Consider the following 72,089-nt stretch of genomic DNA (forward strand, 5'->3'; position numbering starts at 1 on the left):
AGCTTTGCTCGCAGTCCCACAAACTCTGTCATAATTTTACCATTATTTTCATCCTTCATTAGCCCTAGTTGTTTTTTGTTTTTAAGGGGAATACCATACACATTGTCGGGCGGATAGTCAGAGGTGTCAAACATTGTATCTACATCACGTTTGATGATATCGTAGATATTTGGCACATTGAATTGATAAATAAGGCTGTCTGTGTCGGTATACATCAATTTAGCCTGTTTATTCGAAAAGTTGGTTTTAATATAATTATAGTGGAAATCGTAGAGAAAGATTTTTGACAGATCTAGAATTGATGCGCCGATGTAAATAGGTTTGGTGAAGTGAACTTTGACACGATTCATTTCAATGATAACCATATCACTGGCAAATACGGTGCAGCTGTGAAAGTTTGCTCGGGCAATAAGCGTTCTCGCACCACCTTTTCCCTCCCATTTTGTAACCAATTTAACATCTTTATGATTTCGCACATTCTCCATAGTCTTGCCGAACACAGCGTTATTCATGAGTTTGTAAAAGTTTTTCTCAAATTCATTCCTAGATTGCTTACGCATGTCTGTATTGAGCGTGATGTAAGGCTTGAGCCATGGAGATTGCGCAAACTTCAAAATTCTATGCACTTTCGTTAATTTCAATCCTAAACTCAAACACTGTTTCAAATTTCTATAGTGTAATATATACTTTGTTTTGGGGTGAAGGGTGGTCGCGAGTTTGGCATTTTTACTACCTGGAGGAGTAAAATGTTCGGGACAAAGAGGTAGGTCTTTGTGATCCTCGTGGAGTTCTACAGGGTAGTCCAAATCTACCTCCAGAAAGTAACCGATCGGCGAATCGTCCGGATGGTTCGTTATATCGATTTGCCCGCTCTTTATCACCCTCCCGACTCTGCAGAGAAGATGAAATTCATGTAAAAAATGACGTCAGAGGCGACGGGGTCCGCAGTCCCCCTCCCACCATCCCTAAATTTTTGGGTTTTATGAGTCGTTAAGCAGCGTGGGCCATGTGGTGGGAAAAATCGGTCAACGAAAAGCAGGTAGCGAACAGTGTTTGGTGTAAGAAAAATCTTGTCTTGCCCACTCCTGACCGGCTGGTATGTGTACACACAGTTTTGGGTTTTACGACTCTTCATAGCGAACAAGTCCGAGCCTGCACATCCCCAACCATATTAGCGTGGGGTATGCAACGGAAAGCTGGCGAGCTCTTGAGAAAATTTTCTCCTAGCTTATACCGCCTCCCCCGCGTCACTCTTTCGTCTGTATGTCACGTGGTGCATACTCTACGAATGATTGGCCGGCTGGGTTTGGCTCGGTGGAGGGTGGGTGCGAGTCCTTTAGTATAAATTCGAACAGCGGTTTGAAAACTTCTCTGGTAATTTTGAAAAATCCTTCGTGTGAAAACAGGCGTTTTTGATAAAGTGAGCTGTGAGAAAGAAAAAAAAATCGGTGTTCATTTGAAAAATCTCAAGACTTCAACGAGTTTATATTTTTTGTGAGTATTTTATAGAATACACATATATATGTATATGGTGCTACGCCAATCCTCTTACGATACTGTGAATGTTGATTTGAATTCCGTAATGATTATCGCATTTGATTAGTATGTTAACAAAAGTTTTTTTCGATTTGTTTTAACTTTTCTGTATTCCCTATCATCGTATTCATAAAAATTCTGGAAAAATTTTAGAATCATATCGAAAAAATATGAACGGACAGAAAAGGGGACCATCAGACTCCACACCCCATTCACCACCACGATCGCCGACATATAAGCTTCTATTTCGGCTTGCTCTTTTTACAGATTTTTCATCGCGAATCAATTTTGGAAAGAAAAAAATGTCATCTCATTCGAGTGATGATAACGACGAGTGGTCGAGCATTGATTGGGGCGAGGATGAGGAGGCTGAGGAAGAGATAATTATAGGCTTTTCCGAAGCAACACGCGAGTTCTCGTTGGAGGAGCTTCGGGATCTCGTTGAGGATGCGCGAGCTGCGCGAGTGAGACCAAACAGCCAATATTATATAAATTACGGTGATATATGTATGCAAATAATTGTAGAAAAATGGGCGAATGAAACTATCGTAATAATTGTAGATGTCAAAAATAGCGATGATGATGATAATGTCAACGAACAGGATAGCGATAATGATTTTATGGATTATTTCGAGGAATAAACCACGCTAAATTCATAATTATTGATTATATATTTTTCACCAGTAAAAATTCATAACATTTACATTTTGTATGACGAGAATGGGTAAAAGTTATAAAGATATATATTTGTAATGTATCCTATTTCTAGATTATAATTTTATCGAATAGTAAATTTTTTTAATTCTATGTATAAGCTATGATATAATTGAGATTAATTCTATCGAATATTCTACATATAAACGCGAATATAATTGTATATATCGTAATAAATTCTATTGTTATTTTGGTAAATATTGTCCATATTATCTATACACGCGATTGCAAGCTAAACAGTCTTTAATTAGAGGATTCGGTCCATCCACGATATCGCCATCGGGTCCTGGTGTTATAATGTATGCTACATCTGCGGAACCTTGCGATGACGTAGTCCATTTTCATATTCTCTGGTAGTTTATCCCACGCATCATTGATGGAGTTTGATGCGAACGTGCAGATAAATTCTTTTGGTAAAAAAGCTATATTCTCGGACATCATTCCCCTTAAACCGTCCAATTCTTTGTACAGACGGAAGGATTTCTCGAGGGAGCTGGTACACTCCTTCGAATACCAACTCCTTGGTCGCTGCACATTTTCAAAGGCGCAATTGTATGCCGGGATGTATTCAGAGTTGTCATCATACCAAATTGAGCCTGGCGCTGCTGCTTGCTGGAGGTTATTCGCTGGAGGGTATCCATGGTTCGCGTCGTGCCACGATGCCGCTTCCATATACCTCAATTTTTCCAGTGCAGGGGGTATGATATGCAAATCTTCCATATTAATAACCCTCGTTGTACCATCGACGATCTCCGTCAGCCATGCTTTCTTCTCCGCTCCTTTGACGTATACGTAACACGCATTTTCAACCATTTTTCTCACAATCTTCGTCACATCCTCGTGAGATTTGTTGCCCGCGTTCCATGATATTCCGTGGTGATTGCGCGTCAACCATACATTGGTAGCTCTACATTCAAGTGGTAGGCTTGCCAAATCATAGGGCGGCTTGAAAATGATGTAATCCAAACCCGACCCGTTTACATTCACGACTGCGACTTCCTTGGGTACAAACTTCATGGTATGACCGATAAAACATTGCACGTCTAGGATCATCGCCATGTTGAGGAGTGGGAATGTTGCGCTCGATTATATACTGACGGATTGTATGTGGAAGACTGACTATTCCATCTCCAGCACACCCGCTTTTACCCCCTCGTGGATGAATTTTGTGGAAGTAGAGGGGGATCGCATAGTTCATTTAAGGCGCATAACTGCATGAAAATTCGAACTTGTTGAATTCTCCACCAAGGTATTTCATTTGCAGTTTAAAATCACCCTGAATAAAATCGAGTGGTTGTTACCCTACATCAAACTGGCTGATAAACCGAAAATCCAGCTACTCAACTACATCGCCAAGGATCCGGCCATATCCATGAGTTTTCGTTCTTGGGAAACGTACGTGTATCCGATGCTCCCATCAACAACGCGGCATATATGGTCAGTCAAGACATCGACGCAGCTTGAGAAGCCGAGATATGTCGTTCTAGGATTTCAAACTGCAAGGAGAAACGAGCCGCTGAAAAATGCTGGCGTATTTGATCATTGTCGGATCAGAGATGTAAAACTCTTCCTCAACTCACAGTGCTATCCCTACGGAAATATGAATATTGATATATACAATAATCAATACGCCATTCTCTATGATATGTATGTTCGGTTTCAAATGAGCTACTACAACAAAGAAGCTGAGCCTTTGCTATCGAGGCGTGAATTTATAAACCAAGCTCCCCTTATCGTCATCGATTGCTCCAAGCAGAACGAAACATTGAAAACTGGACCTGTGGACATTCGATTGGAATTTGACTCTAGCACTACGTTCCCACCACACACTTCTGCCTACTGCATGATCTTGCATGATCGCATTGTTGAATATAATCCGATCAGTGGTACTGTTAAAAAATTGGTATAAGTCAATTTTGGAATAATGATATGTTTAATTAATATGGATATTGAAAATAATATGTATAATTTTACTCGTTAAAATTTAGAATAAGATAATTGAGAATACAATAAGAAAACTAAATGTAATTCGTGTTAAATAAAAAAATTGTTAAAAGCATTCAAAACGCCATTTTAAACCTTCCTTCAGGGGTCATTTCCTGGAATTTTTTCAATAGATCTAGCGGGTTCTTACCTTATCTGATTTATGTGCGGCTTTCCGGCGCCAAACAAGTCTCGACAGGAATTATTTGTGTGTGTGTGTGTGTGTGTGTGTGTGTGTGTGTGTGTGTGTGTGTGTGTGTGTGTGTGTGTGTGTGTGTGTGTGTGTGTGTGTGTGTGTGTGTGTGTCAAATCCCAGGAAAATAGCCACCGAAAATGACCGGGGGGGGGGGTGAGAGCGGGTGCGCCGTGAGTCAGGGTGGCGGGAAGGGGGGGCGGCTAGGGGGGAGCTGGGGGGAGCTAGGGGGGAGCTAGGGGGGGGTTGGTGGTCCAGAACTCTCGTATATACACTACTCCAATACACGAAATATCTAAAATATTTCATATAAAACAACTAAAGACTTCCGGCTATCGACCGCAGACGAACGGAGCGCTCGAACGGAGTCACATACTGTTAGCGGAATACATAAAACAGTATGCAGACACGTACGATGATTGGGATCGCTTGTTGCCTTACGCAGAATTATCATACAATACTAGCGTACACAAGGCAACAAATTTTACCCCTTACAAAATCGTGTACGGGATGCTGCCTCGGCTTCCGAGTCAGTTCCCCGTGGACGATAAATTATCGACGTATAATTCACGTACCATCGAGTTAATAAAACGTCTCTCTGAGATACGCGAAATGGCCGGTAAAAATCAGAATCGAGTGAAAGAAACAACAAAAAAATATTATGACAAGAAAGTCCGTCCTTTCTCAGGTAAAACAAACGACCTTGCCTCTGTCCTTAAGGAACCTCGTAAGGGTAAGTTCGACTCTTAATATTATGGCCCCTATAAAATTGTCCATTTAACTGATCACAGCAATGTAATTTTGGAAGCAGAAAATGGAAAAGGATGAGGAAGCATGTCGACAAAGTAAAACTGGCGGTGGTATAACTCGCTAGCCAGTTTACTGTATTTGTGTACTATATGTATATATTGTGATGTACAGCCGAGCTACGCGGGAATTGCCGTTAAGCAAAAGCGAATATGTGTATGAGTGTGCGCATGCATGAGATGAGCATATAAATATATATTTATGCGTGTGCTCTGCATGTGTTCGCAGCGTGTGCGGGAGTAGGATAAAGAGGCTTTTAGAAGTCGAGTGCGGGAGTGTGATTCATTTACACCGACACGTACAATGTTGTGCGTTGGGTGCTTCTGGCTTCCACGGCTCTGGCCGGCGGAGAGCTCGACAACACCAACGCATATCACGTTACACCGATGGAAGGCCAGCCTGGAATTTACTACGAGCGGGTGGCCCCCCTCTGTCTGCACACGTGGACTGGAGGGTCACCGTGTTTATGGACCTGGATACTTTCGTTAAGGACTTCCCCCCTGTGGAGAGGCAATTAACCAATGTGTTTGAGGCATGCTGTCGAACTACGCCGAAGCAAAGCTGCCGTGAAATGACCCGCTTGGAATATTTTCGGGGACTGACAGAGCGCTCCAAACTAATGGTAAATGACCTGAAAGTTATTTCAGACAATTCTGGATTACGCGTACCGACTAGGTCATTAAAAATTCGTTCAATGAAGAAACGATCGGTATCATTGAGATTCATAGGTTCGCTCAGCAAATCATTGTTCTGAACATTGAACGAGGAAGATGCGATTTATATTAAGGGGCTATTCATTAATTACGTAAGGGTCCCGAGGGGGAGGGGAGGTTAAAAAAATCTCTACATGCCCTTATCTTGGGGGAAAGGGGGTAAAACTTATTCTGACGTAATATTTTATATGTCGAAATTTTTCATTAGAAATCTACATCCATTTCGATGCCGAATGGCCTTTATTCATTCTATAATATATAATTGGATTTACACCTTATTTTAGAATTTTTTATTGTTTAGTAAAATTTTAAATTCTTAAATGTGTTCATTTTTATCCATTTTCAATCTTGTAAATAAAAATTATAGTACATTCTTCCCGTTTATTGATATTATTTTAATTATTCAGAAAAACTAGACAGAATCTCACGTAAAACGGGGAGGGAGAGTGAGAAATTTTATGTGCCCTTTGAATGGCCCCTAACGAGCAGATAGATCGATTGTTTTCCGATCAATCCAACCTGACTCAACTTATTGGGAAACAAATCCATGTGACTCATTCCAAGTTGCAGGAACTTCATCGGGAACATTTGATGGAAATGGACGCGGTCGATAAACTGCACAAGCAAGTTAATTACCTCCATCATACGTTAAATCAAGTATTCAATGAAACAACCTTGATGATGTTTCTTAACGGTATAGTGAACTTTGCATACCGGGTTGAAACGAAATTAAATCGTTATATCGAGACTTGCGAAAAGTATTTGTGCGCGATATCCATGGCTAGGGAAGGGCGTTATGACCCTAGCGTGTGAACGGCGGCACGGTTATTAGCCATTGCAAGAGAAATACAGTCTCGAGCGCCTGATTTCGACTTCCCTCTCACGACCGAGAGCTTACGAGGGGAATCGCTATTCCGTGTTGTTCATACGGATATCGTATTCCACTCGGGCAGAATTATTATAGTGGTCCATATTCCCCTACTGGAGCGAGCGGCTTACTATCTTTATCGCATGCACGCGTGGCCAGCCTCTCAGCTCCCGGTGGGGCTGAATGGGTCAGCACATATACAACCATCAACGCCGTATATAATTTTGTCGGCGGACCGCAGCCGCGCGGCACATACTTTTTGGCAGACTATATATATATAGGCGGATGTACAAATATGGAGCACCGATATATTTGCTCTATGGAGACCCCTCTAAAGGAGGTATCAACGTCTCAACAATGTGAGATAACGATGTTGATATACCCATCGATCAACGCGTACCAATTCTGCGACATCAGAATTGGGTATTTGCATGATTTTTATATTTCTTAACTTTTGATGTTTTTCGATTCTATAAATTTTTTTAGAATTTTTGAAAAAAAAATATTTTGTTTTTGTTTATAAATATTTAAATAATTTAATAAATAAAAGTGGTCCTAAATCACATAAAAGTCACGTGACATAAAACGGAATGTGATTGGTTTGACGTCATTGTGCTGCTACTGGCGCGTTTATTTGAATCCACAAAGAGTAATGTACAGTATTTTCTAGCGCTAAAAAAATTTTAAGTAAGTTTTTTAAACTTTAAGTTTGATACATTGTATAATTAATGTCAGACTTCGGTGAAAATAATTAAAATAGAAATCAATTTTTGTGTGGTGTTTTTTTTTTGAACTCACACGGATAATTGTGTGGAGGTTATGATCACGTCAATGTATTATACTAAGAATGTTAAGCAAGCATTAGTTTGAGTATTTTTACAAGTTGGTACTATACACCAACAAAAATCGTTTTTTAATGACATATTAAATAATTTAATAACTTTAGTTTATAATAAACAGCACTATCAGACGTTCTTTTCATCAATCACAACACAGAGCAACAGCTGATTACACGTACGGCGTGCTTACAGGAGAACTTGGCGCTAATAATTTCAAAAAAATTCAGCATTGTGACGTCACATACGCGAGATGGAGCTACTTATTCATTTAAATATTGCCTTTTTTTTATTTATTAAATTATTTAAATACTTATAAACAAAAACAAAATATTTTTTTTTCAAAAATTCTAAAAAAATTTATAGAATCGAAAAACATCAAAAGTTAAGAAATATAAAAATCATGCAAATACCCAATTCAACCAATGACCGGGTTTACCTTGCATTTACTACTCGGAACAGGGCTATTCGTTTCCATATGGCGAGCCAGCCTATGCAAAATGGTCAAGCGGATTGGGTTGCCCTGCGGGCGGTCGAAACGTACACTTCACTTTAAGGAGGTTCGACCGTATCTTTTGTAAAAAATAATTTCCAACTTTGAGCTTAGAAATTAAATATACATATAAATAAATACGTAATTTGTCATATTCTAAAATTTGAAAATGATTCACCGTTTAACTACTTAGATATTAAATTTCAAAAATCACATTTTTTCTTTCCTTATACATGGGCTCTTATGGCGGACAAACTTTTGTCGAGACTATTTTTATTTTTCTCAACATGAACCTTCCAACTTTAACGAATAAAAAACTATTCACAAGAAACTTGAACTATTGTAAAACATAAGGAAAATTTAAAAACATTACATTACCAATATAATTTTGGAAATATTTAAAGTTGAATTTTTTTTTTATCTCTTTCATCGACTGCTATTTACTCGAATACAGATTTGGCAACGCCGCGTCAACAGTTGAGAAAAAGAAAAGGATAGAAACATAGTTACAGAGAGAGAAAATACGGAAAATGACATAATGTTAAAGATATAACAACAATTGTTGATATTAGTAAATAAATTAAAAACAATACCGAAATTTTTTATTGAGTGAAATAGTTCAATATATCGGCATTTTGATAAGTTAAAAAATCGTAAAAATAAAAATCTAAACTCTAACAAAGTGACTCTAATCGATAGTTATTCGTTATTTGTAAAAAGTAATGTTATAGTTCTAGAAAAAATTTATACTTTGAAAATCAAAAAAAAGTCCTAAAGTACACTGAAGCTGAAATAATTAATTATTTTACTTAATTAGAGGTTTTGAGGTGTATTCAATGAAAATAAAAATATAGTTGCAAGTAAAAGTTTTTTTTATTAATAAATTATCAAACGAGATAACGTCGTATATATGTATGTGTATATATACATATATATATATATATATATATATATATATATATATATATATATATATATATTAGTACGAAATAGTTTAAAAAATCTGAAAAATTAATTGAAAAGTTAACTATCAAACGGAATGAGCTTTAGTATTGTACATAAACTATCAATAATTTGTTGGCTTTTTGTAATACGAGGTTTTCCACCTACATCTTGCGCCAAAAGTATTCTAATACCTTTAGGACCACTAGATTTGAAGCACTGGAGTAAATTATCGAAAGTTATTCCAGTTACTGCCATTTTTTTTATCGTGTACATAGATAAGCCACCATCGTCTTTTTTGTTTTTGTCGATTAGTAAAAGTTGAAGACTTTCTTGTATTTTATTAGATTTTATTTTCTTTACTTTTTGCATTATTATCTCATGAATGCTTTTAAAGTTCTCCAGTATATCATTTCTTTTAATATTAATATCTTTGTGTTCAACGAGTTTTTGCAGTACATCCACGTCATTAGCTGCATTATCTGCACCGCTCAGCAAATTTTAATCCAGAAACTCTTCAGCCAATACCTCCTGTCTGTAACTGGCTTTTGCTCCACGTTTTTCTTTTAGTTTATATTTAAATAACGGTAATGAATCTGCAAATCCATCTACTAATTTCGAAAACTCATTCAATAGCCCTTCATTTCTTATAAAATTCAATAACGTTGGACAATCGAACTTAAAACAATCATGAGCAATTAGAATAATTGTATTGTTTATCGATTTTAAAAATTATAAAAAACTTCTTGCAGCATCTAGTTTCGAATGAGATATTACAAGATCAGAATTGTAATATAAATCATCTTCTTTCAATTCAAGTCCTGTGATTTCAGATACTTGCGAAGAAAATTCACGTTCAGGTTTAATATAAATATCAAATTCTGTTTCAGAGTACTTCGCAGCTATTTGAACCACTTCTATACTTGCATCAAGTCCCGTTGTTTTTTCATTCTGTATCTCATTGAGAACTTAGTTTTCGGTGAACTCTCCATTTTTTTGTTAATAGTATCAATTGTAACGTTTCCAAGATTTTTATGGATAATCCCAGCAGTAACTTGAATGTCATTCGACGATGACCCTCCATAATGAAGATGTTTGGGAGCAGTGCTAGTAATTGTTTTATTGAGGGACTCATTAGCTTGACTTCATCCACAAGGACTCAGTTTATCAGCAACGTTAGCAAACGAATTAAAAATAGTTTGAAGTTTATCTTGAATTATGGTGTTGGTTAAGCCTTTACCTCCGGGCAAAATGTTGTGCTTTTAATTTTCTGGATCAAGCTTGTATCTACACCAATCACCACATGCTGAATGATTGTCATAAGCATGAGGTACAATGTTCAACAGACCAGCTTTTGTCGCTTCAATATTATTTTTATTTTTTTTTAATACGCAGCTGAAGCAATACTTAAAGTATTTCACCAACGGTGTAACCAATTTAATTACGTTCAAACATTTACTTAATTTAGAAACTGCATGATTTATGTCGCTCCATTTATGAATTTCATAATCAGCTTCCTTGCGTAAGGTCGCAATTGTACTCGAATCGTCATCTCCAATCAAGGTACCAAGCTTGACATTGACTTCTGTAAAATGGGTGTTGTTCAGAAAAATTTGATTTGCCATGTCAGCTTCCGTAGCTTTTGATGAACCTTCAAAATCTTTGCGACAGTCATGGTCCTTTATCTCCGTCTTGGTATTCGGCGACTCTTGTGCTCTTGCCTGGTTATTATTCATATCTACTTTTTTGTCATTCGACTCACAGAATCTACAATGTACATCGCTTATTTCTCGTAGCAAAGCCGACGACTTTACCGGTGTAAAATCCAATAGCAGTCCCATAACCTACAAAAATTTTAATTGGTGAATTATTGACATATATAAATACAGACAAGTTTAATTAAGTATTTCTTATTCGTAACTAACCTGTTAGATTGTTATAAGAACGCCTTGATCCTTTCTTTTGCCACCCAGCATCGTAACTAATTGTTAAATAAACAACATTATTCTCAGACCAACCACCCAATTCTCTCAAACTATTAATAAACGTAAAAATGAAATTTATATTAGATATTATTAGAATTACAATTACTGTTATTATTCCTATTAAATATTTTACAATTATTTATTAAAATTCAATATACAAATGAGTGGAAATCATTTTTTTAATACAATTATTTTGCAATTTACTTGCTCAACATTATCATTCGAGTTCATGTAACCTTTAAAAATTAATCATAAATATACAATTTTTCAATTTTTAAATTAAATACAAAAGTTACGATGATATTTTAGAAATTATTATAAAATATGATGAACATATATGTCAGCCTCGAAATCAGAGGCTTATATATAGTTGGGGAAGGGAGAAGAATAATCTGACACGTGTAGATGCAGCAAACAATACTGTAATACATGTGAACACTTATAACACGGATCAACAAAAAATTTTACCTACACTTTAAAGTATTAGATTTCGATTCTTTAGTTCGTAATTAGACGAAAAAAAAATATACGAGTATAGCATGAAAAAGTTTGCTTTTGTACTTAGGAGACCGATTGAACGATATTTTTCAAAATCTGTGGTTTTAATTATCAATTAAAGATGAAACCATTTAAATAAACATTTTTATTATTTTTATTAAGTTTTACTATCAAAATAAGTTACAAAAAAGTAGAAAATAATTTAAAAGTGCACGCTTTTACTTTTTCCTTTATGTTCGTAAGTACTTTCTCTCAATAAACCCCAAATATAGTCTCCGATCATGTTTTCATTGCATTGGCCTTGACAACGTTGTTCGAAGCTCAAAATGTCCTGATGAAAACGTTCTCCTTGCTCTTCTGAATATGCTCCCATGTTGTTTTTAAATTTATCTAAATGAGCATGCAGCATATGTACTTTTAATGAGAACATTTTCAGTTATTCTGGACTTCTACAAAACACCTGATCGTTGTTTATCACTCGAGTGCCATCTAGAAGCACTGTCTGAACGTTAAAACCCAACTCTGATCGCGCGGTATTTTTTGATGTATTTAAAATAATTAATATTTAAAAAAATAATCAAAAATGAGTATTTTTACTATAACTATTACAAAAGCAAACTTTGTACCAAAAAAAGGTATTTTCTTTTCGTTTTTGTTCATAATTAACCAGAAAATCATAAAATAAACTTTAGGACGAAGAACAAAAATTTTTTTGTAGAGCCGTGTAATCAAACGTTTACAAACAATTTTGGTAAATGCTAAAGTTACAATAAACTGGTGTATCACCTGAATTCACACAATTGTCGTTATCTGTATCGTGTAACGGCTGACCGGCGAGTGAGCTCGTAGCGGCTATCTCTCGGTCGCTTTCCATCATAAGCGTGACCCCTAAGCGACCCAGCCCGATGAGGCGTTAGGCTTACATATAATATAATTTCCAAGTACTGACACGAATGGACCAGACCCTTTTATCTAATTTTATTCATCAAAAACAATCGCATTCTACATTAAAATTGAAACAATTAATTACAATTAACTTAATTATTACTCCAAACCATACCCTTCTTTTTGAATAGTCATCTCCCTCTCTGCCTTCAAATTTTCCAAACAGCTTTCACTCGCTATTACTTCGATTGTAGCTCCAACTTTTTTCTCATGACGTTTGAAAATTGATGAATGCATGACAGGTACTTCTGCAGTCGATAAAATTTTGTTGAGATGAGTGTTTCTACCACCACTCTCAATAACACCGTTCACCACCTTTGAGTTGACCGTATACGTAGACCTGATTTTGGAATTTTTCGCAGTGGTTGATGTGTTGACTGCGTAGATATTCCCGCAAGTTGCACATTTCACTTGAAATGTACTCGCTAATTCACATTTAGATTAATTAACTGAATGTCGGAGACGCAAAGACTGCTTGCAGGGTTTACACCACAACTCATCATCTAGAAATTTTATATCGACTAATCGTCGTCCGCTCAATTCTACAAAAAAAAAAAAATTTAGTGTACATTTTAAACTTGAATTAAATAATATTATTTATCAAATATATTTCAACTAGAAGAGTTACATATGTAACTAAATTAATTTTAGTTGTCATGGTAATAGGATTCTACATAACGGTATATGTATAACCTGAAATTAATAGTAAATCCATATTTACCAATAAAGTTCGTATTCTCGGTATTCTCCTTGTTTTCACTCCGAGCTTTATTACTAGCTATTACATTTTTTTTCTACTGAACAATATTTTTTTTACTATATTTTCCCTGGTAACGACAATGCATTTTGTTTATTCAAATGTCTCACTTACACACTCATGCACGTCTCCGTAATGGATATAACCAAACGCGCTGTTGCCAAATCTGTTTATTCAATCCGGCGAGTAATAAATACGAAAGTCATTTTATTACTTTATTTTATTAAATAAATTAAAATTATTAGTTATTAAATTTTTTTAATAATCTTAAATTAAATTAATGAATTTTAACAAATATTAGGATAACTGAAAATTAAAAAAAATGTAAACATTATTTTTACTCATAAGTTGCGGTCGAACCTCCTTAAGTCACTATGAAGATATCGAGTTGGGCCAGACTAAACAAACAATGCATCTAGCCAACGAAGGCGCCGGAAACCCGAGCGCTGCCCCAAGAACCGCTTCGTGTCCAAAGTTCGAGATGGTGAAAGAAAGGGCAATAGAACGGTCTGGAGAAAGAAATGGAAAGTCTTCCTGCTCCCTGCCCCGCCAAGAGGCGGAGGTGGTGTATTAGAATGATGCACCGTTGTATAGCACCCCCAGATCGACTTCAAGGCTTCTCCCACCACTAACAATCTGAAGAGGAAAGGCCAGAGAACTTCGCAGTAATTTTCGTACGCCAAACGACTCTTGAACTCGGAGCCGAGCGTACGCGCGACAATTCAAGAAACGTATCCTAGGACAATGTCTATCGCGAGCAACACGTACCGCATCTCGTTCGCAAGGGCGAAGATAAGCCAAGTTTGCGCGGTATGCGGGAAGAAATTGAACGAGTGCGCGGACTGGGGAAAGTGCTATCAGGATTGGGCAGATCGGGCGGGAGGTCCTGATCTCTGCCCCTGCCCTCTCTGTTGGCTTGCCGTGCCAAACAACACTCGGACGATGCACGCCGTCAAGTGCCAAAAGATTTATCAAGAAGTGGTGCAAGACGCGCAGGGTGGACAACCATCCGCAGTAGAAGAAAAAGAGGTGCTTGGGTCATCTTCGTCGCCAAGATCAACCGAGGCGGCGGCGTCAGCCGCCTTGCCGAAGTTGATGAAGACGTCACCGCCCGCGGGGATGGTGCTTGCGGAGGAGAAGGTGTTGCGCGGAATCTGCCCAACATGCGGGAAAACAGCGGACGGCAAGCACTGGAAGGGGTGCTACCTGGAAAGGTATCTATCGAACCGAAGGCCGGGGGGCAGCCAATGCACCCTCTGCGGCCAGGATGTCGGTAGCCGACCGGGTCTCCACGCTGGTCACTGCGTGGAGGCCTTCGAACGCTACCTAAAATCAAAGGGGGCCTCCACTATCCCGAATCGCGAGTCCGGGCCGTCCAGCAGGCCGGACAACGCGAGTAAGACAACGATGTTCCACCGTCGCGCTACTGCTCCGGGAAAGGACAAGGAAGTCCAAACATCGAAGGGTACGAAGGAAAAGGGAGTGCAAACGGAGCCAATCATTATTCAGGCCGGTGACGAAGCTCCCTTCCTGATCGATTACAGGAAGCCGGGCAGGAACATGGCCCCCGCGGTGCGGTCACGCATCAAGGAGCACTGGATCATGCTCCAGCGCGAATTCGAACTGCTCTTCGGAACCGAGGGTGTGGACATGGTGGAGGTCGAGTGAAACTCCAACCGCTACCTCTCTCTCTCCGGTAAACCTTGCAGATGCAGTGCAAGGTGAACCGGTGGTCGAGGGAGACCTCGTCCGGTGGGAAGCACCATCGAGCGGGACTCCATCTGCGACTGCTCTCTCTAGGATGAACCTTGCGGAGGCCCTGTAAGGTGACCCGGCGGAGGAGGGAGACTCTAGAGATGCCGCGTTCAGCGAGGATCCGAACGTGGGTGACGACGCCGTCGGCGAGACGCGAGGCTAACCAAGCGACGAACCAGCGGCGCAGTGACCAAGTGAAAGTGAAGTGAAGGAAAATTTGTCGCACTTGCTTGGGTATGAGTATGTGAAGAGCGTATATGCGATGTATGAAATCTGCGTATGTCAATAACCGAATTACATGCGGTCAGGGGTGAGCCGTCCCTCCAGTGCCGGTGTCACCGTCGGCCCGGCGCACCGAGTCGATGGCGGCATCGACATTTAAGGGGGGAGGGATGTCACGTACGCCGCCTGTATACACATTTATGAATATATCATTACTTTATTAATGTTTACTTTTAATGTTGACAAGGAAGCGTAATGTTATTTCTGGCAATTACGTTGCGGGAAATGCATGGAAGTGCAAATCGTTCTGATTTGTATTCTCATGTATTTTTAAGGAATAACATTCTCATACAATTATTAAATCTTAACTCTCTCATATTTCTGCTCGTGGCACGACAAAAGCGCAGCGGCGCAGTTGACCATTGCAACGTCAGCGTTTCCGCGCTCGCCGGATCCCGGGTGTAATATATCAAACGCCGGGATGAGGCGAGCGCGAGACATTACGCGCTTCAAGGATGATCTTCGCGAGGCAAGCCTTTGTTGCAAATTTGCAACGTTGACGGAAACCTTGCTCGCTGTCCGACGCTCCAAGGGGTGTCGTACGAGCGAGCGAAGTCAGTCCCGTTATAGACAGAATAAAATCAACATCTACGGAAACCAGGCTCCTTCAGAAGCTATCGCGCGAAGAGTCTATCAGTCTTTTCGCGTCACCGACAAATGGAGCGAATTTCCTCTAATTCTGTACGCGGTCGCCAAAGCATCTTCCGTCGCAATATCAGTCTTCGAAGCTAGATATTAGGTGTTGAAATTTGTGCCACGAACTCATAGAGCCGTGTAGTGTTAATCATATGTGAGAGTGTGCCATCGCGTGTGTGAGCCATTGTTCGGAGTTGTAGCGAAACCATCGAAGAGTGAGTAATCGAACGAGTGTGAAAATTTAGGTTAAGAACATTCTGTAACGCTTGCTTCCTCGTCCCGCATTTTCACTGTTATCTTCACTTGAACTTCGTTAAAGCTTTGGATTCCATAAAAATTTCTAATAATATTAATAACAAAATAAGCACATTTTTCTCCTACCCAATTCCCAGGAACGCCCTGTATAGGACGATCACCTGCTAATCCGCCAAAAAAAATTAAATATAAACCTCTACGCTTCTCGTAGAGGGTCAAGTAGTCGCGTGCGAGACCGCTCCGCACGTGCACATCCCAACGCGGTCAATCGAAGACAAGATATTGAACATCTCAGCGCTATTTACACCTCTGTGATACATCAACTATAACTATTAATTACCGACTGAGCTTGCTCTTGATTTTACCTTCCTTAACCCGTTGGCTGATCGTCTGGGCTGCTTCTAATGATTGAATTCGTTCTCCTTCCACTACACTCTGGTCGACTCACATGCTCAAAATAGAGCTAGGTTCAAAAATGTCATTTTTGTGATTTTATTCAATTTTACTCACCAAGATGAATTCTTGGGAGTTTCGCATAGCAGTTTATGTTGTTTAAAAAAGAATATTTTTTTTTGTGTATTCTACAGTTTATTTATTACTTCTACGTTTTTTTTTTCTTCGTAATTGAAAGTTCCATGTCATCATCAGGTAATTCTCTTTTCTTTATATCAGCACAATTAGCCTTGCTTATCACGTAAGCCTCTTACATAATAATTTTTAATAACTAACTTGTATTACATAATTTTCTGTTCGTGACAGATGTTCCTTAAATATAATTGTACTGAGGAGGGCCCTCATCCGGACTAAAAGGTTAACAAAAAAAAAAAAAAACTGTCTTTACTGACCTTCACATGCAAGAATAATATTTACTCATTGTTCAGAAGATTGATTGCTATTCATAATATTGCAAATTAACTCATAACTGCCCATACCCTCGCGTTTAAGGGCGTTGCCTAGCTAGAAAGCGCGGGCTACTCCGCTTCCCGCGTTAACCGAGGCGAAGAGAGAGTAAGAAACAAGTGAGAAGGAGCAACCGAGCTGTCGCCAGAGTGGGTCGGGTGACGCGCTAGCCTCCACCACCCCTCACGGGCATTCGGATTCAAATACTTTTAAACAGCCCAGTGTGCCGCGCTCGGCACGACCTGATGAATAATAGAAAAAAAATAGACTCCCTTCAGATTCCACTTGAAAAATTTACTAGTAATACAGAATTTAATAAGGAACCCAAAACTGTTTTTTTTATAATTCAAAAACTTGTCATTAATGAGGTAAAAATCGTCGAACATTTGAATTGTTTATAAAAATTGGGATTTTCAATAATGTTCAACATTACATTTTTTTTATGAAAGCTTATTCGTTCACCTTCCGAATGCACTGTAAATGATGTCTTTACATCGAATAGAATCGGATATATGCGCGCTCTTTTTGCATCAAAATTGAATGATTGTCTGGTAACTTTCGAAAACAAACATAATTCGGACGAACACCAAAATGCGTATCGATTCTTTTTACCTTTATTTCATGTGAAAAGAAGTATGAATAGATTGAAAAAATACGAGGTCATTTTTTGATTCACGTGACGTAGAATTCCCCGTACGTATGATGATATAGATATACATTCTTAATATTTCAACAAAAATTATATTCATCGGCATCCGTATTTCTACGTAATGCGATCACGGGACTGGTAATAATCTAATAGCCGGTATTCATAGGTTCGATTTGTCGGACTGTCTTGAGTCAGCTCAAAGCATAAGCTTGATCGGCTGAGAGCTGTTCCTAATACAGTTTCGAAAATAATACGGAACTATTTATGAATACCGACCAGACGTCGTCACAGGTAATTTTAAATTGAAAATTGCAACGAATAGCTGTTAGCAAATTCATGATATAACGACGAATATATTATCAATCTCCCAGGTCTCACCACGTGGAGGTTGCTATCAAACAGAGACCCACCTAACCCGTCCCTACCTCCCAACCATGATCGGGTTTGCACCAAACAAATACAAAATGATAAAAAATAATATAAAATGATGAAAGTGAAATTAAACTCGTTTAAACTTAATGAACATAATCACGAAATCTTTATGAAAAGTATCTCATAGAAATTAAATTGAAACAGTATAAGTGAAACATGACAGTAATCTTGATCGAGAAAATCGAGCATTGTATACATTATATGGCTAAATGAATTCTATAGAAAGCGCAAACTATGGAAAGTAGTACGTCATTGTTGCAAAAATTAATTATTAGTTATCATCTATTTAAAGTAAAATGTACGCTTCCTTTTTTGTAGTGCATTTAATTTTCTACAAAAATCTGTCTGTAACTTTTTTTTACGATGCTTCGTTAGCTAGTTATAAAAACTAGAAGAAGCAAATAACATTTATCCTAGGTTATTCTTATGGAAAATCGAAAAGTGCTATGCGCCACCCCTTAATATTAATATTAAAATCTTAAATTTCAACTAGTGTCTTTGTATACCTGAATGAAACTTTTGAACCTGTTTGGAAAGGAGAAAAAAAAATTTTTTTTTTTCTAAATCACCCTATACACGCAGTTCGGTCAGACTGCAGAAAGTATTCCTGGAATGAATAATCAGATATATAATTACAACGATATGACTAGCAAATTTTTGGCATAGTAATAAAGGACTACTTGGAATAACTAACTAAACATAAATCACAGAAGTATTACACGTAAGCTATATACAAAGCTATTGTATTTATGTACATATGTACGTATATTTATGTTACAGTTTTTTGTCGTCTGTCGGTTGTGAATTTACTGTTTCTTACGCGCGGCCTTCTGCGCTTCGATGATTTGAGGGGGGGTTCGCGGATTGAGAGTTGTCGGGCGCGTCTAGAATCTACGATCTCGGGTAACAAACAAAAGTAAAAGAAATCTGGTAATTTATTTTTTCGGTTCAGAATTTATCGTCACGTTTTATTTTATCAAAATCAATCCCTTTGGCGTCCAAACTATAAAATAGCACCACTTCCTATTCGTAATGTGTAGAAGACGTTGGACCTGATACATGTAATTATGAGAAATCTCTAACTTGGCTTTTCCACCGATTATTTTCATCTCAAATATTTATTCTGTATTCCAAAAATCTATCGAACGAGCGTAGCGAGTGAGCAAAATTTTTTAATGTTCAAGCGAAATCCCACAAAAAGTACTGATATCCCCAAAAAGCACCTCTGGTGCAAAAACCTTTCGCCAAGTATATTAATGTGACAGCTATCCACAAAACAGCCACCTACAAAACTGTCATCAAATCAGATACTACTGCCAAGTATAATTTATTTAGAAACTAATGATGATTTTGATATACTATAACTAATGATGACAAAAAAAAAAAATTGAAATCAAAATTGAAAATGCAAAAAAAACAATAAATTTTATTGAAAAAAAAAATTGGAGGTAGTGGTACTTGGCGGGCCTTTTTAAAATAAGCACAAGAAAATACAAGTCGAGCTATATCAATGTTGTAACGGCAATATAAACATGGGCCCGCCAAGTACCACGTACTCCAATTTTTTTTTTTATAATCACAATTTTTTTTTTTTTTTGCATTTTCGATTTTGATTTCGTTTTTTTTTTTTGTCATCATTAGTTATAGTATATAAAAATCATCATTCGTTTCTAAATAAATTATACTTGGCAGTAGTGTCTGATTGGATGACAGTTTTGTGGGGTGGCTGTTTTGTAGGTAATGTGTGCATGTATGATTACCCCAGAATTACGTCAAGTTTATTTCCAGAAACAAAACGCGCGTATTTTAGTGGCCTAATACGTACGCGCCGTATTTACTTTGTATGGAAAATTCTACCAGATACATCGTAATTTTACACCTCTAGATACCAAGTTCGATTCCTGGCTCCGTCGTTAATTTTTCGAAATCACCAGTTGCTCAAATTTATATCTCCCAAAAATGAATTTTCTCGTAACTAATGATATTGCACATCCGCATATCATTTATTTGACCGCTTTGACCGTCTTGCGTGTGCTTCCCATCGGAAGCGTAAGATTCCAACATGTAAACATTCATCTTCATACATTCTTACATCGGGTGCTCAAGAGACGAAAACTTTCTATTTATTGTAATTTTACCTTGGATACTTAGGTAGTCACAATAAGTGATAAGAATATTCCTTATGATCGACAAAGTGTAAACACTCGTGCAAATTGCCGAATAGTGATTTCGATCATTTAACCTGAACACGTAACAAATTGATGACATATTTTAGCGACTAATGCAAACCGGGCTAGTACCACACGTCACAACGCATTCTAGTTTATATTTTCATACGTATAAAAAAACTTGAGAATGAATTTATACTGCTATTATGAACAGCAATATCGGCTCTTGAAAGTACCTTCTTAGATCAAAGCCTTGCGATTGTTCGTACTCAAATGATTGAATCTCGAAGTCAGAGAGGGTGCGACATCAATCATATAAATAATTCGATTGACCTCATTTTTTCCGGAAATTTAGCCAAAATCTTTATGCCGGGTCCTTTCTTCTTCTTCAAAGACAGATTCCTTCTCTTCTTAGCCATCGCGGAAATAAATACTGTCTCGAAATAATAAAAAACACAGTAGAAAAACACAAGCAAAAATAAAAGCGCGGAACACTATCCACGTGCCGAGCGACGAGGATTCGAACGAGGGGAATTGTAGTGGGGGGGGGTTTGAGTCTACTCTTCTCGCCTGTGATTCGCATGGTCGCCGGCCAACGCGGTCGTGGCGCTAGCAGCCGCCCGCCTTTGGCGCGAAAAATTTGCTGTTTTATGCTTCGTGATTTTCCTTCTCATTTCCTCATTTTTGAAGGTAATTAGGTTCTTAGGGAGTCATTTTGAAGATAAAGAATGGATCTGTGTCGCCTCTTTCGCCGAATTTCGAAAAGAAATTCACTGTCCGCTGTGTCTCACTTCAAAGATAACGTACTTTCAAGTACGTTTTTCGCAAATCTGACAGCGAAATCGGAAATTCGGCAAAAGAGGCGACACCGATCTATTCTTTATCTTCAAAATGACCCCCTACGAACCTAATTATCTTCAAAAATGAGGAAATGAGAAGGAAAATCGTGAGTCTCTGTTCGCGCGCGCTTGTCGAGGCATAGGCAACGCCCTCAACTAATTTTTTTCAATAATCGCTGCTCCTACTATTGTTGAGAATTGTATCGTACGTGTTCGTGTTCTTGTAATTGGTGTTTCTTTTAATTTTAGATTATCTATTCCTTTTTTTTTTTTTCTTTTTTCACCTCTCCCACCTCGGCTGAATTTTGTAAAAGACAGTTCACGTGATGACTGCCTTCTCTTCTCCACAATAAATATTTTTTTTTTTTTTTTTGCTTCGTACAAATTTCTCTTGTCACTTATTAATGTGTGTGTCACAATTTATGTCTCCGGCCCAACCCCTCTACCAAATACTGAATAGCCTAGTATTCCTTGTCAGGTAATTATTTCCTGTTATCACTTTTCTTTTCCTTAGTGAATCCCGCGGTACTCTGTACCTAGCGCCGAATTGCATAAGATTATCGAGATTTCGTCTACCTAGTTTGTAATTGGTTCGAGTGTCAAGAAATAACTAGAAATAACTATGTTGGTAACAACAAAATCTTTATTTTAATACTCATTTTCATATCTTGGCACTACTGAACCATGCATGGTATAATTATGTTCATTTCTCAATAAACGCACTCTCGATTTAATATGGCACCATAGCTGATTGTCCCTATCATCTCTACAATTGATAACATATTACATTGACATCGGGTAGTCATATTTGTGAGGTAGCCGTACCACCCATTGCTGGAACGTTCTCGTGAGGCATCGGTGGACTGATGGTGTGGCAATCTATGATAATTATTATAGAAAAATGGGAAAATGAAAATGTAGTAATAATATTGGATATTGAAAATAATAATGGTAAAGATGATGATAATGTTGATGACAGTGATCGAGGTAATGAGGATTTTATGGATTATTTTGAAGAATAAAACTATAAATTACATGAAATTTACAGTTATTTACGATGTATTTTACTGCAAATGAAATTTATAACATTTTTACATTTTCCCTCACATAAATTTATATTACAAGAACTGATGAAATTTATAAAGATACATGTATAATTGTATCAAATTCTTTTTTTTCCAGGTATGTAAATAATTTCATTGAATATTCCAATTCAATTCTATGTACATAAGCTAAGATATAATTGTAATAAATTCTATTTTCTAGATAAGTGAATAATTTTATTGAATATTTCATTTTAATTCTATGTATAGACTAGAGTATAATTGTAATAATTGAAATGAACGACGGTTGCATTCCAAACAGTCCTTTACTAGAGGGTTTGGCCCACGCACTATATCACCATTAGGTCCTGGTGTGTAATGCAGGAGGCATCTCCGACAACTGGCAATGTTGTCGTCCATTTTCACATTCTCAGGCAGTATATCCTATATCTCACTGACGGTGCTTGATGCGAACGTGTAGATGAATTTTTTGGGCAAATCTTCAGACGTCATTGCCCTTAAACCGTCCAATTCTTTGTATGGACGGAACAATTTCTCGACAGAGCCGGTACACTCCTTCAAATACCAACTCCTCAGCCGCTGCACGTTTGCAAAGGTGCAGTTGTATGCCGGGACGTATTCAGGGTTGTCATCATACCAAATCGATCCTTCCCCAGCATGCTTCCAGATATTATCCGATGGGAGGTATGCATGGTTTGAGTCATGCCAGGGTGCCGTTTTCATATGTTTCAATTTTTCCAATGCACGGGGTGGGATGTGCAAATCTTCCTTAATAATAACCCTCGTTGCGTAACAGAGTGACTATCGGAATAAGCCTGCGTTTTATGTACTGTCCATCCCCACTGAAACTTTCTACTGGACAAGTCTCGACATGCCTTTTGCGGGAAAAAGTTTTATGAACCCACCCCTTATCCCAGACTGATTTATTGACAATAGCACCTGCAATTTTGCGGGAAATTTTTTTTTCATAAGCCTGTATTCGACAGGTCTCGACCCACATTTCGTGAGGTAAAATTTCACGATCTATTCGAAGCATCCAACCGGTATTTTGAAATTGAAACGTTGTATTCCACCCATTACCACCTCCACCTAATAAAAAGTAGCCATTTTGCGGCGGACTTTGGATAAAAAGCAGAGTCGATCGGCAGAACATCGATTGATTGATGACGGAGGCACCACATGCGACAAACCTACAGCAACACTTCTGCTAATAACACCAACTGTCGGTAAGGCTAGAGGTAACACCATCTTGCGATGGATATTAGACGCACAGTAGAGCTGATCGGTAAGACAGCGACTGGTGGCGCCATCTATGTTAATACTCATATCGGCCACACTTACATCGGTAAAATGTCTGCCATCTAACGGCAAAAATTCGAAATGTCTGCCCATCTGACAGCAAAAATTCAAAAATGGTTGTTTATCTGACAACACAAAAATCTCACTATCGAAGTTCCTGTCGGTAAAATCGAGCGGAAATGCAGGTCGCGCTATCTATGGTAACGCTCCCGTCAGTAACACTACCGTAGGTAAGTCTTGTACCTCGCAAGGTAACATGCCGACTGTCGCTAAAGCTCACATAGAACTAGCATATCCGATCTACTGACTGACGTAATCAAATTACTGAATTATTGCTAATTAGTCTAATTAATTTTGCGTTATAGACACGAAAGCTCTCTATAGCTATCTCCTGACCCCACACAGAATACTCTTGACGAGCGTTGCTGAATAAAAGAATCTAATTTCAATACTCTCCTATCAGAGTTAAGATTTCACGAAACCGGTAATCTAAACGTGTTTCAAAATTTTAACACATCCAAAGTCATTATAAAGACCTCACGAAACGTAACGAAATATTTCTTTAAAGGTGTCGTCACTGATTTGAAATTTTATTTACTAACTACGAGTCTGAAATTGACTACATGAATTATAATGCAACTAATTCCAACTTATTCTAAATTCAACGAAACCAAATTAAATCAAAAACGTGATCGTGAATTCGTAAATCATGCCGTACCCGTTAACCCCACTAAACCATACGCGTGCTCGAAAAATTCGTTATCTTATTCGTAATTTTAAACGAAAACTTGACTCTTAAACTTTTCTCAAACCGCCCATAATCGTAATTGTAATTCTTTATCGTAACAAAATGGTCAACTAAATTCGTACTCGAAATTCGAACGTGAAGTCAACCAATCGTATATGCAATTTGTTTGAAATTCGCAATTCCGTGAATTCAATCGTAAATGCAACGGAACCGAAATTCGTAACATTACTCTTAATATCCGAAATGACGCAGACACTATTTCAAACTCGCACACGTGACTATCAGTGACACTAACGACACGAAATTGCAAAATCATGATTCTAATTGTAATCTTCCGTAATCGAAATCCACGGTCATCAAGCACAACGATCGACAAACGAATTTCGAGCGCTGGTCGCAATCGCAATGTTAAATGGCTATCTGTTACCCGGCAAGCCGTCGAAATTCTATGGTGAAAAATAAGTAACGTTTACTCTAGGAATACAGCTACCACAAAAAGCTCTAACACCGTCGTATTTTTTCTCCATCCAGAAAGAGGTGTCCATAGAGAAATAAAAAACGAAACGAAACACGGGTTGCAGAAATGAAACAATCCCTGCGAGACGTCAAAACAAAAGTGATTCGAAATCTATCGACCTGCCTTAACGCGAATCTCTTTGCACCACCTGTTACGTGACGTCATGTATACCAAGCTTTATAACAATCGACTCTAAATCAATTTTGCCTCTTACGCCATATGTAGCGTACGTAACGGAATATTTCGAACTTATCGATAGATTGTAATTTTGTTGATCTTGCAAGTCCTCAGCGACCCGGTTCTGACCGGGGTGAGGTGGCCCCTTAGTCCAGACGAATAAGCTATAAAATCGACTGACTTCTATTCTGGAATAACGTAGGTTAGCCGATTTTTTTACAGGTTCATTAGAGACGGACGAACATATTTTCACCCATGCCCCAAAAAGTTAGGTCCGGGTTTGTCCGTAAAGATTGTTTAAACTTTTGAGACCCCACATTTTGTTAAATAACGTCGTTGTTATGGGTCATACACGAAAACTGGTCAAACAAAAGTTGTTCGTCTCATCATTCTCGATAAAAAAAGCTGTCGTGAGATCAATTTCCTTTATCTGTTTAGTTTCAAAATGCAAAATGCCGTGGAAACAAAAAATTTACATTTCTTGTTATAAATTGATGAATAAACAACGTGTGGCTTTGAAACTCATGGTACAGGTAATATGAAGTGTCTTGAAAATTATCGTGCAAGGCTCTTTTGGCTGTGTTATATAGTTGAGCGACAATCCGCGACAAGCTAAAATCCGTATATCGTCTGCCCTTTCTTATGTGATTGGCCCACGGGTTGGCAAAAAATCATGGAGTCTGTTCGTTACTAGTACTTTCCATAAATGAAAAAAAAAAATTTTTGTACTCGAAAATCTCAATTTTTGGGCGACTTGAAATTTTTTGCTGTTAAACAAATAGAGATATCTCCGAGAATATTCATATTATTGTAAATATTATGATGGATTGTACTTGCCCTTCATTTTACGAGTAATTTAAACATAAAAAAAACATGAATATTTTGATTAGAACCGGAGATAACGGTGTTTAAGTGTTATTTTGTTTATTGTTGTTGTAATTAATATTGAGGGGAAAAAAATATCAGCTATCTCTCAACACCCCAAGGCATCACCGTGAATTTTTTCAGATTTCCAAGTGCGTTGTATCTAGTAAAAAGAAATTGCTCAACGTTCGTCGAGCGGCGTTGGTCGGAGGTATGAAGCCGGGTGTGAGGTGGGGGGCTCGAGGCTTCGCGTGCCCGGCTGTTCTCACCGCTTAATTAACAACTCAATAACTCCGTTAATAATTATCGTACATTTTTTTTTTTTAACTATGCTATTTTTTTCTCAACAATTCGAATCTGTAATTAGATTCTTAATACTCATAATATTTTTTTTTCTTTTGGATTTTAGTCATACTCTTAGGAAATATTTCTATAAATAACTTTTGATATATAATATCTGTGAATTATGAGATAAAATGAAATTGAACAAATTTAATTACGGTGGTGTGAGTATGTATACATACTGTGACGTGGATTTTTCCGCACCTCGGTCACTCGGAGAAAATGACCGAGAACTTACCGCGTGCACAATAATTTGGCGTCCACGATGTACCCTGGATCTAAAACAATATCGCAAAGTTTTTGTTGGGCGCCTGGCGTGATTAACACGCCTCGAAATCATTAATACGCTATTCCTCGGGCATATGCTCGATAGCTCAGTACCGCGGAGAGGGGAGGGGTAATTTTTGGAGAGAGAGAGAGACACTCGAAATACACACGCTATTTAACAAAAGTAAAATAAAATCTTATATTTCACAATAGCGGTGATACAAAACAAAAAAAAAATATAATTCAAAAATCGCTCATCGCGAGTCTAAAACTAAACAGAAAATTACACGTAACCTACTCTATTTCTTACTCTAATGAGCTCGCGGCTCCCTAACTAAAACGTCCCTCGACGATCACAAAATCCTCATACGCAGTTCTCAATTTGCAAATTCGCCATTTGTTCTCCATGGCGATTACTGCTCGAAACGAAACTAAAACTAATTATTCGACGGTGCGCCGTCTGGTCTCGCAACTAAAACACAATGCTCAAACTTCTCGTCTCAACTGCTGCGCAACGCAACGGCAATTTCGACTATACATCACCTAACCTCGACTTAACACTATCTTAACTAAACGTAAACTTAACTAAGTGCAAGCACCACTACATTTAACTTCAACTAAACACAAGCTCAAAGTAACACAACTCAAACTACAATATCTTAAATAACGGGTACGGAACTCAATGCAGGCGCAACTAAACGTAACCTAAACTATACGCAATCGCAACGCATCCGAACTTAATTCTTTTCAAAATCCTCCAAAACGTTTCCCGCTAATCCGAGCACTCCAATTCGGCACTTCCCGACCTACTCGAGAGGTGACACTAAAAAAAAACGATAACGCGGCTCGACCCTGTACGGCGAAATTCGGCTATACTTGATTTCACTAATCGAGAAAGATTTAACTAAAACCCGTGACTCTACTCAACTTTTTCAGAAACTCAGAATTTACTTTACTCTAACTCGCGTACTCAGGCTACGGTCATCAAGCAAGAGAATCGGCAAAAGAATTTCGAGTACTTTTCTACAACGCAAATCCAAAACGGCTATCCGTTACTCGGCAAGCCTTTTCGCAATTATGCTCGAAATTCAATCGCGGGGATAGAAGCAGCGCTTACCTTCTACATCCTTGCCACCCCCTTTCCATTCCCCTCGCGATTTTTGGGCGACTCCATTGCTTCGCGGAACTCCCCCCAAAACGTGACTACTAATCACGACCGCCAGAACTAGAGTGGTTTCAAAAACCTACTACCTGCCGCAACACGGATCTCGATACGCCATCCCACACGTGACGTCATACCCCCAAGAATACGCAATAATCGATCCGTCATCGATTTCGTCGATCGCGCAACTCGACGCGCACCTTCGATAGCATCGCTGCGCAGAACTTAAAGCTAGCTCGCAATCTCGTCCTCCGCGCAGCTGCATGACGTCTTGGCGGTGAGCGTGGTGCTCCCTCGTCGCTAGTCGGTCCGTCGCAAGTTCGCTGGTCAATTGTTGGCGGGGTGAAGGGGAAGAGGCTGCGGCGCGCCGGCCGCCAGCGGGAATCGCGTCCACCTTGGATTCCCGCGATGCGGGGATCTGCGTCGGCTCCCCCTCCGCAGCCTCGACATCCTTCCTTCGCAATTGTCGCTAGTCCGCCACTTCGCACTTTCCTCGAATTCGGTGTCGACTTCTTGCCTGATGCCGTTGTAGCTCGAAAAATAAAAAAACAAAAAAAAACTGAAATATCTTACGCTGGTCGCTAAAGTGTCCCCTCTCGTAGTTTCGGATGCGTGACTCTAGTCCTGGCGCTCTTTTCCAAAAACTTCGCGACTCAATTTCGGAAATTCCTAAATTTTTGGTTCCGCCCAGGGTTCAAGGAGCCCCTTGTAACGAGCATCAAAAATGCCACGTTACAACTCTCCCCCCCCCCCCCCCCCCCTAGACGGAACGTGGGGGGTGTCAGAGCGCCAGCGCTGCATCCTGCGAGCCGAACTCCGCGAGGTGACCGCAAGCTCAAGATAATCACACGCCATTGCGCAGTATTCACTGATCAACAAATAAAAACATCAAAAAAAATGCATCGATAACCGTATCCAAGAGACCTCTGTCTGGGTCACATCAGATGACCGAGCCTCCTGGTTTTCGCCACTACCGCCACTGCCTACCTTCCCAATGGCAATTTTGCCACGGTGAATGCTCGGACTCGCAATCGTATCCGGAATTATTGAGTACCACTTGCCACTGGGACTCACCCCTCGCACCCGCTTGTATTGGTATCATAACCGCGACCAACGAAGTCCAATAAACAAACCTTGACCGTGATATCAAAACAAAAAGAGAAAAAGAAAAAAAAATTGTACACGACAGCGCTCAGGATGGTGTCAGTCGAACCAACGCCACAGCTGTTTTCAAGTACAACCTTCAAAACCAACCGGCCAATCAACAACGGTCTTCGAAATCCAAACATAATTCAAAATTCTAAACATTCTGTAGCGAACAAGAGGGGTCATCCCGGGCAAGCGTATCTGTTATGTAACACTGAGAACCCACACCCACAATCCTCAACTCAAGTAATTGCGATAGCGTCACAACACAAAAATCAAAAACACTAGTCTCGGGCTGAAATCATACACCGTCATCCCTGCGGTACAAAAAAAAGAAACACCAAACAAACTAAAAAAATCAGCCGCGACCTGCAATCGAAAGTTCCGCAATCGTCCCGTGACAATAAAAAAAAACAGAAATACGAAAGAAAAATCGAAATCAAAAATCCAAATAAAATTTAAACCAGAAAGCAAATGGAAAGGCGATAATAGCAGGCAAACCATCAGACGGGTAATGTGCGCGCGAACATACGCAAGGGTTTTCTCGGTCACCCGGTATATTCGCGACGTCGTAGCCTGAGTTATTTAATATTATTCGCCACCTACAGAACCTTACATTGCTAGTTCAAAATATCAACAAACCTAACCGAGGTGTGTCGCGACCTCTCTCTCCTAATCTCCGGCCGCTGTTGTCAACGATTCGCCAACGCTAACTCATTCCAGATTCGAAATTTTCACAGCGAAAACGCTACTATCTAAATCGGAAATTTACAGCGGATTTTCTCGACGGCCCCACGTTGGGCGCCAATTTGTGACGTGAATTTTTCTGCACCTCGGTCACTCGGAGAAAATGACCGAGAACTTACCGCGCGCACAATAATTTGGCGTCCACGATGTCCCTTGAACCTGCAATAAGACCGCGAAATTTGTTGGGCGCCTGGCGTGGTCAACACGCCTCGAAACCGGTAATACGATATACCGCGACCATATGCTCGGTAGCTCAGTACCGCGGAGAGGGGAGGGGTAATTTTTGGGTAGAGAGAGATACGCCACACGTACGTTGACAAGTTATTTCACAAAGCAGCGAGAAAGTTAAACAGTATATTTCAAAATAGTGATAATACAAAAAAAATTAAAAATAATAACAATACTACGGACGCTTGTCCTCGCGATCCCAAACGCAAGCGCTTAGCTTACAAAAAAAAAAGAACGAGCAAACAAAATAATCAATCAAGAAGAAGAAAAAAAAAAAAGAAAACAAAAATAATAAGGGATCCCGAAGACCTCTACGGCCTACGTGCGCTGGTCACTATACTACTCGTGACCGCTAATTCACACACTAATAGAAACCAAAAGCAAAATCGGACGCGACGCGCTGCTCGCGATCGTCCTCTACAAAACGGCGCTAATCGCCAACTTTATACCAACTGATTATGCCAAAACAAAAAAAAACTAAACTGAGGCGAGGCTCGTCGCGACACCCACGACCCTCCTCTAAGAACGCATATTTTTATCAGCGCACACCCGAGCTTCACTTTCTCTGCGACGGCGGGACGCAGTCGCGAATTCGAATGCTCCCCGTGAGACTGCTCGCGACCTACACGAGAATGGAGGGTGTACCGGATGAAGCAAAATGACCCCGTGTAACGGACTTAGGTTACACTCAAACTCGAGACAATAATGTCTCGGCTCAACCCGTGACTCGACTCGATTTTCTGGATCCCCCGAAATTAACGCTACTCCCTTACGCGCAACTCAGGCTACGGTCACCAAGCAAATGTATCGGCTAAAGAATCTCGAGTACAGTTGTTAACGCCAATCCTCACTAGCTATCCGTCCTCGGCAAGCCTTTACTAATGATCTCTCGAGATTCTCTCGCAAGAAGGTTAACAGCGCTTACCGCTCCACATCCAATACACGAACGGGCCCACTCCCTCGTGATCCCTGGTTGCCATTCCTCGCACACTCGCTACCACAGAGAAAAGAACCACGTATACTAGCCTAGCTCACCCGCTCTCTACAAACGCCAGAACTTGAGTGATCTCGGATGGTCGCAACGCCGATCTCGTCACGCTAATTTTTCGTGACGTCATCACCCTAAGAATGCGCAACAATCGATCGGTCATCGATTTTGGGGATTGCGCAACTTGCCACGCACCTGTCGTCTCTACGCGGCGCAGAACTTAAGGCTAGATCGCGATGTCGTCTCCCGCGCAGCTCTACGTAGTCCTGGGGTTGGGCGGGGTGGTGCTCCCTCGTCGCTAGCTGGTATCTCGCGGTTGCCTTGGTGGGGCGTAGGCGGGGTGAGCGGGGAGGCTGCGGCGCGCCGGCCGCCAGCGGGAATCGCGTCCGCCTTGGATTCCCGCGCTGCAGGGATCTGCGTTGCCTCCCCTGCCGCAGCCTCGGTGTCCTTCCCGCGAGATCTCCGTGGTTTCGCCTTGCCTCGAAAGATGTTCAGCGTCGGAGTTGATCGCTGGAGGGTAGCCGGTGCACTAAAAAAAAATAAGAAAAACAAGAGCCTGAAATATCTTGGTCGCAATGCGCTATTTCGTCCCTGTCGAAGCTCGGGTGCGTGACTCCAGTTCTGGCGCTCTCTAGGATTATTTCGCGACTCGATTTTCTAAACCCTGATTCCGGGATCTCGCCCAGCGTTCAGGGAGTCTCTTGTAACGGGCAGGCCTAACCGAACTGCCACGTTACAATACATATAGGTATACACATATAATGGAAGAGCGACAGAGAGATTCCAAGCGTTATAACGGGTTAATATAACATAATAATGTAATGAATAATTTTATCATATAAAATAATATGTATACACAATTTCGAGCGAAAAAAAATATGTATGGATATTTATGGTCACATGTTCACCATTATTTTATGTATAGTAACATTAAATATAATTGACGCTTAAATCACTTTCATTTTTCCTACCATTACCCTACGTATAATATAATACAAGCCAAACGTTGTTTATTCATCAATTTATGACAAGAAATGCAAATTTTTTTTTCCACGGCATTTTGCATTTCGCAACTAAACAAATAGAGGAAATTGATCTCACGACAGCTTGTTTTATCGAGAATGAGGAGACGAACAACTTTTGTTTGAATAGTTTTCGTGTATGACCCATAACAAAGACGTTATTTAACAAAATGTGGGGTCTCAAAAGTTCAAACAATCGTTACGGACAAACCCGGACCTAACTTTTTGGGGCATGGGTGAAAATATGTTCGTCCGTCTCTAATGAACCAATAAAAAAGTCGGCTAACCTACGTTATTCCAGAATAGAACTTAATTTTATTCTCCTGGACATGTCTCGAAAGTGGCGTTACTCCGCTACTCTGCAATTCCTTCGAAATCGTCACAGACTCCTTGCTCGATGCCGTCGAAACTCGAAAAACAAAAAGTCTGAAATAAATCTTATTCGACTTCGCGTATATACGGTTCTGTCCCCTCACGGAATTTCGGATGCATGACTCCTGTCCTGGCGTCTTTTTCATAATGTACCGTAAATTCGCGAAAATGCTAATTTTGGGTTCCATCTAAGGTTCAGGGAGCCGTTTGTAACGGGCATTGAAAATGCCACGTTACAGGGTATATTTATTCACAGTCGCGATAGCATTTTCTGTTCCATTTCTCCTGCTAAAATGGAGTTGGTATTTAGCAATTATTTTATTTTTATCTATAAAGCTTAGAGTTCTATAGTGTAACATGTTTTCATAAATTTTTGTAAAGTTTAATATGATTGATACAAACCTATGGTTGTTGACAAGATACTTTCTGCTAACCCTAAAGATAGCCACTATTTCCGCTTTCTTGACGTGTTGTGGACGGAAACCACTAGCCAATCTTGGGTTCACAATATGTGCTAATTATTGGATATCATTGGTCGGATAGTGGCTTGGCTATAATGACCAAAATTGAGCTCGAAATACAATGCTTAAGTCTTTTAATTTAAAATTGATTTATTAGCATTTGAAATATGATTGGAATGCCAAAAATCGAGTGTAAGAACTATCAATGACCCCTCATTCCCGCCGCGGCCGCGCGGTAAAAATGACTGGCAGCTTGCGTATTTTCTTGCCAAAATACTTGGTGCGTGGTGCTGCTGAGTCGGTTGATTATACATGGTCTGTTACATAGTAGATTACTTTTCCAAATCACGTTAATATCATTTATTCACATATTTATTTATAATACACATTGCATACAAAGTAAAAAATTATACTATCAACAATTGATGAAATGATATGATGAACTGCACTATGAAAGTATGGTTCTTTTTAAACGTGTATTGAAAATGTTTAATCCGTAGGAGGTATACGCGCCTTATAAAAATAATTTCTAAACGGCGGTGATATCGTAATGGAATATCCGATCGACTATATTTTAGCATTACAGATTACTAGTATTCTACAGCACAATAGCTGAAAATATGAGATTCATGCAATTCCATCTTATGTAGCTAGAGTCGGAAGATAAAGAAGTGGTTGTCATAGGGTAAGGGTTACACCGTTACCGAAACCTTCTAAAACTTAGTGTGAATAACCTACAATCATGTTATTTTTGTATGAACTAAAAATATGCAAACATTTACATTTTTCAACATATTGTTACAACGGGGGGAAATTACGATAGATCTAAGAGAATCAAAGAGTTCTCTGTGCGATTTAAGCGAACGCCGAGCCAAAGAAGTCTCACGAACAAGGAATATTAAGAAAGAAAATAGATGTATTTGGACACAAGCTCTCTTTTTAAAGTCTAGAGACTGACTGTTTTTACAATAATATCGGTTGACGCAGCAACCTTATTCTTTTTAAAGACATAAGAGGTTTATAAACGTCTTTTATTTATGATGACTACTAGATCATTCAAAAGGGGACAAAAACGGGTGATTTCACCCTTTGTAACAATATTGTTCCTATTTTCCGAACAAATTTTGGGGAAAATTCACAATAAAAACATGTAATTTGCACTCAAACACATAAAACCCAGACCATATTTCTAGATATTATAAGTTTGTGCTCAAACTACATTACTTCGTAAAATTCCATACATATTGGAGAAATTTTTGATGAACGGTGTGATCCAGACTCTACGACAACCATTATTTCTTCTATGGGCGCGAGCTACGTAAGATGGAATCGCATGAACCTCAAACTACAAAAGATTGAACTGTAAAATACTAGTAATCTGTGGTAATAAAACCGAATCGATCAAATATTCCATTATCACATAATCGCCCGTTGAAATTTTTTTTCAAAGTGTTACTCTCTTTAGCGATGTACACTAATATTCGTACAATCTAAAAATAAATTTTTCCACAAACTCAGAGATATCCTTAACATCGAAAGTGTAGATTTAATATCACTAAATTTTGTTCAACATCGTAGAAGGTTATGGAACGTTAAAATTAAAATCAAAGATTTCTAGTGTTACTTAGTTATGCAGAATTCTAAATCAGAAAACAAAGTTCAGATTATTACTGAAAATCCGAGCTTGAAACGGAGGACAAAACAACTCATATTAATTCCACTCTATCGGAGACTTGAACCACATAATAGACATCAGCAACAACGAGAGTCGATTGACACCAAACCACTGAATACAAACCATCTCTTATTGCCGAATTAATTATTAATTGATCGGATGAATTTCATAACTTTTCTTTTCTCGTACGACGCGAGTAACAAGTTTAACAACAATTGTAACAATCTAATGAACACATTTATTTTACTCCGAAGTTTTCTGTGAATATCTCAAGCAACTTCACTGTTTCTCGTTTGACAATTGTTTTTACCGTTGAGTTCATCCTGTATCTGTTGCAAGCTCTTTCCTCTTGTTTCGGGCACGATAAAGTATCCGAAAATAGTGGCCGATACCATAAGTACGGTGAATATCCAAAAGGTTATACCTTCACCAAAGGTGGCTTTCAAGGGCGAGAAAAATTTTGTCACAAGAAACGAAGTACTCCAATTTACCATCACCGCTAGAACAGACGCGGTGCCTTTCGTTTCCGGAGGAAATAATTCCCCCATCATCATCCATGGAATAGGACCATAACTGTGAATAAAAATGTTATAAGTTACGTATCACTTAGAATAACATAATGCAAAGTGTGTTTATTTTTACGTAATCGGGCGGGAATTATTTACTAGACACATACTGTAGTTGCACTTTTATTCTACGTCTAGTGTTACTAATTAGCCAGTCGTCGTATTCGGTCCTCTGTTGAAGTTCACATCAAATAATTCATTTGTAGTTTATTAGAATGCAATGTATGTCTTTGTAATTTTTACTGTTCCATCTTTTAATTTTTATTCGAGAAAATGCTTAGTATTACGTAGAGAGTTGCAATGAATTATACTGTCAAGTATGGGAAAAACTTTCTAATTCCAAAATGTTCCCATAATATAGTACGGGACGAGAATTATTACATCAACGTTGGTAGTCGGAAACTCAATAGTGACGAACTTCTATTTCTCTTCATCATACGACTATATACGAAGAATTAGTCTAAATTTGACTACAAAATTATCTCTATAAAGCAGCCATATCGATTTGGGACTCTTGCTAGGCAACTTATGAGGTATTCCATGCCAACTCGTCAAATGATTTTCCGTCACTATTTTTTATTTCGTTCATAATTTTTTATACAATTGGCCTATTTCTAAATAGCACTCCTAAACAATTTGGAATTTTTCTCTTCAACCGTTGTTTATTTATAAATTTTTAAAGATCAAAATAGAATAACATTTTTGTACATATTTCATTTCTTTGCTGAATTTTATCTATTTTTCTGAATCAACCGGATGATTATACATCTACAAAAATGAATGATTACCAATAAAATGTCAACTTAACTAAATTTAGTAATCTTTGTTTACTGAAATACGAAATAAATATGAAACATATGGTTTCTACTTCTAAACATAGCCTGAAATACTCATCATTGATCGAAGAAATTGTGAGAATTTTGTCGAAAACTTCGAAGATGTCTCTGTTCTGACATTGAAAATTCAAAAAAAAAAATAAAACGGTTGAAGCAAAAAATCTGAAATAATTTAAAAGTACTATTTAGACTTGGGAAAATCGTATACAAAATTATAAACCAAATCAATGACGGCGAGGGAAAATCTTTGGCAAGTTGGCGTGTAATACTTCTTATATACTTATAGTGATGACTCATCATTTTAAATATTACGAATAATTTCCTCTTCACACTAGACTAATAACATCTACGTACAATATACATTTCTGGATTAGCAGCTGATAGTTTTTAGAAATCAATAAAAAACAAACTTCTATACATTTAAATCGCTTAACATTAACGATAAAGCATTTATCAAATCGATACGTAATTAAGAAATCAGCTGCCTTTATGGAATAACTGTATTTTTCATGTATCAGGCACTACTAACCCTAGTGAAAATGCGATCATGAAAGTAGTCAACGACACAAGTGGCAGCCATCCTATACCATTCAGATCTAGCTTGAAATAGAGACCAAGCAGGAACAAGCACAGTGCCAAGGTAGATGACGACACTATCAACAAGACTCGTCTTCCAACTCTGTCGACTATAACAGCCGCCACACACGCCATGAAAGTCTGAAAAAAGTTCCACCGTGAAAACAAAACAAAGAATACTTATCAAGGGTACGCATGTCTTATGAATTCCAATATTATACTAATACAGCTAGCAGTTCTTCAGATATTACGCACAGTGGAATGTCTCTTCATACATCTAGTATCGTAAGATAATTATTTTTCCATTTTCTCTCTATCATTTAAGTGTAATTTAAAGTAAAACAGTGAAGGTATAGCTGGATGCTGTTGAAGGTATACCGATCAACATTGACTACAGATTATCAAAGACAGCCAAATAAATGGTTTTTGACGTTCTGCTACAGTAATTTCCTGCCATAACCGACGCCATTGACCTTTCAATTAGGTAAGAGAATTAGCAAATGCAGGGTTCTTCCATTGCTGCCGTGCCTTCGGTGCCCTTTAGCTTTCTTAAAAATACTGACTGTCTGCAGTTATATTTTGTCAGTATAGGAAATTGCGTGAAATTAGGACAGTTACCCGACTGCGAGTATGTAACCCAAATAACAGTACATTGGTTTCTAGCGGTTTGCCATTTAGGTCACCAGGCTGCAGGCTGGTATATGTTTATTTTATACTTAATCTCTCTGTATATTGAACTAGAGTTATTTACTTGATTTTGTGAGAAGATTAATGATTATAAATATATATCGAACCTGTACAAAAGCGACAATAATAGAAGCTACGTCAGCATCGAGAGAACTTCCAGCTGCTGCAAAGATTTCTTCAGTATAAAAAATGACAGCGTTAATTCCCGTCAATTGTTGGTAGGCTAGCATTCCCAGACCGGCAAAAAGGGCAGTGCGAGCTCCACGTGTCTTGACGAGATCCAGCACTGAAGACTTTCGCAAAGCTGCCTCTTCCACACTTTTTTGTATACTAGCCAACTCTTCGTTCACATCATACTTCGGCCCCCTGAACACGCTCAACGATCTCAAAGCTTCTGATTTTCTTCCTTGACCCTTGAGCCAAAAGTAGTATAAATTTATATTTGACAGTATAAGGTAGGTACATCGGAAGCAAAGTGTGTCACTATACAATGCGAGTCGACACATTGGAAATTATCTTTTGGGGTCAGCGCAGGTAATTTAATGATGCATGTTAAGATCACTGCCGTTTATATTACCGTCTTTCAAAGGTAATTCACAAATTTGTCAGTTGTGAGTTTGGTAACGATACGTTAAAACAATAAAAATCCATACAGTTCGAGTGGGAAGTCTCAACCAGACGTGGTGAACTATTCCGCAAATGAGACTCAATTTATTATTAAATGAAATATAAAACACAAGAGCTACAATAATGAAAATTTTACAAAGCAAAAAGTTTCATTTAAAAGAGAAAGCAACAGAGATTTTATCACTCAATTTGACGTGAAATGTGAACGGGGCTGTATTGAGATGTGGTTGCACGAGTAAGGTGCTCTCAAATAAAGTACAACTGGTACAAACCAATAACTGAAACGGTAAGTTACTTTATGCTTCACGTCTGTGAAGTGAGTTGAACTCTTATCGGACGAAAACTGAGCGCACGCTCAGCGGGGTCAGTTTTATACAAAGCGGTCGGGCATGTCAAACAATGCTCAAAAAATCGCCGGTAACGTTAAAGCTCTAAAGAGATCAACAGATCGATTTCCTTCTTGTGTGTTGATACTACTCATGATGCTCATTGATTTCCAAACAATCTATCGATGTCGTATGTGTTGAGGCATTATACAAGAGATTGATTTGTCGAGAGAAAGAAAATCATATTTCCCGAACATCAAATGGAAAATTTCTTCTTTGAATGACATAAATAAATAAAAACTCTATAGCCATGACTTAGAAGCTGCGGTTGAGAATGTGAAAAATAAAATATGACGGCCAGGCATCAATGTGCAGTACCTACCATTAACCATTGTGGAGACTCAGGCATCCAAATATAGGTAGCGAGAAAAACAACCTCGATTTGGGCGCATATAACGGCAAACCAGGTGTAATTTAAAAATGTGCCAAAAATAAATCCGAATAGGATACCCGCGGATAGGAAGAGTTGAAAGATAGAACCCAGCAGTCCTCTTATCGAGGGCTCTGCAAATTCGGCAATGTATATGGGGACTACAACACAAGTTAATCCCACACTAATCCCAGCCAAAGTTCTGGCCAGACATAAAAGCGCCACGCTCCTTGCAAATATGATGATTATCCATGATAGTAGGTAAGGGACCGCTGTTGCCAAAATCGTTTTTTTACGGCCGATTTTATCAGCTAGGGTACCCGCTGGCACAGCCCCTATTATAGCACCAATTGACAATATGGAACCAATCCAGGATCCTTGTTCGGTGTTCACGAAAAGCCAACCATTCGGGTCCTTCAGTTGCGGTAAAGCTGGCGAAGTCCAGGCCAACACACTGCCAGTAGCCAAAGCCAGCAAACAAGCTAGAATTAGGGTGAATAAGTTACATCGAGGCAATGTAAGTACAATATTATGCATTTTATCAAGGTTTATAATATATTTCTTTTTATATGTAAGCTTAATATCGTCACTTTTATCAGGCTTATATATGAAAAACCCATTATTATAAAATGTTGAAATTATCAGGGTTCGTTCTTATTAATTATAAGCAACAACTCTGTAAAGTTTCACATCGGTCCCTTAATTTATACCAAAGTCATACAACATGAAATGACTGGTTATAAAAACATTTAAAATTTTCGGGGCCTAGAGGAACGTGCTCCAGTTGACGTAGAGACTTAAAACTTTGAACAGTTTTTTTTCAATAATTTGGAACAGATCAGGGGGGCGTCCCACTAAAAATTTTTCTGACCCCTAAATAAGGACCACTCTGCTGCATATATTACAGATAAATAAAGCTGTCCAAAAAAGGTAGTACAAGTTTTATTTTCATAAATTATACTCTACATCTACGTTATTAAGCAATAATTATAAAATCATTAATCTATGAGATATTTCTAGTAGTTTACAAGCGAAAATTTTACCCCGAACACTCACGCTCGTAGATCAAGGCACTGGCGTTCTGGATTTGTTAAAAATACCTTCTAAGATGCTCTAAGCTTGTAAGGTATTAAAATTAACGGTATTGGGTTAGATTTTTGCTGAACAGTAGGTTTCAATATTTTATTAATGAAATTGCCATTGTTCGCCAGGAAAGGATGCTTATAAGCAGTTGATAAAGGCAGGCCAACAAAAGATACCAGTTCAGTTTTGAAAATACAACATGTGCTTGCAAAACGAATCAAAGACTCTCAGCGTAGGTCGCAGTTGGTGAGAATAATCATTTCCAAATATTTTCAAATGAGGATTAATCATTACGAATTGCAGGTACGTAAGCCTATTAAGCGAATCAGAAGACTGTACACGAAGTACATTTTGTTCAACAGCGGATACATTTTCTACTACTATTGGAACCCTACCTATATGTACTGACAATCAGCTAAGGTTTTAGTTTTTACTTTTAAATTGTAAGTTTAAAAATCAAGCCATTTTTCAGAATTTTTTACGGTATGTATTAAAATATACATTGCTACATATTTTAATTAGTTACATATATTACGACATTTACGTTTCAATATTTTACTCATCTTTCATTCAATTACGATAGGTACGCTCCTGCATTGAAAAAGAGGGTGACTAGTCTTAGTATGTCCACCATGTCGATGTCCATGCGCATATTCGACACTTGCCGCTGAAAATGTTTTAAAGATTCCATCAGAGCCTCCCGTAATTGCATTTCTGTTTGTTCAACATATTTGGTGACCTTTCTTTGTCAAATCCGATGTCTTTTTTTTAAGGGATACTATCGTGTATATGTAGTACTGCTGCTTATCACCATTGTTGTAAGGTTTTTGTAGTAACAGGCCTCATATTTTTACTCGGTTAAAAAAATTGATCGTAAGTCCACCTGTCAATTATTTCTCATTTCTTAAAAGCTGCTCCTCTCTTTTTAATATTTTGTTTCCAAATTTTCAGATAGTCTTTATTCTTTAAGGAGTATGCATAACGTTGAAATTGAAAAAAAATCAATTGACGGTTTATTTTGTTTTCTTATCGCTTAGAGTCTTATCTTTCATTTGCGATGAAGATTTCATGAAAGGTTCGAAAGTTAATTGACAGTGAGTTACGATGATTTCAGTGGGGTAGGTCGGAACGTCCCGGTGCGTCGCGGCTTTTGCGGTCCGCGGTGCGCTGTAACCTTATTTGTATTTTACCTCAGGGCAATATGAATTTGTCCTTCCAGCTATTGCCATGGATAAATTTTTCAACTATGAATTTTTCCTGCCAAGTATTCCCACAACTACTAGGTTTACCCACAGATGAATGTCTATAGCTGTTTACGCCAATAAAGCCGAGCTGACGTTTGTCAGCATTATTTGGTTAATCGCATTCAGTGCTTTAGTACAGATGAATGCAACCAGTGTCGGCTTGAGACATGCGCCCTGAGACAATTGGAGATTTCCCCCCCCCCCCCACCTGAATTTTAAATTATGTGTTATAAATCATAAAATTATATGTCAAGAACGACCCGCAAGTTGAACCAAATAAACCAATGCAAAACAGCTTACCTAAACCCAGAATAACTGAACTGATACCAAATTAACAGAAGCAATCTCAAAAACAACACAAAATGACCTAACCAAACCCAAAAAACCTATCTTCATTCCATCTAATATAACTTGCGACTTTAATTGTAAATCATTCTTTTGAATTTTCCACAAAGCAGTTATTCTGATCTCTAGTCAAAATTCAACACCATAAACACGTTTTCTCGTTAATAATAATGGAAGAAGAGGAGGCAGGAGGCAGTTAGCCATGTAGTGTATATTTTAAATTCCATACTTCTAACGATCACTATATCGCACCAGCTTAACATAAATGCCATTATTTTTATTTCCGTCATATAGATTTATGATTTATAAAACTATATTTTATTAAACTAATTATGCAAAAGTACACCTCCGAGCTTTTGCAACGGAGAAGTCTCATATGAAATCAACGACGTCGATAGAATCTGATATGTCGTTTGTGAGAAATAAGATTCGAAAAGAAATTACGGTAATCTTTTCAAACTTCACATTTCATGGCTCAAATTTGAACCTAACCCAATTCTGACTTGCTGATGGAAACATAGTCTATATAAAAGACGCGAGATATCTAATGAAAGATCCCGAAGTCCGAAATCGTCGCGTTGTTATTGGGTATCACATGTTGCGGATTGCGTTCGGTCATAAATTCGTGTATACACGCAATAACGGGTTCAGGAATTTTGAGGCTTGCTTGGGTTCACTCGGGATTGGTAAGGTTACTTTTAGTCCAGTCGGAACTTACATGAGTTCTATTCAACAGCCGTGCCAAATCGCCAATTTTTTTGTAGGTAGTTTGGACCTCAAAGAATATAGTGTGAAATTTGTGGGATCGCGAAATGACGACTTTTGGCCGAAAAAAATATTTAAAAAAACACATGTCACTATTTTGATGTTATTATCTTTGGAATGAGAGTTATCGAAAAATGTGCACCGTAATGAAATCTACAAAATAAGTCCTATGCAAAAATCAAGTAGAATTATTAGTTTGGCGGTAAATCACTGTTAAACAACAATTTTTCAAAAAATTCATTATTGTATTTACGCGGTTTATTTATAAAGTATTGTTCTGAAACTCATCCACCACCTAAAAGAAACTGTCCTGAAGAGATATCGGTAAGTTTTATCCAGCCATGTTATATAGTTTAGCAATAATGACCGATTTTCATAAATCCGGCGTGTCGATATAGCACTTGTTCCACAAGGCCGAGAAGGTGCCAAAAACTTAGGGTGATTCTTTTCAGCATGTACATTCAGGATTTAACTGAAAAGAATAGGTTTAAAAAAAAACCATGTTTTTCGAGGATATAAAATTTTAGCTTATAAACAAATAGAAGTTACGCCGTAAATATTTAAATTATTCAAAATGTTCTTCAAGATTCTTATAGGTCTTAGCGAGACGCGTAATTAAAAAAAAAACACACACACACACGCGGTCAGGCTGCAAACGGGTTCTGTAATTATTAATCTCATTTCGTGTGTTTATTCAGGAATTGACGCTGAAGCGTGTGGAGCCCAACAGATGTGGTTTTGTTATTGTTTGTTGAGTTTAGAGTGATTAGAGAATCCCGCCAAAGTGTGAACGATAAGTCATCATCTGAGGGTAACAGAAATTGGCGTTACCATGGATGCGCACCATAAGAAGCTCTAATTATAGACAACTGGGGTTACAAGGCCACTTTGAGGAGCTCTGAGTTTCGTTTTTCAATTGAAAAATATGAAACTTGAAGCTCTGATCCGAGTGTATGTGTACCATTAATTGCCTATAATTAGGGGTCCTTACGTTTCGCATCACGTAATCTCACGGTATGTATTACAATATAAAGATTCTGACGAGGGCGATGAATTATTCGCCGGAACGTTACAAAAGACTTGTTTTCTTTGTCCGCTGACTTGATGAATTTCTTTATGTTCGTAACTATGTAAAGAGATGAATTTCAAAATGATGAATATAACAATGTGTTAAGATGAATATTCATCAATTTATGCCACTGAACGCTTACAATTAATCAGATGAAACTTGTAATATCTATTTTCCAACTGTCTTATTTACCCGTATTGTAACGGGTTCAGCCACCCGACCAGGACCGAATGACGAATGGGAACAGAATGAAATTTTCATATAACCCCGTCAGGAGACCGTATACTTTTCAACTATGCAAATTCATTCGAGCCAAATTCAGTTATATCATTCTAACTCCATTAGATCGACAAAAATAATGTTATCTAAATAGATGCGCGATAAACATACACCAGGCTTACTGATAACAGGGTTAGAAACCTTTTCTTGATCCAAACGACTGGAGAAATAGTCGAAGAAGTTAACCAAAGGATGACGATATATAGTTGTTCCTGGTATATGTTGTACCTTATGTAATTTGTGTACGTATGCTTAATACATAACTCATACCATTGACTATCTTCAGTCACGCTCATACCTAATTCATTTACGAACGAAGACGCAGCTGACGTATAAAAGTAATTCCTCAACTTACGTTAGATTTCCGTGAACTTATAAAAGTACAGTTTATTTACATCGCAAAACCCAGACCATTCTACACAAAAATGCTACTTGTAAATAGTTTTTGGAAATAAGGCAACACTCGATTGTTACTAATGTTCGAGTACAATATGCTGTAACAAACCCCGATTAACCTCAAGCAATCATTATCATAAAAGAAATAAAAAATGAATTTCAAGATGATCAAGGTTACTTTGTTCAACTTTTACTTGTACTACGACTATGTCCGCTGATCCCCAAATACAAAATTGTTCAGAAATTTATCACCAAGTGGCTCAGATGATAATTGCCAATATCTGTCCGCGTTATTATACACTGGTGGCAGTACCCGTGTTGATTATTAGGAATTTCGAGTTTGAGAATATGTCGATACTTTTTTACCTGGAACTTCAGCACTTTTCCGGTAACCCCTAATAATAATATGACCCAGAAGATACAATTGTGTAATAATTTTAATTCCTGAATTTTGTGTGTGGGATTATGGGTAATTTTTGAATTTTATTTCTTAACGGAAGTGAACTATATTATCATCGGGAAAAATTTTGTAACAAGAATCTCTATGCTAACTGGTAATTTGTGGACATCTCGTAAACTTTGACGATACATATTTTCTGGTCAGAATTATAGGAAACGGTCATATTTTTAAGATGTTATTCATGACAAAACAATCATTTTTTCCTATTTTCACCACAAAATATTGTCAAAATATACCGAGTGTCCACAAATTACCAGTCAGTATTGGAATTTTTGTTACAAGAAGTTCCTCCGTATAGTAATAATGATATGACTTGCAATTCCGTCGTTCAGGACTAAAGTTGAAAGTTTACCGAGTGTTGTAGTATTGAGGAGGTGAAATTTATAAATTATCATGAATAAACTTCAATGAAAATTATTCATTGACCACTTGGGTGGATGTTTATAGTTAAATGTTGAAAGTCCGACTGAAGGGATCGAATGAAGCTGTCAGATGGAACTGAATATTTAAAAGAATGAAATAATAATGATCAATATTCAGTTCATTGGAATTTTAATAAAAAGCACTGCACATACAAAATACTTGTCTCCTGCGGAAGATATGTTCATATTGAATAAAGGAACAGCGCTCGAGTCCAAGAATGGCGAAAATCTATCTAGAACTGAGGTATTTGGCCCTGGTACAACCCACTGCCTGCACATTTGTTATACAATTACGTAATACGACGTAAGAGTATCGGGAAATTTCATTAGTTTAAAACTAAAAATTACGATTGACAGCGTTCAATTTTAATTACGCTACTAAAGTAAAATTTCCAAAAAATTCTTAATTCGAGTTTTTGAATCCAAAAATGGAAAGTAATTGCAATGATACGAATTTGCTCGTTAAAGAAGAAGAAATAGTTCTCAATTAAGTTTTTCCAATTATCAAAATAAAGAAATGATTCCTTATTCAATGTTTTGAATCAAGAGAATGAAAACAAATTCCCAATAAAATTTTTCGAAATAAAAAATGAAAAATAATCCTCAAAACTAAAAATACTTCCTACTTCAATTTCTTGGATTACAAAAAAATAATCACGTACCAATTTTTATGAACCGACAAATAAAAAACAATTCAGAATTGATAGTTTACTTCTATATTCAAGTAGTTACTGGCTTGCTTATTAATGCTAGTCTGTACTTTCTATGTAAAAACGACTTTTAATCCGTAAAATTTATAAATTTATAAATAAATCAATTCATAATTCAATTTTTGTTTTAGGGGTAGTGAACTAGTTTCAACGAGCGACTGTCGAACTCACGGGTTGAACTGGACCTTGAACTAGACAGATTCGTTGTCTACGCGTAATTACACGTCACTACTCTCTAACTCTCTACGCGGGGAATGGGCAGTCGGAAAGAAAATTAGTATCAAATAGGAAAACCAGTTTAAATTGATATCAATCACTTTTGAGTGTGAAATTGTTATTCGTAGAAAATTGATTCCGAGATTTGATGAATGTTGAAATCGCTACTTCCAAAGTAATTAGAACTTCCAAAATAAAAGGAGTTGAACTTGATAAGGAATAAATCATAAATTGGTTTATTGGAATATGGAATAAAAGCATACTTGTGAGAGGTGGAATAGATCTACACACTTGTAGAAAACGTTGATGAAAATATTTGAAACTCCAAGTGATGACGGCGAGTTGAGTAGCACGATCGACTTGCTGTTAACTAAATTGAATAATTTTAATTTATTTGCAAAGTTTGGTCTACAGTTTTTTGCCTCGCTTCACCCGTTTCCAAAATTGTATATTTGCACATCGAAACGCCTGGAAGTTCAGTCATTCGAGATTTTTCAAAGTTTTAAATTGCATCAATGTGAGTCAAAGTCTGAGTAATATTCAGATTGTAGGTTTTTGATGTTTCTCAGATTTGTCGCATAATTCTGCAAACAAAAACACGTATTCGACATATCGGCGGTAATAGCGATTATTGGTACTTTTTCTCAAAGATGAACAATGTCATGCTTTTCACTTAACAATAATAAAAATATATGACGCGCACTTATAACACTGAATATTCCAAAGAAATATTTTCATGTGATAAGAATGATTATGGTTTGTGACAAAGTCAACTGTATGTTAGATTATAAATATGCGCAAGGAAATTCTTGGGTTATCTTGTTGCTATACTACCTTCGATTACAGTTATCGGTACTCTTTTTGTCGTAGGTGGCTACAAATCACGTATGTATCACATTTTAAAAAACTTCTTTAACATCTTCAACTCTACCAACTCTGTAGTCAATTCTCACTTCGTAAAATTAAATAAATGTGCAACAGTGCAAAGTCTAACTATACTCGTTTCAAATGCTTTTGATGCAGAATAGCAAATTATAACTATGAGTATCATTTGTTAATGGTAGTACGTACAGCACACAGGATAAAAATTGCCTTTACGAATATAACGTTGCGTTGGTAACAGGATTTAATGATTTGATGGTCTCTCAATTGGATTCATTTTTATTATTGCGCTTACAATATTTTTAAGACTAACCTAATATTTATTTTGGTATTACCTAGTTATCACAATATTCAGTCTAGGACAATTTAGATAAATAATCTAATCCTCAAATTCTCAGTTTTAGTCTCGACAAAGATAGATAACAATAATTTGTACAACAATTGTGTACCTACTTACTACGCGTAAGTTATAACTTATAACTTAACAAACAAAAAATAGCTATAAAATCAATTAAAAAAATAACCGAAATATTATTACTAATCCCAAATTAGTATTTTAGCAAATTATTTTAGTATTCGTAATTAAATAATCTTATATTGTACGCTGAGAAAAGAAGTTTTTCCACGTTCTCATCCAGCAGATTATTCCGACGATCTGAGTATATTTGACCAGCAGCACTAAACAGTTGCTCACTTGGAACGCTAGTGGGCGGAGCGGAAAGGTACTTCAAAACTGCTTTTCTCAGACTAGGATATGGAATGCTGTTCCAATAACCATATATGTCAGCATTGCGTTGCAACAATGGCTCCGACAAATAGGATTGAATTCTTTCTTTCAAAATCGTTTGTTGAGTTTTTTCATCTTCAGATCCACTCACTTCCATCGGATCAGGCATATCATCGTGGACATCCCAAAGACTCTTCATTTCGTGTTGTATGTTAGAGGCTTGCGAGATTAATTCTGTTGATGTTGAAGTTGAAACTGAAGGATTCTCTCCACCGTGGGACTGTAGTAAGTCGTCGTTATTACTCTCCGTTAGAAAAGATATTATTTCTGTTATTGCCATATCTACTTCATATGAATTAAGATATTTGGATTTGAATCTTGGATCGAGCATTGTAGCAACCATCAACGAAGTATTTTTTTTAAAAAAAGAGCATTTGATATTCAAAGACTCATACAATGAGTTTTTCATATTTGTCATCGTATCACCGTCGTTTGAGCATCGAGCTTGTAATTTGCGGTTTAATAGTGATATTAAAGGTATCACTATTGATATGCATGCATCATCAAACGATAAATCAAGTATGGCTTCATAAAAAAATTTCAATACGGCTCTGATATTCTTTATAACTTCCCATTCGTTAGAGAGAAGAGGCTCAATCTTACCATGCTCAACACTGTACAAGTTGACTGCATTTTTTTGCTCCAAAAGCCTCTGTAACATCAAGTAAGTGCTGTTCCATCTCACTTCAACATCTTGCACCAAAGCGTGTTCTGGTAGACCGCATTGTTTTTGACATTCTGTCAGTTTTCTGGTTGCTGGCTCACTGCGATGGAAATGGCCTACGATTTTTCTGCATTTTTTTTTTAACAAGTCTTTGGTTTCTTCGTCTGAAAATAGTGCTTGCTTTATCACCAATTGCAGCGTGTGTGCGACACAACCTATCGATTCATATTTATTACGCATCGCGCAAATCATGTTTGCTGCATTATCACGTAGGATCAGAAAAATCTTGCCGTTTCAACTCCATTCATTCACCATCTCTGTAAATTTTTGCTCAATATATTGACCAGTATGATCTTGTTCTAGCACGCACGCACCCAAAACAAGTTTAAGGCGTTGATGATTCATGATAAAATGAGCTGTAAAGCTGAGAAGTGAACATGTTTTACTTGCATTGGTCCAGATATCAGTGGTGACACTCACCCACTCGCTGTTTGCTATTAAAGTCATTACTTTAGATTTGATTATTGCATATGTTTTCGGCATTAGTGTCGTTATAAAATATTTTTCGGATTTCATTCGATACTTGTGAACTGCAAGAGGATCGACAAAATTCAATCTACGAAATGCTTCGCCTTCCATCAATGCATAGGGCAGCATATCCACAATTATAAGATCCATTATTGCTTTATCAATCCTTTTTGAAATTTCATGATCATCGGGCCATTGTAAAAGTTTAGATTTAGTGGTAAGACTTGGGATCGTGGACTGCACAAGATTTTGTTGATCCGAACTCAATAATTCTGTGATTTTTGTACCGGTTCGCCTTAGTTTAGTTTCTTTTTTCAATTCAACAATTTCTGACTGTCTTTTCAACACTTGTCTGTGATCCTCGTCATGAACTTTTGATAAATGTAGCTTTATTCCGTGCAATGTTTGATTTTTAGGTTCATGGCTTCTTAATGAATATGACCTGTTACAAAGTTTGCAAATAGCTTTAGATGAATCGCTAATGCTTTTCTCAAAAAACTGCCAAATCGGATTTTTTTCTTTTCGTGACATTTTTAAAATTTTTTTTACGTGAAATAAATGAAATAATAATTATTATTAGATTAATAAATAATATCACATAGGTCACAGATAAAATAAAATAATATTATTAATAATAATAATTGTACCAATAGGCACAAAGCATTCAATCTTAATTGGGGAAAGTTTATTCGGGTAAACAAACACAAATTTAATTTTAAATATAAAAAAAAAAAACGCGCAGTAAAAGGAAAAGAATGAGTCGAGATGATTGACTAGATAATTCTCGTGAGCTATATTCTCCTATTCCCTCATAGCCAAACAAAATTATTAAGTAAATAAAGATCACACAATATAATAAATTAATCATAGCATTTACTTAATCGTTTGTTTGGGAAACATTGTGAAAATGAGGATATAGCACGTGATTCACCAACAGTTACATATATTAAATCAATATGCGAATCCAAGTAAAACGAAATCCAATATCACCACTTTCATTTGTCGTTTAGAAATAAAACTCAACAAAATAATGTTCGATAACAATAAGTTTAGATAATTTAATGAAAATAAAACGAAGTACTAATAAAAACAAAATAAATACTTACCAAATCACTCAATTGCAAAACATAACCTCAACTCACGATTGAATGGACAGTGGCAAACTGACAATGAGCCGGGGCCCCGCCGACGAGCAAGCACGAGTTAGCTGCGAATTTTACCGAACGACGCACGAAAATTCACGAACACTCGAGTTTCGGCGGGGTCGAAAGTTTCGGCTATATTTTGGCCGAAACCGAAACTAAAACCGAAACTAGATTTTTTGGCCGAAACTGGCCGAAACTGAAATTTCGGTCGGTCACGAATTATATGATAATCTCTGAATTTACCAGAAAGGAATTTAATACAAAACATTATTTAGTTATAATTAAATTGAAACACACAACACAGCATAAAATTGTCCCTTTCTTGGATTTTACAGAAATTGTTCGTTTCACGAAAAATTAACATATATAAGAAAATTCATTTTTTATTACTAATTGTTGAATAGGTTACCAGATATTGCCACTGGGATCAAAAAATTTGTTGGAGGGACATGCGAGGGTAGAGACAGTTTTAGTTATTGAACTCAAGCTTCGGGAAGTGTGAAAATATTTTATGTTTGAAATTCAGTGCGCCACATAGAAAACAGTTTAAATTACAACTATAGTCACTCTAAAAAAATGTATGTTTCATTCTTTACTATTTTTTCCCCAAAGGACAGAAAAAGACGAAATAGAGAGAGTTTCAAAAAATAGTCCGAGGACGGGAACCGTGACCCTCCAAGTTACGAGTCTGGCATCTTACCGCATGAGCCGCGATCGCTCCTTACTCAGCATCGATGATCGAAAATGAGTTTCGCTCCGCACGAAAATCCAAGAATTTCGAATAGCGCTATCTTCGCAACCAAAGCCTATCCGAGTGAAAATTGACCTCTTAGCACTAACGTGTAGAGAGATTCTCTCACACTCATTTTAAAAGTTTTATTTTTTTTAAATTTCAAATGAAATGACAACTCGACAATTGTTTTACCGTTACAAAATTTTATAATTTTTATAATAGTGAAAAATAAATTTCTTTAATACCTAAAATATGAAGGCAAAAAAGGTATTCACTCAGCGGTTAAAGGTATTTCCCTAAATATTTTGTTATTATTACTCCCTTATTTGAAATGACACATTCTTCACTTTCATAGTATTTGGAATTATTACTACTTTTTATTAGCAAAAATTAAATTTAATAATAAATTCTACTTCGATTTTAACCTAATATTATCTTATCATTATATTTGAAATTTTGGTCTCAGCCATTGCGCAGAAGGGTGAGATTTTGTTTTATCACGCGAGTTAAATAGGAAGTTTCGAATTTTCACTACGTGAAGGGAAAACTTGATTCACAACATCAAGCCTCCTTCAACCCTTATGTGGGCACCTTTTACCACATTAATACGTACCCGGAGTCCGTGGGTACCTATCTCTATGGTTTTTATTATTTTTTGAGTGCTGAATCATCCAAAATCGATTCATTTTATTAAATAAACATAAATAAAAAGTATAACAGCTATTTTCAAGTCTTACAGGACAGTTCAGTTGCCGCAAAGGGAAATCGGAGCACGGGTTCCGAACACTACGCAGGCAGAGCGTGGTCAGTTTTGATCATTGGCGGTTGGCAGATGTTCGAAATGTTAGTGGCAATATTTTTGTAACATCTTGTAACGGAAAGTTTGACTTGGGAAAATTGTAAACATAGTAATTCAACCTGACGAAGACGTGCTGCTACAACACAGAAGGACGCGATCGTAGTCAGGAATCATCATGTCCAATGACGATAGTTACATCTGTTCAGCTCAGAAAACTGCGAGGAAAATACAATTTCTAACGGTTGTGTGATATTTCCTATGAAATTCTAAACTGTGGAGAATCCGCCACAGCGCGTGGAGTCGAACTTCCTGTGCAGGTGTTACAAAAAATCATTTTTAAACTACAAGTGGGTACCCGGGTACTCTCCGTGGCTACATGTTTTTAACCGGCCATATTTTATGGTAAGCAAGAATTTTTTTTCTATATTTAGTTACGGAAATAGGTTCTAAATAAGTTGAATGTTGGATCGTAAGCATCAGCAAGCTCAGATCGAAAAAAACAAATTTCAGCAAATTTTTAAAGGAAATTGCGCACATGAGGGTATAGTGTTGTGCATCACTGAAATAGCGTGCTTGTGACAAAAGACTAGCAAAATATTTACGCCCACAAACTAAACTCTACGGAAAGAGAGGCGAAATACCGTATTATTAAAAAGATGAAATTTTGATTTTAATTTCAATGTTTTGAATATACAGGGTATTTATGTGAACCCTGCACATACTTCTAGGGTGAGTAACGACTGTCTGGGCAAGAATTTTGAGGTAAGACACTCATGGCCGGAAACTTATCGTAATGGCAGTGGAGGGCTTTGAAGGATTTGGTACAGTGCGTTTATTCGTACTCTAATGAATCAGTTTTATTCAGCCGTAGGCAACGGTACAACGTTTTTGCGTGAAGTCAATAAATGGTAAACTCGCTAGAATACCCGAGGCAATGACAAGACGTTGCACGGAGTGCCTTCTTCAAGGTGGCGGACACTTTGAACAATCTGATTGAACACGTGAAATTGTACATATTCCGTACTATAAGAAATTATTTTGTTACCTTTGTTATGTTTTGTCGTTTTTTTTCGAAGCTTATCGTTTTGTCGATAAATTAACAACGTAATCAGTAATTTCGATCTAATTAATCACACTAAGTAATTAGCGGTACCCAACACTGCGTTTAACCGACGCCTGCTGTATAGTTGGTTGCCTACATGACGGCGCTTAGTGAGATTTTTTAGCCGGTTTTATTTCGCGAACACGACTTTGGAAACCACCTGTTCTTTAGGTTAATTCAGTCAACTCGACCCTCTCTATTACACCTATCATTTCACGTACTTACTTCTGGAGCACCCTGTATTTTGTTCATATAATATTCAAAGGAATTAACATTTGAAAAGCAAAACTTAATTTTCACGTAATAATAAAAACAGGATTAAAAAATAAATACGAGTAACCAAATATTTTTCTTAAGCCAATTGAACATACCCGTGTAGAACTTCTTTTTTTCCGTGCCTGTGTTTTTAAAATAATCCGTTGGATATTTGTAATATTGGTTGTAGAAATAGGGCAATCTGCGGCAGTGTGTCGGGTATTTCGTGTATTTGAACTCGCATGAATCATTGGCAAGGTCACAATGATTATCCGTAGCGGCTGGATATATATAATTCAATTGTCAAATCACGAAAACCAATTGGCCAATACCAATTGCTACGCTTTTGCAACAACGTGATTGCCAATCATTATTTACGTATATCTGCTTACCAGAGCCGTATCTAGGTATGGCCGCAAACTTGGCGGGACTTGACATTTGCGTCCCCCCACACCGCGGGTTTTGGTGGTTACGGAATACTACCCAACCAAAACGGTGGATCCGGGGGTCCTTCCACGGAAATCTCTCTATTTTACGAAATTAAAGTGCAAAGTTGTAGGTTTAAGGTTTTTTGATCCGAGAATTCCGCTTCTTTAAAATACCAATTTTTTGGTGGAATTTGTGTCAAATTCTATATTTTCCTTATATGAAAATATGAGCTTACTATTTGTAAGAGACGTTATTTACATAAAACAAATGTTTGTATCTGACTGACAGAAGTGGAATGTAAATTGACTGTACATCCTTATTTGCAGACAATTATACTGACAATAAATTTTCTGAACAATAAAATCGTAGTTACAAAAATACCGTGCATAGAAGGCCTACGAAGACGTAAAATTTATACTTTAATAAATTGAATAAAATGCGAAAAAATATTCGATTAAAAACTTATATTACATGTATTTACATAAACTATTTGAAAGCTTTGCTATGAAACATGGAGAAGTCCAGGCGCCGCGGGAGGGTTATGATCGGTTCTGATATTGTTCCAGTTACGACATGCTTGCTTAAATTTTGTGTTTTTTTCAACTGTAAGGCGGCAAGGGAGGGGCGGAGATGAAGGTAATGTCACGTTGTAACTAGCCAACTGGACTGTTCACAGTATTACCGTAAGAGTAATAGACATACGGTAGAACCTCGATCATCCGAACGCTCAATTATCCGAACGTTGGCGCGAAATATACATTGTTGTTCGCTGCCACCGCCGTGAGTAACAATGTATCTTTGCGAGAATCGCAGTCATGCAAAGGCGCATATCGAGCGTGTTGAAACGCGCTTTGTTTCATCAAACGTTGTTAGTCCGCTTACGGAGATTCGTCGCGCAGTTTTAATATATGTATATATCTATGTACTGTTTTTATGTAAAAAGGTGTTGTTTATGATCTCGTCCCAAAGAACCCACGTTTCGATTATCCGAACTAGTTCCGGTCCCAATTGATTCGGATAATCGAGGTTCTACTGTAATTACACACCACTTACGTACGGTAACTTTTAACAATCTGGAATAACATTTATTTCAATAACGTGAAATTTTTGTCCTCAACGAAATGCACTAATCTAAAAAAAAAAAATTATTTTTCATGGCCGATTTTGGGCCCCTGCGGTAGTTGCGCCCTTGGCGGGCGCTCATCTCGCCACCGCTTAGATACGGCTCTGCTGCTCACAGTGAACTGCTTTTACAAAAAAATCCCCAAGGACCGCTGGTAAAGTCGCAATGACAATACCGAGTATTGGATAATTTGTTTATCGACTCCCGTGACTCGATCGGTCAATAGCACCTATCTCGCATTCAAAAACAGAGTGATAGCCGATCGTAATCAACTTCTTCAAAGTGTCCGTGCGTATGCGCGTGTGCATATGTGATTGATGTGTACATACATTCAAATCCTTTGGGGTCGCTAGTATAAGACTGTATTCGCAATTCTGGGCGTTTGAGTATAATTAATATAATACTTTTAGTTTTATGAATTTTGGATTTTGCATGCAATGATAAACAATTGGCACTTTAATATGTTTATCAGCCGAGAACCTCTGTCATCCTAGCTGTGATCGTTGAATTAATCAATTCCGCACTTAAATAAAAAAAAAATAACAAAAAAGTTGATTGTACGTAGGAACAGTCAGAGGAATTGGAAAAAGTAAAATAATACGAAACAGAGGTAGAAGAATAATAAAGTAATATAAAGAAAAGATTGAAATAAGGATAATGGTGGTCTTGTCTTGGCAGAAATCAAATAATCTATTAGTGTCAACAAGAGGCTAATTATGTTATCCTATAAACCATTTTGTCAGTTGGCTAGATGATAAAAAATGGAGTTTCAATTATGGTGAAGTATATTATGTAATTACAGTATTTCAAAAAATGTGCAAACAGTGCGAGTATTCGAAGAATAAATCTCTGGTCAGATACAAGAGCGAATCAGCTGGTGATATGTGAGTCACCTTAGCTGACTGTTTTCTGGTTTTTTGGTTAATGCGTAAGAATTAGAGTTTTTGAAATTCCACTCGCCTGTTTCCCCTTTTCGTCAGTAAGCCATGTTTGATTCGTGATTTTCTATAGCTCGCGTTTTTTTGCAGTTACTTGTGCTGCTCTTGCTATGCCTATTTGGCTTGGATTCTTTTATATTAACGATTTTCTAACTCTTTCCTGCTCTGTTATCTTTATTCTAGCTATAACCTTTACTTTCCCTACATATAATATATCTAGGGACCTTACACGCATTTTTTTCATTTCGGTTTCCAACTGCGTCGCTGTTGATCGATCGCGATTTTATTTACTCAATGGTTCTCCATAACGTCAAGCCGAAACCTTTATTTTATAACCGTGATCGCGTTCGCCAGTGATATGCCTATCTCTCTACGTGCCATAGTACATTGAACGCGCGCTAGTAGAAATTGACGATGTCGGTAAAAGAAATAAATGGAAAAAAAGTGAAATGTTTTTTGGGAATATCAATCCGACGATCTTCCGAATGACAGTAAAATAGAATAAAAAATAATGTAAATTAATACCGCGAGGCCCGTGTCTCGGGCCTTTTAGTGTTTTGAGAATCTTAGTATTTTCCAGTTCAGTTCACTAAAGTAGCATTTCGTTTCCAATTTTACAGCTATAGTCGAGGAAATAAAGCAATGGACTGTCGATTTTTTGAGCAGTAGGACGGATTTTAATGCGGTTTTTTGCATTCGCTTCGTAAGAGCGCCTACAAACTTTGTGAACTAAATTGATTAATGAATTTTTTAAAAATGCATTATGGCATTAATAATATGCATTTTGCAAGTGCATGCAAGAGACACTAAATAAAAAATTTGCTACTCGGGGGTTTTTGGGGTCGCTGAACACGAATATCGCCACGGCAACCGTCTCCGAGGTACCTGGTGCCCAGGGTGGACAGTATCAACGTCTTCTCCTAGAGTTTTGGCGAAAATTGTGATCGAATTTGTGATTGAATTAAGAACAATATACTTTAATTGAGGTAAAAATGATAATACTCAAGATAATTCCAGAAAAAGACGTTGAAACGTTCACCCTGGGCACCGCGTACCTCGGAGACGGTTGCCGTATCGATACTCGTATTCAGTGACCCCAAAAACCCCCAAGCAACGAGTTTCGACAAATTCGATCACAATTTTCGCCAAAACTCTAGGAGAAGACGTTGATACTGTCCACCCTGGGCACCAGGTACCTCGAAGACGGTTACCGTGGCGATATTCGTGTTCAGCGACCCCAAAAACCCCCGAGTAGTAAATTTTTTATTTAGTGTCTCTTGGAAGTGCACTTGCAAAATGCATATTATTAATGCCATAATGCATTTTCAAAAAATTAATTAATCAATTTAGTTCACAAAGTTTGTAGGCGCTCTTACGAATCGAATGCAAAAAACCGCATTAAAATCCGTCTTACTGCTCAAAAAATCGACAGTTGGGCCGTTTTTAGTGCTTTATTTCCTCGACTACTACCAAACATTTCCAACGGTACGAAGATTTAATCTTTACGGATTACAATTTTAATGCACCGATACTCGAGAGCAGCATGAATAACCCCGAACAGTTTTAAATGGAAATAATCCATATATCTAGTGGTAAATAACACATTATCTTGATTAGAGACAGTTATCGCGGCAATCGAGTGGGAGGGCAATACATTAATTAACAGTAATTAGATCGCTGTAATTCCAGAGACCCCACGCGAACTACACGAGGATGAATCCATCATTTCTATTTAATCGTGTGACTTAATCTCAAATTTTTTATTACTACACGAGCCCAAAGAATTATAATCTATGTGATCCTGATGTCGTGACAATCACAAAGGCTTTCATTGCTAAGTTAAATAAGGTGCATTCCATGCCAAACTCACGAAGCCCGTGACCCCGACCAATTTAGATTTTTCTGATTCTTTTTTTATATGATCAATCATCCTCCAAAAACTATGAAAAAATGTTTTTATATTTATTTCTTTATTTTTTTATTCGTTTTTTAAGCTTTGTCAAGATGGCTATTTTTTCCAGAAAATTCACGGACATTCCTTGACGTGAAACGATGATTTTAAACCCAGGACGGAAGTGTGATTCCGATTTTTTCTATTTTTTCAGAGGGATTCTATCATTTTATTTCAACGATTTTAACGCAAGTGGTTCCATTTTTTTTTTTTTTTTTTTGTTTCGGCGCTTCACCTCGGAATTTCCGAAATATGAATAATAATAGGCGATAAGTATCTTTAAGACAAATTAATATTTATTTATAGTAGGGTTTCCTATTATCATCCTATCTGAAATAAAAGAATGGTACAACTTGCGTTGAAATTTGCGAAATAAAATGTTTGAATCCCTCTGAAGAAATAGAAAACGACAGAATCACACTCCTGTTCTGCGCTTAAAGTCATCGTTTCGCATGAAGGAATGTTTGTGAATTTTTTCGGAAATGGCGTTTTTGAGATACCTTGAATAACGAATAAAAAAGAATTATTTAAAAAGTTTTTTCGTGGTTTGTCCAAGGAAGATTGAAGTTTAAATTGGTCGGGGTCACGAGCTCGGTATGTTGGCATGGAATGTTCCACATATATTCAAAGTAATGTATGCTTCATAAATAATGCTTCATCTCGATGATGATTTCCCAGAATCGGCGGATGTGGGTAATACTATATAGAATGTTCATAATAAATATGCAACAGTTTGTAGATGTGTCGAACATTATTATTTTTGCTACGTAGCAACACTTGTGTATTCTAGCACACTTGCACTTTACCAAAAGACCTTGCATGGGGGACAAATTTTTCTTATCAGCCAACGCGTTCAAAAAAAATACCTATCAACCAGTTCTATTTCTCATACTTTCGAATTTTCAATCATTCGTTCAATTGCCAGTACACGATTTATTATTCTCCCACAAGAAAAGCTTGAGTTTATTCAGGTATCAACGCAAAGATCTTTACGCCCACGTTTAAAATTTTGATAAAAGACAAGAGAGCTACCACAAATTGTACGTATATATTAGAAGTCAAGAAATCTAATAAAAACCCGCCACAAATCAAGTCTTATAATAACTTTCTTACACAGTCCAAATAGTAACTTGAATCCTCTATCTCGCTTAGCGTCTGAAGTTCTTCATCAAGAAATAAGCGTCGCATTGATGTATTTCGTGGTTCTCTTTGTCGAAACCATTACGGAATCAGAAGTTTAACTTACGATACATTTCCACTTGTTAATAAATAAGATGTACATGAAAACTCGTGTATGACATTTGGTCAAATATACTAATTTTTAACCAATATATGAAGTTTTAACATTCAACCGTTTAAAAAGTAATAATTTTACCAGAAATCGCTGCGGAGTATTGCCATAATTTTTTAGTGTCTTGTGGCACTGGTCTGCCACTAACGATTCCGATACTCTCCATGTATTAGCACTTGTTTCACACTGTTCTTGTTTTATTCAGAAGAACATAGAGATGTCACCAAGTTTGCGTGTCTTTACATCAAGATGCGCACAGGGATCGGCGGAACGGGCGAGAATTTATAATTTGAAAAGTCAAAGTGTACTGAGATTTCGAGATGTCAGATCGTGCTAAACGATTAGAATGAAGTGGTGGATAGAATACGTTGGTGGCCAGAGTATATTACCACGACATTATCTAGCTTTATTATCACGAGCCACGCTTATCTTCGGTTATTTAAAAAAAATTGAATATTAGCAATTGGCTGAAAGGAAAGCTGCTGAAGAGGTTGTAAAAATAAAATTGATGTCATTGTTTACACATGGTCGAAGAGAAGTGAATTCTATCAGACGAATCCATTCACTAAGTTAAATTCAATCAACAATAACTTCCAGGCTTAGGTGATAAGGTTTCGTCCACTCCGGATAATGAGTAGGTATAATAATGTCGAAATCACTTCTTGATAAACAATTGTCGAAGAGTTCCACCAGATTCACATTATCGGTATGAGGGAAAGCTGTCACAATAATTTCAGCGCACTTCGAATAGTCCACTGCGCATAACGATCCAGTTTAACACAACAAGTTGATATGAAGTATACTGGATAAATGATTATACGTTGAATGTCGTATGTAAAGCTTTCCGAACTGGTAAAGAGTAAAAAAATAAATAAATGGTTCATTCAATGTTTGGGATTTTCCATGCGGCCACGTGTCAGCGTTAAGTACACAATACTGCTGCTCACGAACTCATTGCTTGCATAATATCTAAGTATTACGAATGAAATATTAAACAGTCTTATCTTCATCGCAGGGCATGGTCGTCGGCATGGACTAGGCTCCAGGGGCCCCCATAAAAATTCATTCAATCGTGAGAAAGCAGCCAATGTCAAATAATGTGTTACCTTCGTATGAATGAAAAAGTATATCTATCGAATTCATTACACAGCGTCAGTGTCGTAATATTAACTGCGAGATGTTGTATATTTTTTCATCGAAAATCCCATGGCCCTGAATTGATTTTTCAAGTTAATCATTTGCACAACGTTTATCTGTGCACGGATACGTTATACGTGATATGGGAGTATTTTTCTCGACAATGTTAGACAACGGAAAAAATAAATGTTAACAACTGTTAGAATAGATAACAATCGTAAGTTTTAATTCAAGACGTTTGTGCCGGTTACGTATTCATATTTATCGTATTTCCACCAAGTCGACAAACGGTTTTAAAGGAAGTGCAATGTCTGTCGGGTAGGCCTAAGAAAATTATCGAGCTCTGCCTGATAAAAACTTTCGCAACGCTCACATATGCCTGACACAAATTAGAATAAAATTCGTCGAGTCTTTGGAATAAACTATGTACGGAGTCTGCTCGTATATTGTTAGATTTTATAAGAACCAGAATTATCTGACTCACGCCAAGAAGGTCCGTACGATACAGCTACATACAAATATGCTTTCGATTTCCGGAACAGAAATTTGAGAACATAAGGAGAAAACGATTTTCATTTTCGGATATGAATAAGAATCAATGAGTATTTACTGAAATCAGAAAACGGTTATTACTTTTCAAGTCTTAAGTATATCATAGATTTTTCCAATGATTTTCTCAATTGTATGCAGTAAATATTTTAACAAAAATGCGCAGGTACTTCGAATATTGGAATAAGCTTTACTCATCGTCATTAATCTACCCTTGAGATGCTTTAAAAAATCGTTACTTCCTTGACTGTATCTAAGCAACGCCCACTTTTGCGTTAACTTCAAGCATCTCAGGAGGAAAATGGAATGGAATTTCGGAATCAGTGGAAAATTAGTTCAGTTCGCCAAATTGACACTTCACATGTTACAAGCTCTAGCTTATATCACTAAAACATTCACTAAATAAATGCAAAGTAGTGAAGCTCAATAAGCCACGGAAGTTTTGAACACTGTGGAATGACTTAAATGTATTGAAGTTCCAAAATTAAAGACAATGTGTAAAATTTGCTCGATTTAAAAAATTCAGGCAAAGGCCAGTGTGATTTGATTATCTATAATGCACGTCAAGTACACTTCTCAGTGATAAATAGAACATGCGATCAGCAAACGTATTAATTAACGTTTAAAACAATAATAAATACTTGTGATCGATTGCACTTAATCGAGGAGCAACACAAATCAGTGAAAAACAACAGTTGTTTTCAGCGGCTGTTTTTATCTCCAATATGAGCATTCTTCGGTTCTTTTATAAGGTTAGTAGTAGTAATTGCTTTTAGTATTTGTAATTGCAATATAAAAGTTTTCAACAATCATTGCTTCCGATAAGCCGTGCTTGGATGTTATGTGTTTATTCTGCATTTCGACGTTGTGATAAGAAAATGCGTTTTATTGAATTTGCCAGACTGATTAGATTGAGGATCATTCAGTGTTGGGGATCTATGTCACCTGCCAACGTATAATTTACGATTCCTTTTTATCATTCGATAAGCTTGATTCAACGCCGGATTAAGGTCGTATTAAGTAAAACATGAAATTTTATTTATCCACGAAGAATTTTCTTGATAAGTCATTGGCCTGAAATCGTGATATTTGTGATCAACATCAAAGGTTCATACCCTTTTCAACGTGGATTTAGAAATCTTAACGTCTTGTCAAAAGTCTGGTGACGACGCAGGGTGTGTGTACTCGTAGTTACCTATAAATGATGTTTAAGAGAGAGAGTAAAGAAACAAGTGAGACGGAGCAACCGAGGTGTCGCCGGAGTGGGGGGGGGGGGGGGGGGGGGGTGACGCGGGCTAGCCTCCTCCACCCCTCACGGGCATTCGGTTTCATAGTACCGGCACATTACCAAAGAAGTCAGCAGACAGCACGGTCTTACATACAGGTCCGGAAACTAGTAGGGTGGGGAATGACTCAGATAATGAGGCAAAACCGTGGTTCTCGTCTTCGCCGTCTGCAGCGCTGCCCCCTCGGGGTGAGCCCATCATAAATCAGATCCGAACAGCTGATTTTTCGGAATCAACAATCCTGAATAACACTCAAAAATGAAGAAAGATGCGAATAAAAAATGATTGAGATGTTTACTAGCATTCCATGGCGGGCGTGATAATTGTTTTATTTTAACGGAAACCTCAAATGTTTAAGTCAATAAAATCCATAAACATCAAGCGAGGGCTCACAACTTTTGAGACAGTTTGAGATCTTGTGTAGATGATCCGCCGTTTACACACTTTACACTGAGTCATGAACTGTCAAAAACTTCGATGAGCAGGTTATCTTAACGGTATATATCTATATCTATCATACCCCGGGCCAATGGCGCCCCAAGCGGATAGATAGGAAACAAGACCGTGTGCCTCACTTACGGTGACACCCCCTACCACTCAAAAGTGCCGGACTTACCAGACCTGTATGTAAGACCGTGGCAGACAGGTACAAATTAGTCTACGATGCGTACAAAAAATGGAAGATAGACCATACAAGTTCTGTGTCAACTTCAGAAGAGACTAAATTGATTGTATATTTTAAAGAATTGAGTAGGAGGTTAAGCCCTCCAACTCTATGGTCCTTTCGATCAATGTTAAAAAACACCGTAAGTGCAAACGAAAATATTGACATTAATAAATTTCAAAATTTGAGAAGTTTTATTAAAAACAATTCTAAAGGACATAAATCTAAAAAGTCATTACTCTTTGAGTGGAATCAAATAATGGACTTTATAAATAATGCATCAGACCTCACACATTTAGTTACAAAGGTAGGTATTAATTTTATCAAGCTCTTCATTAAATCAAAATCTCATTTTTATAATAATGATTATTATTATTATTTCAGGTGATTCTTATATTTGGCATTTGTAGGGCCATACGATGTGATGAGCTTAGTAAAATTGAATTGGATAATATCGAAGATCTTGGTGATAAGTATCTTGTTTCTGTTAGAGAAACGAAAAATGATGTTCCTCGTAAATGTATAATTGGGGAACGTTTTTATCTCAAGGTCAAGCAATACAGCTCTATCAAATATTATATTATAAGCTCTATCAAATATTATATTATAAGCTCTATAAATATATTATCAAATATTATAATGAAAAATGCCTGAAGCAAGTCATCGGTAGAAATAAAATCGGTGAAACGCCTTACTTGATAGCATCCTATTTAAAATTGCCTAACTCTAAAAAGTATACTGGACATTGTTTTCGGAGAACTAGCGCGACGTTATTATTAGATCCTATCATAAGTCGGTGGTCACTTTTATTTTTCAACAAATGTTTTATTTTTTATTTAATAGTAAATGATATTCTTGTTTAATAATTAGTAGTCCCCTCCGCTATCAATGACACGCTGCCAGACTGACGGGAGGTCATTGACCCCATTAAATGTTCCATCTTCATTAAGGCTAGTAATTACGGTGTTAATGACGGAATCCAATTCTGGTTTGTTGTTATATCGATGGCCAGACAACTGACGCTTCAAATGGCCAAAACAGTTGAAATCGATCGCACAGATTCATATCAGGTGATTATCGTCGATGCGGCAACTCAATCCAACTCCTGTCTTCGATTAACTCCTGAACTACGTAGGCTTTGTGGGGTCTAGCGTTGTCATGCAGTAGAACTGGTGCTCTGATGTTGCGATGTATCGCCCATTTTGGGATATATTCCTCTAAAAACGATTTATAGCGCTCGGCTGTCATTGTAATATTTTCCTCATAAGTTTTCCAAAACGCCACGCCGTGAACATCCATGCCCACTATCGGCAAGACCTTTCTCTCGTGCAACTCTGCGCGTGGTATGGGCTCGGCTGATGTGCCTGGTCCAACCCAGGAGCGCGCTTGATGTCTTTGAAGGGGGGTGAAAAATTCGACCCAACTTTCGTCCAGGCAAATGAATCTTCTTAAGGGGTTAGGTGGGTTTCAAAAGCTCAAAATAGGTACATTTTTATGATTTTTTTTTTATTTAATCAACAGAATATTTCATTCCATCAATTTAACACATAAAAGATACATATTTTATAAATAGTTTGTGAAATTTTCATTGAAAAATATTGAAAATTAAGGCGTGGACACGTCGTCTGCTATGACCCCTCAAAAAAAAGTTCTCTCGGCGTAGTCAGGATAACTCATGACAGATTCGTCTGAAATGCAAAAACCAAAAATTTTCTGTTAGTAGATGTTTAAAACTCGTGCTTGGACGAAGGAAAAAAAAAACAAAAATCACATTTTTGGCGGCGTTGAAAACAAAAAACCCTTATTTTGAGTAAAATTTGCCCCCTTCATGGCCTTGAAAAATTACTTGGAATAGAAAAAAAAAAAAATTCCTTCGTTCAATCACGAGATAATGTTATTTTGAAGAAGTGTGCAAAATTTGAAAGAGATCGGTTCGTAAGTTTTCGAGAAATCGTGACTACCGATTTCAAAAATGTAGTTTCGAGAAAAACGCGATTGAAGATTTACATTCAAATAACATGTAAATAATCGTACTTACACCGTATAATGATGCAAACCCACGTTTTTTCCACGTGCCATCACCTGACACGGTAACATCTGTCGTATCTTCAACATTATTTTCATCACACGTTCATTTTTTTTCTTGATTTGCAGCAGACAACAAAATTGATTCGGCAACAGTTATGACGCACTCATGTATTTTATAAACATAAAAATTGTACGTTGATGCATTCAAGAATGAGGAACTTATATCCACCAAACCACAGAATTTTTTACATCCGGCAAGTCCTAAGCCTAGTATTCGCATCACAAAAATAAACGAACAATAGCTAAGCAGCTGCCTCCATATACCTGCGTCACGCTCGGTTATAGCCTGATGGGTGAAACATCCAAAGGCTATATCTCTTGGAATATGACTCGTATCGTTTTAAAATTTTAAAGGAATATTCTCAACATATTCAATTATAAGATAAGCAAAAAAAAAAAAAATTCGATTTTTTGAAATTTTGAAACCCACCTAACCCCTTAAGTCATCTTTGCGACGACTAAGCCACGACAAGTTCATATGTGCAATATTAACTCGCTTCTCCTTCTGGGAAGGCGACAACGAATGAGGAACATATTCGCCGAGCTTGGACACCAGACATAAATCGTCTCTTAATAGTCTTTCTACCGATGCGAAAGGTATGTTCATTTGTGCGGAGATGTCATTAATGCTCACTCTACTGGAGCATCGCAACAGTTCCTGAATTCGTTCTTGCCTTTCTTGTCTGGAAGGCGATCACGGTCGACCCGACCTCGGTGCATCCTCAGTATTTGTCCGTCCCTCCTTGAACGATTTCATCCAATTAATCACTACACTTTTCTTGAGCGCGTTCTTGCCTACTGCTTTTTGCAAAAGTTTTCCCGATAGTCCAGTTGAATAATTCAGCAGAGTACAAATTTTCAAAAATGCGCGTTGTTCTTGCACAGTTACAGACTTCCTCAATTCTGCCATTGTCAAAACGGCGCGTAAAAACAAATTGCGTATGTTTTCTGAAATTTAAACGTCAACACTACATAACAGTAACATAACCTCAAAGTTATCACAAACAGGTGGACAACTGTGAAAAAATAAAAGTGACCACCGAATTATGATAGGACCTAATATCTAACTCAGGTGCTAATATAACAATGCTGAAACAGTTAGGAGGATGGAAATCTACAAATATTGCACAAGGTTATTTTTTTAATCAGATTGTTTATAATATGATCGTTAAAAATGAGTTTATTATATTCATATTTAGTTCTTGAATAGGTACTCAAATGATACTTATTTTGTTTCTGAAAATCTTATTCAACTTTTTATGGGATATGTGGAGAGTTCGATGAAAAATCGAGAAAAAATTTATTAAAGCATAACCTATGCAACCGCATCCACCGTGACTGATCCAGAACCATCAACAAGTTCAGCGAAAAACGACTGTTCAGTTAAAATAACAAATCCAAAAAATTCTGATGAACCTTCACATGCTAAAGTAGACTTTCACACCTTTTCTGACGATTTTGAAATTGATGATGAGGATCTTGCTAGGATTGATGAACTTGATGAACCTGAAATACCGAAGTCACCACAGGTGTTTTTCAGAACCGCGAGCAACAAAAAAATTCTTGAACCTAAGAATAAACAAATGATAAAACCTAGTCATTTTAAGAAAAAAAAACCAATTTCGGTTTTTTCAAAAAACAAAGACAATAAGCTACCGCAAAATCCGATCAAAATCATCGGAACCGATCATTGTACAAGCGAACAAACGTCACAATCAATCTCTTTTAATCCAACTACTGATCAAAATCCGGGTAATATTTATCAAAACTGTATATTTCATGGAAATATTATCAACAACTTTTATTTCGATTGCGATAAATAGAAAGATGACAAAAATAATAATTTATAATAGTACTATCATATAAATTTAATAATTTCGTTCTTTTTTATGCTAATACAATAAATATATATATTTGTTATTTATTTATAATTATAAGTTTAATTCATTAATAAAGATATTTGTTCAAATTTATGTTTTTCTTCCGGTATAATTGTATTTGATGCCTGCCCCCGACCAGCAGCACTCGCTTTGCTCGTGCAGCAAATGTCGGGCAGGCATTAAAAAAGGATATGCATATTTATCTGTCGTACTTTCGACCGGCTATGAAGGAAAATAGTATACACCACACGGGTCGATAGTATGAAAGCCCTGAACTGCGCGCCGTGGAGCCCTCGGCTTCGCCTCGGGCCCTACTCCACGCAGTGCAGGAAATTCATACTTTCGGCCCTAGTAGTGCAATATACTATTAAACAGCCCAGTGTGTCGCGCTCGGCACGCCGCAGCACCTGATGAATAATAGAAAAAAAAGTAGACTCCTTTCAGATTCCACTTGAAAAATTTACTAGTAATACAGAATTTAATAAGGAACCCAAAACTATTTTTTTTATAATTCAAAAACTTGTCATTAATGAGGTAAAAATCGTCAAACATTTGAATTGTTTATAAAAATTGGGATTTTCAATAATGTTCAACATTGCGTTTTTTTTATGAAAGCTTATTCGTTCACCTTCCGAATGCACTGTAAATAATGTCTTTACGTCGAATAGAACGAATTACGTCGGATATATGGGCGCTCGTTTTGCATCAAAATTGAATGATTGTCTTGTAACTTCCGAAAACAAACATAATTCGGACGAACACCAAAATGCGTATCGATTCTTTGTACCTCTATTTCGTGTGAAAAAAAGTATGAATAGATTGAAAAAATACGAGGTCATTTTTTGATTGACGTAACGTAGAATTCCTTATACGTATGTTGATATACATAGATATACATTCTTAATATTTCAACGAAAATTATATTCGCCGGCGTCCGTATTTCTACGCAATGCGATCACGTGACTGGTAACAGTCTAATAGCCGGTATTCATAGTCAGGTTCGATTTGCAGGACTATCTTGAGTCAGCTCAAAGCATGGCTTGATCGGCTGAGAGCTGTTCCTAATACAGTTTCGAAAATAATACGTAACTATTTACGAATACCGGCCAGACGTCGTCACAGGTCATTTTAAATTGAAAATTGCAACGAATAGTTGTGAGCAAATTCATGATATAACAACGAAAATATCATCAATCTCCCAGGTCTCACCACGTGGAGGTCGCTATCAAACAGAGACCCACCTAACCCATCCCTACCTCCCAACCATGATCGGGTTTGCACCAAATAAATACAAATTGATAAAAAATAATATAAAATGGTAAAAGTAAAATTAAACTCGTTTAAACTTAATAAACATAATCACGGAATCTGTATGAAAAGGATCTCATAGAAATTAAATTAAAACAGTATAAGTGAAACATGACAGTAATCTTGATAGAGAAAATTGATATAACAAGGCATCGAGCATTGTATACATTATATGGCTAAATAAATTCTATAGAAAGCGCAAACTATGGAAAGTAGTACGTCACGAGTGCAAGTCACAGATAGTAATGAAAAAATAGGCTATAGAATATTTACATAATATATAGGTATACACGCAGTCTGGTCCGACTGCAGAAAGTATTCCTGGAATGAATAATCAGATATATAATTATAACGATATGACTAGCAAATTTTTAGCACAGTAATACACATAACTAACTAAACATAAATCACAGAAATATTCCACGTAAGTTATATACAAAGCTATTATATTTATGTACATATGTACATATATTTATATTACGGTTTTTTGTCGTCTGTCGGTCGTGAATTTACTGTTTCTTACGCGCGGCCTTATCTGGGCTTCGATGATTTGAGGGGGTTCGCGGATTGAGAGTTGTCGGGCGCGTCTAGAATCTACGATCTCGGGTAACAAACAAAAGCAAAAGAAATCTGCTAATTTATTCTCCATTTTTTCGGTCCAGAATTTATCGTCACGTTTTATTTTATCAAAAATCAATCCCTTTGGCGTCCAAACTATAAAATAGCACCCCTTCCTATTCGTAATGTGTAGAAGACCTTGGACCTGATACATGTAATTATGAGAAAGCTCTAATTTGGCTTTTCCACCGATTATTTTCGTCTCAAATATTAATTCTGTATCCCAAAAATCTATCGAGCGAGCGTAGCAAGCGAGCAAAATTTTTAAATGTTCAAGTGAAATCCCACAAAAAGTACTGATATCCCCAAAAAGCACCTCTGCTGCAAAAACCTTTCGCCAAGTATATTAATGTGACAGCCACCCACAAAACAGCCACCTACAAAACACCCACCTACAAAACTGTCATCAAATCAGATACTACCGCCAAGTATAATTTATTTAAAAACAAATGATGATTTTGATATACTATAACTAATGATGACAAAAAAAAATTGAAATCAAAATTTTTATTGAAAAAAAAAATTTGAGATAGTGGTACATGGCGGGCCTTTTCAAAACAAGCACAAGAAAACACAAGTCGAGCTATATCAATGTTGTAATGGCAATACAAACATGGGCCCGCCAAGCACCACGTACTCCGATTTTTTTTTTTTATCAAAATTTTTGTTTTTTTTTCTTTCAATTTCAATTTTGACTTTAATTTTTTTTTTTGTCATCATTAGTTATAGCATCTCAAAATCATCATTAGTTTCTAAATAAATTATACTTAGCAGTAGTATCTGATTTGATGACAGTTTTGTAGGTGGCTGTTTTGTAGGTAATGTATGCATGTATGATTACCCCAGAATTACGTCAAGTTTATTTCTAAAAACAAAACGCGCGTATTTCAGTGGCCTAATGCGTACGCGCTGTATTTACTTCGTATGGAAAATTCTGCCAGATACCTTGTAATTTTACCTTGGATACTTAGGTAGTCACAATAAGTGATGAGAATATTCCTAATGATCGACAAAGTGTAAACACTAATGCAAATTGCCGAATAGTGATTTCGATCATTTAATCTGAACACGTAACAAATTGATGATATATTTTAGCGACTAATGCAAACCGGGCTAGTACCACACGTCACAATGCATTCTAGTTTATATTTTCGTATGTATAAAAAACTTGAGAATGAATTTATACTGCTATTATGAACAGCAATATCGGCTCTTGAAAGTACCTTCTTAGATTAGAGCCCTGCGATTGTTCGTACTCAAGTGATTGAATCTCGAAGTCGGAGAGGATGCGACATCATCAATCATATGAATAATTCGATTTACCTAATTTTTTCCTGAAATTTTCCAAAATCTTTATGCCGGGTCGTTTTTTCTTCTTCAAAGACAGGTTCCTTCTCTTCTTAGCCATCGCGGGAATAATTACTGACTCGAAATAATAAAAAAACACGGTAGAAAAACACGAACAAAAATAAAAGCGCGGAACACTATCCACGTGCCGAGCGACGAGGATTCAAAGGAGGGGAATTGTAGTGGGGGGGTTTGAGTCTACTCTCCTCACCTGTAATTCGCATGGTCGCCGGCCAACGCGGTCGTGGCGCTAGCAGCCGCCCGCCTTTTGCGCGAAAAATTTGCTGTTTTATGCTTCGTGATTTTCCTTCTCATTTCCTCATTTTTGAAGATAATTAGGTTCTTAGGTAGTCATTTTGAAGATAAAGAATAGATCTGTGTCGCCTGTTTTGCCGAATATCGAACAAAAATTCACTGTCCGCTGTGTCTCACTTCAAAGATAACGTACTTTCAAGTACGTTTTTTGCAAATCTGAAAGCGAAATCGAAAATTCGGCAAAACAGGCGACACAGATCTATTCTTTATTTTCAAAATGACCACCTAGGAACCTAATTATCTTCAAAAATGAGGAAATGAGAAGGAAAATCGTGAGTCTCTGTTCGCGCGTGCTCTTCGAGGCATAGGCAACGCCCTTAATACAAATGCTGGGACTGATTTCCAATGTATGGGAGCAAATACGAAGAAAATCACAGGATCCATAGAAAAGGTATCCGATATACGGACGGCTACACTACGCAACGTAAATGCAAGTATAATTATAGGATCAAACGAACTTACCTGTAAGTGAAGTTCGATCTTAATTGTATGTAGCGCCTCTTCCGAAGAGATCAGAATGTAGTGCCCCTACTATGCACCTATGTCACCACAATCTTTATAGTTCAAGTTTTTTGTTCCGGTCCTATTCCATGTATATTCCGGTATAACCTAACCCTCAGGGTTTCTAATATATAATTAGAAAAAAAGGGGAAAACCTGTTGGGTGGGACTGATCTCTTCGGAAGAGGCGCTACATACAATTAAGATCGAACTTCACTTACAGGTAAGTTCGTTTGATCCTATAATTGTATTTTGCGCCTCTTCCTCAAGATCAGAATGTAGTTATTTAAAGTTCGTTACGGCAGATATTCCATGACTCAGAAATTCGATACCCTTATATATTAATTTTTCAAACATGTTATACAATGCTTCTATCCAAAATCGCTTTCGCAAACATGCCTTTACACCCTACAACACGACGGTCGTAGAACCTAGCGAAGGTCCCCGAACGTTCTGTCCAGCCGGCGGCTTTTCTAATCGCGTCTATATTGACCCCACTCTTTTTCGCGGACGAAGTCGATGCATGACGAGTGCTGTAAGCATCAAATACGTCTGTATCTATCCCGCTTTCCATGAGGGTCTTTTTTATCCATCTGCTCAATGTCTGGGTCGATACCCCCTTGTGTGGTTTTTTCAGAGTTACAAACAGTCGAGTTTCCTTTCCTCGTAAATCTTTTGTCTCATTTAAGTACGTTTCCAGCACCGACGCTGCGCAAATACATTTATTCTCGATATAAAAAGCGATGCTCAAAACTGGCTGTGCTCTGTTTATTTTCGAAGTCTTTAACCGCGCCGGAGTTTTAATTTCGATCAACCCCGTTTATTTTTCTATATTCCAAATATCGATTGACGCGAGTGTCTGCATACGCTGCGCTGTGACTAGTGCCAACAATGTAACCAACTTGAGGGTAAGTCTTTCTAAGGACATTTCTTTGTTCGGTCCCCATTGCGCAACGTGGTTTGAAACAAGGTGTGGGTTCCACGTTGATTCGTATTTGGGCTTCGTCGGTCTGAGATTCGCGATGCCCTTGAAAAGTCTCCGTACTCTGGCGTCTTCTCCCAACTTGGGCCCCCGCAACAGCGCAATCGCGGATCGGCAGCTGTTCAGTGTGCCATAAGAAGCGCCCTTCTCAAATTCGGCAGACAAAAATCTTATTATTTGTGATGTGTCACATTTGTACGGATCTATGCCCTCTCCATGGCAAAATGACCACCACTTTTTTAGACAGCTGTCATATCGTCTGAGTGATGAATCCGGCAACGAGGAGAGCATAATAGAAAGTGCTTCCTCCGGCACGGTTCTCCTCTTCAGCGCTTCCCGGACAGCCGTCCTGCAACCAGGGTAATCCTCCTCCAGATCGGGTGCGGTTGTCTATCGAGAGAGCGCAAAAGGTTGACGTTCGGTTTAAAATAAATTGGTTCGCAATCCAACATGGCAGTGAAGACGGGGAACCAAACCTGAGCTGGCCAATACGGTACAATTACGATACCTCTAGCACGGTCGTCTGTAAATTTTCTTAAAACGCGTAAAATTATTGCGAACGGCGGAAATGCATAACAAAACCATCGGCTTCAATCTACCGTGAATGCATCCACCGCAACTGAGCCTGGGTCTCGCGACCAAGAAATATATAGCCTACATTTCGCATTTGTTCGTGTTGCAAATAAATCTATTTCCGGCTCCCCCCATCTATCTTGAATCTCGCGAAAAACCGAATTCGATAAAGCATATTCTGTTTCTGGCTCAAGTCGTCTCGATTCGAAGTCAGCTTCATAATTGTTTCGAGACGAAATATATGATGCGAAAATGTTAATATTTCTTCTCTAGCACCATTTCGGTTTTGGCGCGAGAAAAATTTTTGAGATGAATTGTTCGATATCCGACTGACACTTTTGTATCGCGCCTTTCGCCAACAACGTTACGATTTGTTCTCGCATTATCTTCCTTTCTTGATCCCACCACCGAGGCTCGGCAAGTGGTGTGTGTTGGTCCACCTTTGATGTAAAAAGTATTCTATAGCCTGTGATCCAGCTCAGGATGGTTTCGTCCGAAGTTACTTCGAGCCAGCTTTGTTTAAAAAAAGCTAATCGACCGGCCAATTTCTGCTGATAACTCCTTCCCCGTGACGTCGACTTGTTGCCTCGGTTGTTGCGACTTTGTTGAGGAGGGCCCCTCGAGTTTTTTGAATTTTTTCCTTGATCCGATAATTGCTTGGCGGGCTGTTTTAAATCCTTCGATGATTGCTGTAAAACTTTAGCAGCTTTTATTTTTTCGCTAAGTTCTTTCCCAAGCAGCCAGTCGCTCGATGACAAATCTTTCAGCGTGTCTTTGAACGGTGCCTTGATGTTTTTCAGAATTAGACTCTTCCGGATCGATGTTTTGTCGTGTTGTAGGTCCCCCAGAAGTTTTGTAACGCCGTTGAGGGGTTCTAAATATTGCTTCTTATCCGCAAGATTCGATTTGATCA

At 37.6% G+C, this 72,089-nt stretch overlaps 1 protein-coding gene across 1 annotated transcript; it reads right to left on the bottom strand.

Moving 5' to 3' along the window:
• Nucleotides 1-33,697: 33,697 nt before the first annotated feature.
• On the bottom strand, nt 33,698-58,675 carry LOC124303516 (facilitated trehalose transporter Tret1-like). The gene is made up of 5 exons (XM_046760802.1): nt 58,014-58,675; nt 38,266-38,795; nt 37,038-37,343; nt 36,197-36,384; nt 33,698-34,838 (listed from the first exon to the last, which is right to left on the bottom strand). The coding sequence occupies exons 1-5, from the start codon at nt 58,093-58,095 to the stop codon at nt 34,535-34,537; spliced, it is 1,410 nt and encodes a 469-aa protein (XP_046616758.1). The 5' UTR covers nt 58,096-58,675; the 3' UTR covers nt 33,698-34,534.
• Nucleotides 58,676-72,089: the final 13,414 nt, after the last annotated feature.

The sequence above is a fragment of the Neodiprion virginianus genome, chromosome 1 (genome assembly GCF_021901495.1).
Source record: "Neodiprion virginianus isolate iyNeoVirg1 chromosome 1, iyNeoVirg1.1, whole genome shotgun sequence".
Taxonomy (NCBI): Eukaryota; Metazoa; Arthropoda; class Insecta; order Hymenoptera; family Diprionidae; genus Neodiprion; species Neodiprion virginianus.

Bases quoted from the DNA above. Each gene is read 5' to 3' on its own strand.
- LOC124303516 (XM_046760802.1), bottom strand. From the start codon at position 58,095: ATGGAGAGTATCGGAATCGTTAGTGGCAGACCAGTGCCACAAGACACT. The intron at 36,385-37,037 runs GTTCGATATATA...AACTTTTTTCAG, and splicing joins TTATTGTCGCTTTTGTACAG to ACTTTCATGGCGTGTGTGGC. The intron at 34,839-36,196 runs GTTAGTAGTGCC...TTTTATTCACAG, and splicing joins ATGATCGCATTTTCACTAGG to TTATGGTCCTATTCCATGGA.